This window comes from Adiantum capillus-veneris, chromosome 11, assembly GCF_014529385.1.
Source record: "Adiantum capillus-veneris isolate H3 chromosome 11, ASM1452938v2, whole genome shotgun sequence".
In the NCBI taxonomy this organism is placed as follows: Eukaryota; Viridiplantae; Streptophyta; class Polypodiopsida; order Polypodiales; family Pteridaceae; genus Adiantum; species Adiantum capillus-veneris.
The window spans coordinates 136,777,412-136,838,591 of NC_140941.1; the positions used below are offsets into that span (position 1 = coordinate 136,777,412).

At 40.2% G+C, this 61,180-nt stretch overlaps 3 protein-coding genes across 3 annotated transcripts; 1 reads left to right on the plus strand and 2 right to left on the minus strand.

Moving 5' to 3' along the window:
* The first annotated feature begins 35,229 nt into the window (after positions 1–35,229).
* Positions 35,230–35,607, plus strand: LOC147448080 (FAD-linked oxidoreductase easE-like). The gene has a single exon (XM_086523745.1). The coding sequence runs from the start codon at positions 35,230–35,232 to the stop codon at positions 35,605–35,607; it is 378 nt and encodes a 125-aa protein (XP_086379871.1).
* Positions 35,608–54,644: 19,037 nt separating this feature from the next.
* On the minus strand, positions 54,645–55,555 carry LOC147448081 (uncharacterized). Its single transcript, XM_086523950.1, has one exon. The coding sequence runs from the start codon at positions 55,410–55,412 to the stop codon at positions 54,774–54,776; it is 639 nt and encodes a 212-aa protein (XP_086380076.1). The 5' UTR covers positions 55,413–55,555; the 3' UTR covers positions 54,645–54,773.
* Positions 55,556–55,740: 185 nt separating this feature from the next.
* Positions 55,741–58,109, minus strand: LOC147448082 (uncharacterized). The gene is made up of 3 exons (XM_086523746.1): positions 57,723–58,109; positions 57,528–57,629; positions 55,741–55,815 (listed from the first exon to the last, which is right to left on the minus strand). The coding sequence occupies exons 1-3, from the start codon at positions 58,107–58,109 to the stop codon at positions 55,741–55,743; spliced, it is 564 nt and encodes a 187-aa protein (XP_086379872.1).
* Positions 58,110–61,180: the final 3,071 nt, after the last annotated feature.

Genomic DNA, 61,180 nt, shown 5'->3' on the forward strand with positions numbered 1-61,180 from the left:
GGCCTGAACAGCTTCTCCATCAAGTGGTTGAATGTGGCTGGTGCATTGGTCAAGCCAAAAGGCATGACAATGTATTCATAAAGACTAAATGTGGTGCGAAATGCGGTGTTTACAATGTCTTGATCAACTATCCTTATTTGATGATAGCCACTTTTTTGGTCAATCCTGCTGAAGTAGGTCGATCCTTGTAGCTTATCAAATAGGTCTTCTACCCGTGGAATGGGAAACTTATTCTTGATAGTGATCCTATTTAGTGCTCTGTAGTCGACACACATACAATATGTGCCATCTTTCTTTTGCACTAATAGCACAGGTGAGCAAAATGGAGATGATCTAGGCCTAACCATGCCCTGCTCAACTAACTCATGCACTTGCCGCATAATCTCCTCTCGTTTAACTCTATAAGGAGGTTTGTTGGGCGGTGAACTTCCTGGAAGAAGTTCAATTGCATGGTCATCATTACCTCATTTAGGAGGTAGCTCACAAGGGATGTCGTCAATAAAAACATCTTGAAACCCCTTGAGAAAATTGGATAACTCTAATTCCTTTTGGTTGCTTTTATTTTCTTTTGCTAAAGCATTAGGTTCATTTTGAGAATCTTTAACAAAAATCATGTACATGGAAGTAGAGCTCTTTATTGACTTGATGAAAGCTGGTGTATGTACAATGGGGATAGTTTTACCCATTTCCTTAGCATCTATATACATGTCTTTTTCCCTGAACTTAAAGAAGATTCTCCTTTCAGGAAATTTAACAATGGCAGCCAGGCGGTCAAACCATGGTGCCCCCAGAATTCCATCCTCATGCTTGAGAGGAGAGATAAAGAAATCCTCTTTGTCCACATAGCTTTGGACATGAAGCCTCAATTTCCCGATTAATGGAGTGACTGAAGCTTCTTGCTCCTTGAAAGCACTGTCTACAGGTAGGACATCTCCCATCTCGTAAGCTTGTATGCATAGCTTGGTGGCCAACTCTATAGATATAAAATTGTGAGTAGAACCAGGGTCAAAGAGAATAAAATCATCATGTTCTCTTACCTTTCCCCAATCATGGCATAGAGGAGATCCTTTGTGGTGAGCTTGGTGAGTCTCCTCCTCTTGGATTTCGACCAAGGAAGCTCTAGGAGGATCTTGGCGGTTGTTTTGTTGGGGACAAGCGTGGTACGCATGCCCTTGTTCATCGCACTTGAAACACTGGTTATCCTTGCGATAACGCTCAAGCTCTTCATGAGAGAGTTTGTTTTTACCTTTGTAAACTCCCTTCTCTTTAGCTTTGTTGGAGTTGCCCTGAGGAGACTTTTGGACATTGTCCTTCCCCTTAGGCTCGTTGGAACCCTTGTTTTCCATGGGCTTATTATTTCTTTTAGCCCCCGTTTGGAAATTGATTTGAGAGGCCACCATAGTATGGTGTATTACCGCCGATATGGTACGTGGCCTTTGGGCGTTGACATACTTCGTCATTTCTTCCGTTAAACCCGCACAAAATTGTTGCTTTTGCTCTCCAAAATCCAACTTTTTGAAGACAGTGGCTTTGAGTTGTAGGTCCCAAAACTTGTCTACATATTTGTGGATGGATTCATAGGGAGAGAGCTTTAAGCTTCGCCATTCGGTGAGTACTTTGTCCGCTTTGGTGGTGATGGTGGAGAGCGTTTAGCCCGCCGTCTTCGTGGAGCCATCTCCGTCGAGGTGGCGAGAGACTCACTTCTTTCTCGTTCCTTCAGTGGAGGCTCTTGAGTTCTCCTTTGGGAAGGAGATGCATCATCAAGAAGTAAATTCTTGAGCCCTTCGTATGGATTCTCTTCTTCTTCCCGAATCGGAGAGAGACCTCTTTTGGGAGTCTCACAAGGAGGCTTCCTAGGTGTTCTCTCGTCATGGTGATGAGCTTGGAGAATCCCATGAGCACGGAGCTGTCGTTGCACTTCACTTTGGAGAGATGGATTGCCCATGGCTTGTTGAAGCCTAGAAACAAGATAGTTAACAAGCATCGGAGCATCATTAGTAGCTTGCTCATTTGAAAAATCAAAGTTATCAACATTAGTTTCACTCTCTTTACTATTGTCAGCCATTCTAACAACTTTTAGGTGTAACTTTTTAGGTGTACTTTGTCACTTCAAGACCTAGTTGCTACTCCTCTTTACCCCTTTTGAAAAAGCACTCAATCTACTGTACCCGTGGCTCGAATACCATTAATTGCAAGGAATAGAAGAGAGGGTCTTTCAACACCAAAACAGCACCAGCTCCTGTCAAGCTTCTAATAGCTCAATAGTGGTTAAGCCGTAGGCAAGCCCCGTAGGACTCCACTATTAAGACCATAGCTCTCGACAGTGATGCCCTGTTAACTGCACGAAGGCAGGCGCACTGCAAGGCTAAAAAATCCCTATTCTACTTACTCACAGGCAATTAATAATACCAACCATTTATAGCTAGCTTAAGGACCTCCCTTCTTGAGCAAGAAAAGAGAAACCTTGTGCTCTGATACCAATGTAACATTTAATGGCCTAAAAACTTCTGTGTAGAGGAAATTAGCATGAACATAGTGGGCATTTCATTAGAATAGATTCCTAATAAGAATTACAAGAGTGCTTGGGTGGAGAGAGCAACAAAAACCATAACACCTAGTTAGATAGCATGAACAATACTTTCAAAAGAGAGAGAAATTAAGCTACTGACAACAGTTGAGGATCGGATTTGTATGGAGCCGGTCCCCCCTCTCGGTGCCCCCTCCAGAAGGCTTTGTATTATGGTTTCTCCCATCAAGAGAGACATTGTACAATACAATTCTTTGTGTTCCCTCAAGACTAGCTAGTGCAATGAAGATGAAACCTACATGCACTAAGCAAAACACTTAGCAAACACAACATCAATTATCCCCGGTCTCAGACCCAAGACCTCACACACCTTCGAAGATGGTGAGAGCTAGCAGTGTATGAGAGTAGATTGAGAAGAAGGAGTATCTTACAAGAAAGATGTACATCTCCTCACATCATTACTCATATTAGCATAGCTTAGCTTAGTAATTAGCATGGTAGAGGAGATGAGCATGCAAGCTAACCTTGTGCTCATCTCCACATGCCAAGAGTGTGTCGATGTAGGCTTCTATCTCACAAGCTTGGAGTAGGTGATGAGCTCTCCATTAAAGCTTGGGAAGAGATAGTCTTTTTCTTGCTTCTCTCATAGACTATGTGTGAGTGTGTGTGTGATAATGCCTTGCAAAAATCAGCCCCCTCTCTCTCTTGGGCGAGCCCTCTTGCTAATTGCTCTTGGTATCCTCCCATTGGACCTCCCCAGGGCTAGCCAATGACTATTAAGCAGCATAAGTGATAGCCTTCTGACATGTGCCCCCCTTTCCCCTTTTGTGAGAGCTTTAGGTAATTTAATAATTCAACTAAACTCTCATTGGACCCCTTTGCCTCCTGGCCAATAGGAATCAGGCAAGCCATTGGGCTGCTGAATGCTCATTGGACCCCTTGGGAGACTGTCCAATAGTCTTCTAGAGGACTTAATTCTCATTGGTTCTTTTATTAAGTGTTTTTAAATTAATTAAACTAGATTTACTTTAGCCTAATTCTCATTGTTCCCCCTCCAAGGCCATCCAAAAGGAGTTGGGTACACCTTGTGGGCATCTGGCCTAGGGAGCTGACATGTGTCCCTCATTCCCTTCATGTAAAGGGAGCTTGTGTGTGTGTGTGTGGCTTTCTCTCTCATCCCCTACGTGCAAGGCTCGCCCCCTCCCAAGTAGGGATTGGAAAGACTTTTTTGTACACACACAAAGCATCCAATTCCCTTAAGGTTGACCTTTGGACACAACCTTTGAATTTTGGAACCTTAGCATTTTGGAAGTCTTAATGGGCTGAACCTTAGGGTCTTCTTAGCCCATTGTTTCACATGGATCTTTTGCAGATGGCCCCCCCTTTGGATCCCTATTTTCCCTCCTTTGGATCCTTATTGTGGCCGGTGTGCTAGCTTAACCAATATTCTAGCTTTTTCTCCCCTAGCATTTCCCCATATTAAATGATCAGTTTAACATGAGAAAATCATTTAGGAGAATTCGATATTGATTATTATGACACATAACTTCCTCAAATATGTCACCATTGAAGAAAGCAGTAACAATGTCTGATTGATGTAAATCCCAACCAAAATGAGCTACCAATGCACATAGAAACGCACACAGTCATACGACAAGTGGGAGCAAAAGTCTCTTCATAATCTATGACTTTTTGCTGTGCATAACCCTTTGCAACAAGTCGAGCCCTATGGAGATCGATCTCACCATCCAGCTTGCGTTTCAACTTGTAAACCCACTTCGTACCAATGTCCTTTTTTCTAGGAGGCGAATCACATAAAGTCCATGTGTCATTTTCTATAAGTGCATCATATTTTGATTGCATGGCAGCCATCCAATTTTCTAAATTTTGCGCTTCATCAAAAGACAGAGGCTCCTCAACATCATGTAAACTAGAAACAGCCAAAGCATAACACTCTGATGCATAAGATGCATGGCGAGATCCTGAACGAGTACGACTAGACAAAGGTGCATCCAATTTATTGTCACGCAAAGTGTTCACCATCCATTTTGGCATACCTCTAGCCTGCTCATTTTCAGCCCTTTCCTCATCAAGTACATCATGTACATCTACATCAGTAATAGGCTGATCTGTAACATTTTCAGAAACCCCCATAGGCTGTACATTTGCCTCATTGGAACTTACATTCGTATTTCCACCACTAAAAAAGGGCAACAAAGTGTCATAAATGTCCTATAAACTTACATTATTGTCTCTAGTACATGACAGTAAGGGCTGAACAGAATCTTGCACAAACACTACATCCCGTGAAACCAGAATACGTTTTGTTTGCGGATGATACAACCTGTAACCTTTGATTTCAGCACTATAACCAACAAAAATACATTTGACAGCCTTATCATCCAATTTTCTGCGCTACACTTGTGGCACCAAAGCATATGCCAAACAGCCAAAAACACGCATGTGCTCAATAGAAGGCTTTATCATGCCATGCTTCATATGGAGTAATAGACTGCAAAGCTTTCGTAGGACACCTATTAAGTACATAAGTGGCACACATGATGGCCTCAAGCCAAAAAGAATGCGGAAAAGCTTGACTTTTGACCATACATCGTGCCATTTTCTTCAGTGACCTGTTTTTCCTCTCAGCAACACCATTTTGTTGAGGTGTATAAGGCACTATACATTGGTGTTTTATCCCACGACTAGCCAGAAATGCATTAAATTCATGAGACATATACTCCCCCCCTCGATCGGCACGGAGGGTACCCATAGTACATTTCGAGACATTTTCAGCCATAGCCAAAAATTGTTTGAAGCACATAAAAACTTCAGACTTCGCTTTAAGCGGAAATACCCATGCATGCCTGGAAAGTCATGAAGTACAGGTAATTGCCCAAGGACGGAGTTTGCATGGGCCCACAAAAATCTCTATGCACATGCTCCAACCTGCATGTGGCTCGAACTGAACCATCCTTTGGAAACTTAGAACGCTGCATCTTACCCAAAATACAGCCTTCACAAACATGTTTGACAGATGCTTCAAGAGGTGGCAAAGAAGCAACCATATGAGATTTTTGCAAACGCAGCAAACTGGCAAAATTCAGATGACCAAAACGTGCATGCCAAAGTTTTTCATCTTAAATAGCCCTTGAATCTGCAACAGCATTTGCAAAATTTGGCCACACTTGTCATACAAAGTGAGCTTATACAGCCCACGGCACAAAAGGCCAGATGCAACAATTTTATCACCAAAACTGAGATCATGAACTGTACATCTGTCATCCACAAATTTGACTACAAGTCCAAGTCTAGCAAGTGCGGATACAGACAAGAGATTCTTCTTGATCCCAGGTACATAAAGTGCATCAACAAGTGTGAAGGAATTGCCATTTGCAGCAGTAAGCACAATCTTTCCAACTCCCTGAACCAGATAAGAGGCATTGTTGGCACAAGTGACAGAATTCCCATGAGGGACAGACTCGAGAGAGGTAAACAATTCACGATGTGAGGTAATGTGCTTTGTAGCACCACTGTCGAAATACCACACATGTGAATCTATAGCAACTGACAAGCATGCATCATGGACAACAGGAATGTAAGTGCACTCTGCGCTAAAAGCCCATTCTGCATCAACATCAGCATCACAGTCTCCTTTCACAGAAGACTCAACAATGGCTACATTTGTAGTGGAACCAGCATTTGCAGTGGAACCACCCTCTTTCTTCTTAGCCTATTTGGCCTTCAACTTAGGACACGACTTGATCAAGTGATCATTAGATTTACAATAATGGCAACGCATCTTCTTTTTGCCCTTGTCACCAGAATTGCCAGACGAAGTGCTGCCAGCAGAAGCATTAGGAACAGAATTTTTGCCACTCGCAACAGAACCATAAGAAGTGGCTGCATTGTTGTTACCACCCTTTCTTTGAGAAGCAATAAAATCCTGTTCAATTGCACGCTGCCTAGTCCTGTTTTTTTTGGAAAGTGACTCTTGCAACAGCAACGTGCATAATGCATCAAACTTGACAACTTCTGGATTTCCTTGGGTCATAAGTTTCCAAGTACTAGCAAAATTCTGGTAGGAATCTGGTAAGGCATCAGGAACAGTCTGCACAAGGGAACTGTCTAAAATGACTTCACCTGCAGAAACAAGTTGCTCATTGATATCCTTGACACTAGCAAGGAAAGTGTTCATATCATCTTCCTCATGCATAATCTTCGACTCCAGCTCTCTACGTAGCAAAGCAATTTTAGCCTCGTTGCGGCTTGCATAAAGACCTGCTAGAATATCCCAAGCCTGTTTTGCAGATTTTGCTGAACGGATGTGAGGAACAATGGTGCGCTTCACAGACAACACAATCAATGCATGAGCCTGCGCATCCTTTACATCCCAACGAGCTTGTTCTGTCGTAGGCAAAATAACTCTAATAGCAGCAATCCTTGCAGCAGCAAGACCTGCAACATCCTCACCATCGTCTACATCCTCAGAACCAGGACGTACATCAATGCCCTGCACAATGTTCCAGACGCCCTTTGACACAAGAAAATGTTGCATCATATAAGCCCACATAGGGTAGTTGTCCCCATCCAACCTGTCCTCAGCAGCAAACATCTTGAACACATCTGTGTTGTTGTTGTCAGCCATGGTAAATGCTGCACCTGATGTGAAAACTGCCCGAAAATAGGAGAAACGAAGCGGGAACAACAGGTGCTATACAGCACAAACCGTAGAAGACTATAAGGCACCTGTTATGCAGAAAACGACACTAACAAAAATTTTGCACAAAATGACGAAACAGCCTGTGTAGTACTGCTTGTAGTGAAAATGGAGGCCGAAATGAGCCCAAATCAATAATATGAGCAGACCTAGCTCTACGAGCTGTCCGGAAATATTTTTCGACCTACGAACGCTCGCCAAAGCTCACTGAAATGGGAGAAAGTGAGCAGGCGTGTACTGGAGCAGCTCGCAACTAAGCCCGGGAGGACGCAACCTGCTCTGATACCAATTGTTGGAATTAGGGTTGCAGAGAGACACACATAGCTTGGAGAAGATGAAGGAAGCTCAAGGCACACAATGGAGAGTGTATTACTTAGTGTGCAATGGAAAGATAGATAGCCCTAGAGTGATGGGCGTATATACAATGCACGGGGGGAAAAATCTCCTAAAGAGGGAAAAAATGCCCTGGCGGTCCTAGTGTGTTCACACACATCACTACCACATGTATATGGTAATAGAATACATTTCAAGCATTTGAAAGCAGCATGTCGACCATTGCATACCCTTGCAAGTGTGCATTTAGTAGGTCGCTCCCACCTTTTTTTCCTTTAAGAATATTTTACTTCCTTTTTCTTTAGTATTAGTAAAATTATCTAGTTATCTTTGAAGCAATCACATATACTCCTTCAGGCATACCCCTATCCTTGTCCCAGGACTTGGGTATTCTGACTCCTCCGCCACGTGTGGAGGCGCCTATACACAATTTTCCAATTCTTATTTTTCTTTATCTTGTGTGGGAAATTCTTACAAAAATAATATACTCTAGATTCATTTTAAATCAATAATCCGAGAAGCAGAGCAAAGGTCCGGCTGATGAGGACAACTGTGGAATAGCCCACTTAGGTTCCTAGCCTTTCCAAGGTTCCTTTTTACTATTAGAAGAATTCCTTAAGTAAATCACATCCTCCTCCCTTATCGTGATCCCTTCATGAATCCATTTTTTTCTTCCTCCTTTTCCTGTTGAAATCATGCCTACCCGGACTAGGCCGATTTCCAGACGCATCCACGGGTCCCTATCACCCGGCCAAGACACACTCTCATTCAATCTCATTTCTAGGGTAGTGAATGAACCCAAGCTTAAAACTTTGACCAATGGTTATCAATCCTAACCGAAAAGGACCATCCCCCGTTGCATACCACAGGTAAATACTTGCACCGTCCTTTTCCAAGCATGTAAGACAAAGTTCACACTTAAATCTTCTATGTTATGCTAGGGCTATCCATGTCAAATCTTCTCAATTAAGTTTTTAATTCTAGTTTAAATTTAGATTAAGTTCATTAAGTTATAATCTCTTTGTTTCTAATTCATTTAAATCTTTAATCAAACAAGAACTTAAGAAATACAAGGAGTCTCATGGGAGTTTAAGGTTTTGTCTCAACGCAAGTTTCAAGTTAACCCTTCATTTGACCAATTCCATTTTGGTCCCTTTGCATCATTTGCCATCCATGGGGCATCTCCATGGAAGCGATGGGAGTTTTATGTTCAAGCAACACGGTCACAAAATCCGTGAAGCTATCCCTTTATTCCCTCCTTCGAATTTGCAAACAAACTTGAAAGTAGACAAACTTGAAATGAACAATGCATATGCTTTCTACAATAAGTTTTGCTTTGGTATGATCTATGCATGATAAACACAGAACTTTGAAATTCACCAACTTGCAATCTTAAGACAAATAATCAAGAAACTTCCTTTGAGTGCTTATGCAAGAGTGAAACCCTTCCATGCATGATACTGTAAGCGTAAAAAAATGCAAAGCTCCTAGGAGTAGACATGGTAGTGTAGTGAAAAATGCTCATGCAATAGTGTATGAATGAATAATCAAATTCTTCTATAAGAAGGGATTTAGGCATACCTTTGCTGCCATAAAGATGATTAATTATGTAGCCAGAAGAGGCTTAGGGTTTTGGGACTTTCCAATTAATAAGAGGGGGGGGGGGGGGGGGGGGAATAACCTTAATTGGAAGGAAATTCCCACTTTCAATGAAAACCTCCTTTGATTAAGATAGGGCTACTCTTAAAAACTTAACTCTCGTTGAGAGAAATAGTATTAAATTTATTGGTATCACTAAACAAATCTTACATACATGGTCTTTTTCTCTTTAAAAGAAGAAAAGACCTATTTCTTAAATTTAAAGAAAAACTTATGAACATTTCATAAGAGCATTCTTTTTAGAGTAAAGTATAATGTCACTTTTAATAGAATAGTTACTTCCAAAATTTTCCACTACTTAATTGCTCGTGAATATGTGGCAATTATCTCGGGCATCTTAAAAATAGAAAAAATTATTTTTGGCCGGGTTTAAGGATATGCATAGATATTAATCATCATCCAGCATGTATATTGTTTTAGTGTGATCTCCAGTCACATATGGTTAGAGAGAACGATTTTTACTCTCTCTATGCTATATTAGTATGGTAATTAAGAGAACCGAATTTGAAATATAAGTATGATCTCCAATCACCTATGGTTAAAAGAGTGATTTCTACTCTCTCTATGCTATATTAGTCTGGTAATCTAAAGAACTGAACTTGAAATATAAGTATGATCTCCAGTCACCTATGGTTAAAGAGAGTGATTTGTACTCTCTCTATGCCATATTAGTCTGGTAATCTAGAGAATTTGAAACAACGCAACTTAAAATAACACCGGGTTTAGTTGTTGGCAGCATGGTTAGCTATGATTAGTAATGAACTATAACTAGTGGAAAACAACAAAATTAAGTAGTTATTTCTTCTTACCAAGAAAAATGCTTTCTTATGGAAAAATGAGATCTTAAGTCTAAATTTATGTAAGCATGAACGTAAATCACTTTCAAACAAATGCAATAGCATAAAAAGAACTACCTTAGTATGTGTATGGTCTAGTCTTCTCCTTGCTTTGGATGTAGTCGACTCTTCATTTCACTCGAAGACCACCAATATGGCTACTTGGAATGAGAGAATTGTAAGAGGAAAAAGAAATATTGAGAATTAGGAGAGAGGAGAGGGAGAGTGTAGTGTGAAGAAGAAGATCACGTTTTGACAAATTCGATTAGGGTTTTGTCCATGGCTTCTCCTGGAGAGACGTGTGTGTGTGTGTGTGTGTGTGTGTGTGTGGGAGATGTGTGTGTGAAAGAGGTTTGTCTATGGATTTCTCAAGTTTACTCTTAAGTTTGCACCTTGAGAAAATGAAGGAGAGAAGTGAAAAATGAGAAGAGAAGCCCTCTTATTATGCACATTTTTTATAAGTGCTTTCACTTATCTTGATAGCTTATCTTCCTTAGCTTGATAACTTATCTTACTTATCGAAACTTTCTCAACAAGTTACTTACTCACCTTATCCTTATCTTCTCCTTTTCTCCTTTATCTTTTCCCTTATCTTATCTTTTCCTTTATGCTAATTTTTCTCAAATGAAAAGCTAATTTCTTATGCATTGGTTATGTCCATGTTCCCATGGCATAAGCTGGAAGAGTCTCTTGAGTTACTTTGGTGCTTAAATTGAACCCGAATTTTTCTCAAATATTTTTTTCTTTTTCTTTTCATCTTTTAAGTTGGTGGCTTAGATGTGTTGGCCTTGCGTAAGGGCTAGGAGAAGGCCCTTACAAACTCCCCAACAAAAATAAAGAGATGTCCTCAGCAGCTCATAACAATAAAGAAAGTTCAACTGCAAGTTACACCTTTAACTTCTATATCACGCTTATTCGTTATTCTCTAACTGGTTCATCTATATAAAGCACACTCTATCCTCATCTCTTATAGTGTTCTTACCTTGATCTTCCTCCGTTCTTTCCATATTCTTGTCGAGAGTTTCTTAGGATTATCTCTTTTGATTCTTTAAATTGTCTCTTTATTCATTACCTTAATTCATAGATCAGTGGCAAGAGCTGATATTATCTGTGGCCATTCCTCATGTGCAACAAACAAATGAATCAATCATGAGGGTTTTTGTGAAATGGTATGAGCATCTGCTTTTCCCTCACTTGGGAACTTTAGTAGCTCAAACCAAATGGTGGACGTTTCGAGACGTAACAAGGGTGACACTTGGAGTCAGGATCATTTTCGCAACAATGTCTGCTTGGCTATGGTAATTGAAGCATTGGGTTTGGGTCCTGAGTACTACTACATAATGAGGTCAATGTATCATGGGTTCTCTGAGTAAGTCTATTTCCTTGCAGACTTTCTTCCTCATTATTAAAAGATATATCTTTACCCTCACTTTGGTTTACCTCTTAATGGGCCCTTTAACTTCTCACCTCATGCTCAAGAGATCAATGTAGCAATTTCACAGTAATTTCTTCCTATGGCTGAATGGCCTAATATGTGTCCTGCTTGTGATAGTTGCTTTTGTGATCATGTAATGGATGGGCTTATTGACTTGTTAAAAAATCCATCTTCGTTGTATCTCTTAACAAGTTTTTTGTTTATTAAGATCTTGATTCTTGTCTTAAATCCTTCTTTCTCTGATTTCTCTTAACATATACAATTTAATTTTTTCTTAGCTTCTTATGTCTGGTATTTTGTAGAATCCTTTGAGAGAAATACAAATGTAGCTAGCTTAGTTACAAAGGATTATACTAATCTTATTATTATGTAGCAAAACAGTCAGGTTACATTTCTTGGATGACACAAATGTTTCTATTATTTTCTTTTTCTTTTCATCTTTTAGGTTGGTGGCTTAGATGTGTTGGCCTTGTGTAAGGGCTATGAGAAGGCCCTTACAAAGATCAAGATTAATTGCTAGCTAATTATTCCAATCATAAGTACAATTCAAGGAAGAATAATTGTATCATGGGCAGCCTTAGTCAAAGGTATAGGACAAAGAAGATGATCGAGAGAAATTTTAGGAGTCTAAAAATAGAAATCGATTGTGTTAAGCTCAAGTCATTAGAATAACTCTTTTAGACTGCAAGAATAAAGTCTAGAAAACCTTAGGGTGAAGTTTTAACTTGCCACAAATCATCCAAATTAAGCAAGTTTTAGTATCTTGGCGGCACCTTCAAAGCATTGTGCTAAGGTTTTGCAAAGGATATTAAACTTTTAAAGTTGAAAGGGTGAGTTTTATTTTTACCAAAGATTATCCTAATTCAGCAGGTCCTAAATTAGCAAATAGGTTGTAGCCCCGCGTGTAATGGAAATGGCATATGAACTTTGAGAATAGCGGAATTAAGAGAATTAGAGTGAGCATGTTTGTGAAATTACTTTGAGAACTTAGAGGGTGAACCTACTTGATGGTAGAAACATGAACATAATACTTAATTAACTTGGCATGAACAATACTTTTGCAAGAGAGAGAGTATTAAAGAACATGACAATAGTTGAGGATCAGATTTACTTGGAGCCGGTCCTCCCTCCAAAAGACATTTGTATTATATATTATCCTATCAAGAGAGACTTGATACAATACAATCTTTCTGTTCCTTGGGACTTAGGTGATGCATAAAGCTTTCCATCTTCATTGCATCACCTAGGTCACAAGGAACACAAAGATTGTATTGTATCAAGTCTCTCTTGATGGGAGAATCTATAATACAGACATTTGGATGGGGACGGGCTCCAAGTAAATCCAATACTCAACTATTGTCATGTTCTCTAATACTCTCTCTCTTACAAAAGTATCGTTCATGCCAAGTTAATTAAGTACTATGTTCATGTTTCTACCATCAATTAAGTTCACCCTCTAAGTTCTCAAAGAAATCTCACAAAAATGCTCGCTTTAATTCTCTTAATTCCGCTATTCTCAAATTTCATGGTCCATTTCCATTATATTGGCATCAGAGCATACCATAAACTTTGCAAAAAGCATTAAATATCCCAAGTCTCAGTTCCAAGGCCTCAAACCCCTTCGAAGGTGGAGAGAGCTAGCGGGGAATGAGGGTAGGGAAGAGGAAGAAGAATCATTCATAGGAGAAAGAAATAGTTCCTCACTTATCATCACTCTTCTTGCTTAGCATAGCACAATAGCATAGTAATTAAGATGAAGAAGATGAAAAGCTTAAGCATTGAAGCATGGCTCTTAATTGGATTTGCATTCCATAGCCAAGAGTGTTGGTGTAGGCTCTCCACTTCTTAACAAACTTGGAGAAGGAGATGGAGCTCTTGCACTTTGCACTTCACACAATGAGAGAATGTGTGTGTGTGTGTGTGTGTGTGGGAGAGTATACCCCCATCTCATGCTTGGTCCACACCTCTCTCTCTCTCTCTCTCTCTCTCTCTCTCTCTCTCTCTCTCTCTCTCTCTCTCTCTCTCTCTCTGTGGTAATATTTAACTATATCATTTGGGACAAGTGTCCTCTTTGAGAGAAAGAACTTAATTATTTATTTTTATGCATCTTAATTCTCATTGGATCCCTTTAAAGCCTATCCAATAGGATTCAAGCACATCATGAGGGCCACATGTGGAGAATTTTTGAACATGTGTCTTTTATGCTTCTTAATTCATTTGGTTTGAATTGAATACTTCAAGCACTTAGTCAATCAAGCAAGTATCTTTTCTGCTTCTTAATTCATTTGGTTTTAATTGAACATTTCAAGAACCTTAGTCATTTTAAGCATAAAAATCACCTCAAGCTTTGGACAAAGTTCCCACAAACATTTTAAGCACTTTAGTTAGAAATCTGACAAGCACCTCATGCTTGGGTAGGGTTTCCACCTCAAGGTCTACCTAAGGTCAAATGAATTTTTAACACTAACTTTTGGAGGTCTTTAATGAAGCTAACCCTAAGGTTTTTAAGCTCCATTAGATAGCATTGCTCTTTAACATACCATCTCTCATTAAAACCCCTTTAACCTTGGCCTCATGTTGAGAGATATCCATAAGCACATGTCTATATTCTAACCCTTGTTCTTGTTTATTCTCCCACATTAAATGATCTATTTAATATGAGAAAATCATTTGGGTTGGTTAGATATTAGATTTTATGACATTGGGTCAGCTTAATAAGCCTCTAAGGTTTGTGCAAAGATCTTGCATCCAACTTAATTAATTAAAAGATAAGCTTATGGTTTTCATTAAATGAAAGAAAAAAGCTAAATATAATAAGGTTAGATCAGCCTTCCTCATTTATCAAGTTGAGTCTAGTCTTTCTTTACTAAGCTTGACTAGACCACTTGTCAAGGTAACACATGCTTGCTTTATGTGAACTTAAACAAGTGTGTGTGGTGTCTCTACTTGCCAAGATGAGTCCCGGGGGGGGGGGGGGGGGGGGGGGGGGGGGGGGGCAAGTTCTAGCATGCAAGGCAAGAGGGGACAAGTGTTGGGAATTCTTGAGTTCCATTAGGACGTGCTCCCACCTCATTGGTCAAATGTGAAGCATTCTAACTTAAGTCTAGTTTCACTCTTGCATAGCTATATAAGAGATAACTCATTTCATTTTTGAGTCTCTTTCTCCCCTCACACACTCTCTCAAGTGCCCAAGATTGGAAACACAAGATCTCTCTCTCTCTCTCTCTCTATCTCTCTCATGGGATCTATAAAGATAGACTCTATGCTCAAGCTCTTGGCCATGAATGCAAATGCAAGCCAATGAAATCATCTCTTTTTCTCCATCTCTACTATTCTATCATAATATTCTATGCTAAGATATTGACCATGAGCAAGTGTATACAAAGAGTTCATTATCTTTTTTGAAAAGTACTTCTTCTTACCCTCATCTTCCTCTTTCCTCGTGGTTCCTTTCTCCTCTTTGGGGTGTTTAGAGTTAGGGAAGGAGGGTTATACCATGGAGTCTTGAAGAAAACCATCTTCTTGATTCAAGCAAGGCTCTGCAAGAGCACAAACACGTATTATAACCAAGCTCTCATTTGAGAGGATTATAATGAAAGCCTTTTTGGAGGGGGGACAAGCTCCAAGAAAATCCGGGCCTCATCGAGTTATCAATGTTAATTAAGCATTATCTTTGAATTATGCATGGTTCTAGTGTTTTTAATGTGTATTTGCTAAAGAAATCAGCCCAACACAACCTATATTCTCCTTGTTATCTTCCTTTTAAGGGAAAAATCTCTCCTTTCATAGTTAAATTTCGCTAAATCTAAAAGTTAGTAATATATTGTCTGACAAACCAAGCGAGATTTTCTCAAGCAAACAAAAATTTGAAAAAACTTATCTAAATATATAAATGTATGAATGTTCATGAATCATGGCCCATGTGATATTATGTATTCAATAGCACCAATCCATTCTAGAAAGGTCACTTAAAGCTTTGAAGGCCATCCAAATGCAATTCATCACATTCATACAGTTAGAAAGTTTTCAAACACAATGAGAACAAAAACCTTTTTTTACAAGAAATTAAACATTATGTATGGCCTGGTGTTATGTCACCATGCTAGAAATCAATCCCATAGTTTTTGCTTCAAATTATGAAGGAAACCCAAAGGCAACTCAATGATGCTCATGCACCTATGAAGTTCTTGAGCAAAATTGATGAACGTGTATTACATATGATATCCAAATGAGAGACTCCTACAATATGGTTAGGAACCTCATAGAATATGCAACCAAAATAATTAGTACAATGATTGGCCATGTCACTCATTACAACAAAAGATACTATAATTTTTTCAAAAATCAAAAGTAATTGGCCCTTCTACACTACAAGGATGGCTAGATAGCAAATCCACAATGTTCATCAATTTCATCCAAGCAAGCTAGTGCAAGAAAAAAGCTAAATCAATCCACCCATATGCAAGAACAAAATCAATCCACCCACAGGTACTACAAGGACAACTTGCACTTGTCTCATCCCTTGAACCGGTGCAATCATGATGGAGAGAAATAACTACAAGAAAAGAGATAGTTTTCTCATGCGAGCTAGGCTAAAGCACAAAGAACAATTTGAACTTTTGAAGAGCTAGATTTTGAAAGAAGCCATCTTTCAATCTTCTACTATAACTTTTTGCTTTTCCCAAGAGAAAAAGTGCTTCAAGGTACAGTCTCTTGATCGCCTCTCACACAGAAGACAAGTGTAGCTAAAACTAGATTAGTCGATGTTAATGCCCAAGTGAAGAGGATGTCTACGGTAGTAAAATGCACTTGTCAAATTCAAATTGCAACATGGTTGGGTCTTGTCTATCTCCCATGCTCCAAACTCATAAGATAACTTGTCATCAATGAAGATATTGCACCCGGATAATGCTCCCTGCAAATTTAAAAATCATATCATGCATTATCAACCACACCGTTCTTGCCATTCCCTCAACATTCGCTAACATTGATACTTCTTTGAGACAAGAAATTTAAAGACCTCGGGCAAGAAGTGTATATGAGAGGTCCTCAACCCTCCGACACCAAGGTCGAGATGGGGTCCTTGACAGCTCTCTAGGTCTATTAAAAGTGAGAGTCTCTACGTAAGAAGAATGCAAGGAATAAATCTTTACCATTGGTAATGACTTGGGACTATAGCCCTAGAAAAAGATCTAGTCCTGTCTTGTAACCGAAACGGGACAAAAATCCTAAAGTTCAAAAACTTTTTTTGGCCCTATAACTTACGCAATTGGGATAAGGTATCCTCATCCAATGCTTTTCCCCCCTACAAGATTGATGGCACAACCATTGGTGGAATCCTCTTCCAACAAAGAAGTCTTCTAACATTTTTATGCACAATTCATAATCCGGGGTGGAAACCCATCACGCAATGTTTGGGATGCCCATATGCCAAAACCAGTTGCCCATACAATTAGGCGGTTTCCCTAAGATAAAAAGAGTATCCTAACAAGTACAAACAAGAACACATATATCGGGTAAAAACTCCTTGTACATGGGGGTAATCGTCTCATCCGTGGCTGAAAAGCAATATATTACTCGTCACCTGTGGTGAAATATTACAAGGAATCAAAGGGGTCTTGAGACTAGTTGTCTTAAGGATGACCATTTTTTTCCTAGATCAACCAGTCTTAACCCAAACAATTCTTTCTTAATTTACAAACAAATGTACATTGGTTTCTTGGAAGATACTCTTCCGACTTTTGGTCAATTTTATTGTGACTTTTAAAAAGAGCTTGAATTTTTTAAAACTTAGATTATACCGAAGACCCACCTAGGAATAATCGGGTTTGGAATTCTTGGGCTGGGACACTCTCGTCCGTAGGCCTACTATTGAGTCCTACCTCATGGTCATAAGAGGCCCTAGTTCTCTTTGGAACACTATCTTCTTCATCAGCTTGCTAGTTTGTTCGTGTCCTCTTGGGAGCCATACTTCTTATCCTGGATCAGTCCACTTAAGAGTTTTTGTTCTCTTAGTGGTCTGTGGAGCTTCTTGCTAAGCTAGAGAGGAATTTCTCCCAAGTGTGTAGATTATGAGGGCATAGGCTCTTTTTATAGTTTTTAGCAGGCAGAGGTTGAGTGTGAACACCCCCCTCCCTAAATCCAATTCAGCCCCCCTATCCTTGAGGAGGCGCCCCTTAGCTCCTAAAATGGTCTTGGACTTGGCCTAGAGTCATCATGAGTCCACTTGCCCAGCTTGAGGACCAATTCTGCCATTTTAAGTGTATTTTCTTCTTTTTTTGGTAATTGTCTAATGATTATTTTCTAGGCCATGTGACTTACTATCCTCTAGACCATGTGAAATAATATATTTTAAAGTTTTTAAATTTTTATTACTTTAATTTGATCCTGAAATATTCCAGAGGGGATAGCGGTGTCAGATTTTATTTGAATTCAGTTCAAAAAGTTCCTAGCTATAGGTTTGTTGTGCTTAGGATTTCAAAATTACCAACCTTTTCTTAAATCGAGCAAGTTTTCTCTTGACTTTTAGAAATCAATCTAATTAATTAGGCTTTGTAAATTCCCACTTATTTTTAGCAGCTTGAAACCTTACAATCACCCCAACTTAAGAATTTGAGATGTCCTCATCTCAACCGAAATTTTGAAAAATCTTTGAGGAGATGTTTCATCTACCCAAGTGGCATCCTTTGTGGGATAAAATTTCCACTTTACCAGATCTTCCCTGATTACTCTCTTTCTAAGAGTTCTCTCTCTGGTTTCAAGGATACAATCTCGTTGGAGTTTGAGTACTCCTAGTTGTTGCATTACAATCTGCTCGTCATCCAATGCATGATTGGGATTTGTGATGTAGGTGTTTAGTAGGTTGATATGAAATACATCATGAATTTTGATATGTTCATGCAACTTTAATCTCTAGGCTTGACCACTGAGGATCTTGATTACCTCATAAGGCCCACAATACCTGGGACTAAGCTTTTTGAATTTTCCCAAGGATAGGTTTCTTCTTTTTGGATGAACTCGAAGAAATATCTTGTCTCCCTTCTTGAAGATCCGATCGGATCGTTTTTGGTCCGCATAATTCTTTTGACGGTCCTTAGCAACATGAATATCTTGTCTTCTAGCCTTGATCTGTGCTTCCATTTATTCTAGCATTCTCTTTGAGGCCTCTACCCTTATAATAGGGTCATAGAAATTCAAAGTTGATATACATCCATGCCCATAGAGAGCATTGAAAGGTGACATCCCAATGCTTTTATGGAAAGAGGAGTTATAAGAAAACTCTACCAAGGAAATAAATTGAATTCACTTGTGAGGTTCTCTACTGCAATAAGATCAAAGGATGTCTTCAATCACTTGATTTACCTGTTTTGTCATTCCATCCATCTGTGGTGTACGGTATGCTGAGCTAAAACATCCTTGTGCTCCTAGAGCTTTGAATAGATCCTTCCAAAACTTGAATGAACTTCACATCTTGTCACTTATAATTGTTTTTGGAAGCCCATGTAGTCTAAAGATATCTTTAACAAACAGACATCTTATATCTGATGTTTTGTAAGTGGTCTTTATTGATATCAGGTGCGATACTTTGATAAGCATATCCACACTACCATCGGAGAGTCATACCCTCCCTGAACTATGGGAAGATCAGTGACAAAATCCATGCTAATGAATTCCCACTTTATTTGAGGTATGTCTAAAGATTGAAACTTTCCTATCATCATCACTTGCTCAGTCTTGTTTCTTTCACAAAAAAGACATTGTTTGATGTAATGAAGTACGTCACCCTTCATTCAGGTCCTATGCATTTTTTGGGATGGATTGTGATTTATGTACCTTCCTAGATGACTGCAGATCTTGGTAGGATTATGCCCTTAGGTGTTGTAACACCTCTCCTTAAGCTTTGTTGCATTCCAAATTTGTTTGGATACAAAAAATATGTGATGACCTAGAGCGGTGAGATTGGACATAGACCTTCATGAAGAATTAACTGCTTTAGGGAGGTATCCTTAGGAATGTAAGGATGATGCCTATATTAAAGAAGGCCATCCTCTATAGAATGGTCCTTAACTAGTGCATTTTTGTTTGTCATTGCGTCTTCTTGGCCAAGGATTTGTAAGATTTCAAGATAGGATTTATCTTCCTATGAACTTTCCTTCACCTTATCCAATATTAGATTGTTGTCCATGGAGATGTTCCCAAGGAAGGCTTTTTTGATGAGGGCATCAACAACCACATTTTCCTTACCTAATTTGTACCTTATTTGAAAGTCATACTCTTGCAAAATTTCTATCCAACATCTTTGTCTCATGTTAAGTGTGGTGGGAGAAGATCCATTTTAGACTTTGGTGATCAGTGATTAGATGAAACTAGCATTCCAAAAGATAATGTCTCCACAACTTGAGGACGTGAATATTAGCCAGTAGTTCCAGATCATGAGTTGGATAATTCAACTCATGAAGCCTTTTTTTTTTTGGAAGTGTAAGTGACTGGTCGGTCTTCCTGCGTTAAGACTCCTCCTATAGCGAGTCCACTTGAATCTGTTACCACCTCAAAATCTTGAGTAAAAATGGGTAGCTTGAGTACGGGAGCAGAGGTGAGATATTGTTTCAATTGCTAGAAAGAATCTTACTGCTCTCTCTCCCATGTAAGTTTGGAGGGTTTCTTGAGTAGTTGAGTCAAGGGTGTGGCAATGAGTGCATAATCCTTGATGAATATTCTGTACCGTCATGTAATACCTAGAAAACCTCAAATTTTACTGATAGTTTTGGGTTATGGCCATTCTATTTTTTCCTGAACCTTTGCAGGATCAATGGAGATACCTTTAGAAGATATCATAAATCCAAGATAGCTAGCTTCAAGAGTACAAAAGACACATTTGCTCATCTTGGCATATACTCGTGTTGTTGAAGGATACTCAAGACTTTGCATACATGTTCCTCATGTTACTTAGCATCTTTAAAATAGACCAATATATCATCAAAAAATATGAGAACAAAATCATCTAGGCATTCTCAAAATATATCTTGCATGAGCCGATTAAAAGTTGTCAACTATGGACTCATAGTGCCCGTATCGAGTGTTGAATGCGGTCTTGTATATGTCCCCTTCTTTGATCCGGATTTGATGATATTATGATCTGAGATCAATTTTTGTAGACATTTCCACCCCGTGTAATCTATCCATTAATTTATCTATGCAAGGGATAGGCTGTTTGTTCTTCATTGATACCTAATTAAGGCCTCGATAATCTATGCAGAGGAGTAGGGACCCATCCTTCTTTTTTTGAAATAGAATAGGTGCTCCCCATAGAGAAATACTTGGTTGGATGAATCCCTGCTTGATTAGTTTTTGAAGCCATTCTTTGAGTTCTATGGCTTTGAGTAGGTAAATCTTGTAAGGTCTTTTGGAAACAGGTTCACTACCTCGAAAGATTTCTATCTCATGATCTATGTCGCTTGAGGTAAATTTGAGAGATCGTGGAAATACATCTAAAATTCTCTTAAGCCATCCAGGAAGCTGGTTGGCCTCTGAATCTTCAACTTTGTTTAGTTTGACCATCTAGATGTATTGCCCCTTACGTAAACCTTTGATAAGTCTACTAGAATTAACTAAATTGGCTCTTGGTTTCCCACTACGTCCTTAAACTAATACTTCCACTCCTAGCTCGTTCTTAAAGGATCAATTTTCCTCTTCACAATGGATGTGAAATTTATTTCTGATTATCCAATCCATTCCCAAGATACCATCGTAGATTCCAACAGGTAGGGTGCAAAAATGGGATGAGGTGAAAATTCCTCCTAATTCAAATTCTACTTTCCCACGTGAATATTGAGAAAGGACTTCTTTTTCATTTGCTAATTTGACTAGCATTTTTTTTATTAGATATTGATTCACTTGAGTTTTCTTAAATATTTTGAGAAAGAAAAGAATGGGTATTGCCACAATCTATAAGTAGCTCAAATTTTTCACCTTGTCGGTTTACAGTAGTTTGAATGACCGCATATTGCTAACGTGCTCCAGGATTGTCAACTGAAGCAAATGGTTTTGTAATGGAAATGGCCTATGAGCTTTGAGAATAGCAGAATTAAAGTGAGAATTTTTGTGAGATCACTTTGAAAACACAGAGGGTGAACTTAACTAATGGTATCATCATGAACATAGTACTTAAGTAACTTGGCATGAACAATAGTTTTGCAAGAGAGACAGTATTAGAGAACATGACAATAGTTGAGGACCAGATTTACTTGGAGCCAGAGGTCCCCCCTCCAAAAGGCGTTTGTATTATAGATTCTCCCATCAAGAGAGACTTGGTACAATACAATCTTTGTGTTCCTTGTGACCTCCTTCTTGATTCTATGAAGATGGAAATCTTCATGCATCATGAGCATAACATAAACGTGCAAAAATTGTTAACTATCCCAAGCCTCAGTCCCAAGGCCTCAAACACCTTTGAAGGTGGAGAGAGCTAGGAGGGAATTAGGGTAGGGAAGAGGAAGAAAAATCATTCATAGGAGAAAGAAATAGTTCCTCACTTATCATCACTCTTCTTGCTTAGAATAGCATAATAGCATGGCTATGAAGATGAAGAAGATGGCAAGCTTAAGCATTGAATCATGGGTCTTGGTTGGATTTACCAAGAATGTTGGTGTAGGCTCTCCACTTCTCAACAATCTTTGAGAAGGAGATGGAGCTCTTGCACTTTGTACTCCACACAATGAGAGAATGAGTGTGTGTGTGTGTGTGTGTGGGAGAGTATAACCCCCTCTCATGCTTGGTCCACACCTCCCTCTCTCTCTCTCTCTCTCTCTCTCTCTCTCTCTCTCTCTCTCTCTCTCTCTCTCTCTCTCTCTCTCGTATTATTTGATTATTTCATTTGGACAAGTGTCCTCTTTGAGAGAAATAACTTAATTAATTTATTTTATGCATCTAGATTCTCATTGGACCCATTTAAAACCTATGCAACAGAATTCAAGCACATCATAAGAGCCACATGTGGAGGATCATTTGAACATGTGTCTTTTATGCTGATTAAGTCTTTTGGTTTGATTGAATACTTCCGAAGCACTTAGTCAATCAAGCATGGAAACCGTTGTTGCCTCTTGAAAGTTTCTCTTTGAATTGAACACTTCAAGAACCTTAGTCATTTTCAGCATAAAAATCACCTCAAGCTTTGGGGAAGGTTCCCACAAACATTTTAAGCACTCTAGTTAGCAAGCCAACAAGAACCTCATGCTTGGGTAGGGTTTCCACCTCAAGGTCAGCCCTAGCTTGCCTAAGGTCAAAGGACTTTTTAACACTAACTTTTGGAGGATTTTAATGAATCTAACCCTAAGGTCTTTTAAGCTCCATTAGATGCACATTGCTCTTTGATAGACCTCCTTTTGGACCCCTATTGAGATGTAACCATCTCTCCTCTTGGTCCCTTGCTGAGGTAAATCTAAAAGCACTTATTGCACATTGCTCTTTGATAGCCTACCGTCTCCTTTTGGACCCCTGTTGAGATGCAAGCATTTCTCTTTTTGGTCCCTTGTTGAGATAATTCTAGAAGCACATATATATATCCTAACTCTTGTTCCCCTTTTATCTTCCCATATTAAACGATCAGTTTAATATAAGAAAATCATTTGGTAAGGTTAGATATTATATTTTATGACACTCTTTCATCTTGCTCGCTCATTAGGGTAGGATCTCCTACTACTTTATATGATTGGGCTCTTCTACCTCCTCCTTGTAAGTTACCTTGGTTGATATGAGGTTGGCGGTCAAGCCTAGCTGTAGCTCTAGGATTTAAATCTTGTGGACAATTACGCTTATAATGTCCCATCTCATTGCATCCATAACATCTTACATCAAGAAAGGGTTGGTTCAAGGTTGTTTCAATGGTTATTCTACGTTGTTGACTTCCTTGGTTTAATTTCCTCTAGCTCTTCCTCCATAACTGTTATGATTATTATAGTTCCTAGTAGGGTTGGTTCCTTCACTTATAAGAGACTTGGCTTTAAGAAGGGAATCCTGAATGTAGGCCTAATGGATTTGAGACTTGTACTCACAGGCTTGTTGAGGCCTTGACAGAATCGGGCAATTTGTTGCTCCATGGTCATCTAGGTATTATAGCGTCATAAAGACACAAACTTGATGTAGTACTCCTCGAGTGAAATTCCTACTCGTGTAAACCAAATAATTCAATCATATTAATATCCTGATGTGTAGGAAGGAGATAGCGTTCTTTGATGCCTTGCTTCATCTTCTCCCAAGTTGGGCTACTAGTGCGATTATCTTTGCAGTGTTGTTTCCACCACATTTTGGTATCTCAACTGAGGCGGAACATACCTAGCATTGCTTGGTTTTCATGAGCAGTTCCTGCAGCTATGAAATAATCATCCATAGCATCTAACCATGCTTCTACATCCCTCTCTAGATTGGGTCCTTCTCCCTTGAAGGTAGGGAGTTGGACTTGGTTCAATAGTAATTTCTTCTCTTGTGTAACAGTGTAGAGGCTATTTACGCATGGGTTACCCTGTGATAAATTTATGAAGTTTAGTGTTATTTAAGATTTCTCTAGTTTATTTCTACTTTCAAAAATATGTTGCACTTCATTTGCATTGCAATGATCAAACTAATCCCACTAGTCTTTATTCAAATAAGCATGACATATAGTATTGCAAAAAAACCATGGTATATACAAGGAAGATACAAGAAAAACTAATATGTACAATACTCCTACATAATAAGCCTATGAACCATGGGTAGATAGGATACAAGATCACAAAATACAACATCTTTTGGCCCTCTAAAACTAGGACCTATGCCCATGGGCCTAATTTTTCCCTGGGTAGAATATGGTAGTCACCTGATCAAATACCCACTGATTTTGAGACACTAGTATACCATCTACTGCCAGGGTTTCATTTGGATCCTCTGTTCCTATGAGAATTTAAACTTCAATCACTCAAAGCTCCTCGGTCTGCTTGAGTCTCTTGAGATTTACTACAAACCCTTCCAATTCTCCCACATCTATGAGGAAGACTCCACCATACCCTCCCCAATTAATCCCTCAAGTGGGTGGAAAAAACATGTAGTCCAATAACATCGTCAAACTTCTCCAAAAAATGAACCTTTGAGATGTGCATGCTCCCATAAACATGACATTGATAACCATGCATAAACTTGCGGTAGGCCTAATGGAATGCTTCCTGCAAAGATGGGGACAATTCTCTCTTTTTCTTTCTCTCTCTCATTTCAATTACACACCTTTAGTTTCATTTGTAAAATTCACTTATTTATTCCTAATAATTTAAACTTTTTCTTAGGTCCTAGACCTTGATTTATGGGGCCCGAAAAGTCTCGCCCGTAGGCCTACTGTTGGGTCCTGCCTCATGGTCGTAAGAGCCCCTAGTTCTCTTTGGAACACTATCTTCTTCATCAGTTTGTTGGTTTTATCGTGTCCTCTTGGGAGCCATACTTCTTATCATGGATTAGTCAACTTAAGATTTTTTTCTTCTCTTAGTGGTATGTGGAGCTTCTCTCTAATCTAAGTGCGTAAATTATGACGACACATGCCCTTTTTCTAGTTTTTTGGTAGGCAGAGGTTGAGTGTGAACACCCCCTACCCAGCTCCAATTCAGTACCTATCCTTAATGAAGCCACCCCCCCCCCCCTCGTCCCCCTAGCTACTAAAGGGATCCTAGACTTGGTATGGAGTCATCATGAGTCCAGTTGCCCAGCTTGAGGACCAATTCTGTCAATTTAAGTGTATTTTCTACTTTTTTTGGTAATTGTCTAATGATTATTTTTTCGGCCATGTGACTTATTATCCTCTAGGCCATGTGAAATATTACCTTTTAAAGATTCCAAATTTTTATTACTTTAATCTGATCGTGAAATCTGTCAGAGGGGATAAGAGTGTCAGGTTTTATTTGAATTCAATTCAAAAAGTTCCTAACCATAGATTTGTTGTGCTTAAGATTCCAAAAAAACCAACCTTTGCTTGAATTTGGTAAGTTTTCTCTTGAATTTAGAAATTAAATTTGATTAATTAAACTTTGTACATTCCCTCTTATTTTTAGCAGCTGAAAACCTTACAGTATACTTTGAGTATATGTCCATCAACTAAGACGAGAAGAAGGTAAGAGAGGCCTCATTAGTCATCAAATGGGCTAAAATGAAATGGCATGTCACACTTATCATCAATATCAAGGGAGTTGGAGGTCCCCTCTTTGCTCTAATTTTAAGGGCAAAGTAATTTCTATGCATACCCTAGAGCCAATATCTAAATTATTGTAGTGCATATCGGCCAGCTACCAAGCCTCACCATATCGATGCTAGCAAAGCGAGAACCACATACATATAAATTGTCAATACGTGGGGCGTAGCTGACTCAACTAGCACATGGAGGTTACAAAAGATAGCTAACCTCTCAAAAAACCCAAGTCTAAGTGGTTTTTACCTAACTCGGTCTCAAATGTGTGCTAGACATCAAAAGATACTTTCCTTATCACAAGCTTATTCAAACAAATTTATGTAGCTACAAGACTCCAAATGTGACAAAACTTAATGCCTAGCATGAGCAGAGTATCCTAAACACTCTCGTGTACTCAAATGTCATTTCTGACACTCTGACAAAATCATGCATAAGATAAACAGCCTATTTTAGGTCAGTCTGTTTTGGCATCCAAAGCACTTTATGATTCCTCTAGACAGGCTCTATCTATTCCTAAGGTCAAAAACCAGTTTTGGTGTGTATTGTGCACAGGGAGCAAAAACAACTCATAAACAGGAACGTCTAAAAACACATTTTCATCGTGATAAGCTTACGTTAAAATGAAAGAGCTTTCACCTACAAACACGTTGGTATTCTTGGAATAGCAATGGAACACTATACGAGAGAGATACAAAGGGTTGAAGAAAATAGTAGACTCGGAGTAAGCTTTGTAGCGTATGCTCACTTTCATTATCCAAAAACTTAGGTCAGTAGTTACAAAACTGGCTTTGATACCTTAGCCAAGGTTTAAGAATGGATTCCTATCTAATTGGGATTAATGAGAAGGCTTAGAATTGCATAAAGTTACAAAGTTGGAAGCTCTTGTCCCCTTTACACTCATTGGAAATCAATAATATTACAATGGCTGGACTTTGCGGGATTTTTCATTAATACAAAAGGTTTTAATATAATCATCTGGGATAAAAAATGAGAATGGTACCCCTTTGATGCTCTTTTTCTGGATTTGTTAGCTGAGCAGCTAACATTCCCACCCTCCTTGCATGTGTCGTCCTCTACACAGCTACTTAGGGTGTTAAGTAGTGGTCGGCCGGGATTTCTTGCTTCAGTTCTCCTAGCAGGCTACTCAAGACCTTGTTGGTACCTGTGTGGGATGCATGTCTAAGCTCACTATCCTATCTTTTTGCAGTATTAGCGAGAACCGTGATTAATTTGTCAATCCATGGGATGAATCTGACTCGACTAGTGCATAGAGGCTACAAGAGGTTGTCAATCTCTTGGAAAACAACTAACAACTCGCATCTAACTCAAGCTACACTCAAGTGTCTGAAATCACCAAAAGCCAACCGCTCATCAGTAAACAAATCACATCCATTACAGCATCAAATGACATCCAAACGTAAGAAACTTCTAGGACAAGTTTATAAGACCTAAGCACACATGCTTATGGTCTCAAACCCCACTTTAGGTTAAGTTCCAAAATCGCGATTATTAACAGCAGTGGATTTTTGACCTAGTCGTTTTCGACCCAAAATGCATCTAAATGCTTAGCAATGATGCTCCAATACCACGCCTATGCTTAGTTTTTGATTTGAAAGTGTAAATTCCTAGTTATGATGAAATTAGGCCGCGGATAGGCCGTGGATCGGCGACGTCAAAAGCTACGAATTACCATGAACTACTTACTTCAATGCGTAGAGCTCTTACCTGCGGTTGCAATGCAAGAAATGTGACTGCAATGTGACAACCAGGGAGGGAGTAGGAAGCACTAGAAGGAGAGTAGTGAGCACAGTTAGCTCACGCTGTGTATTTCATTATCCAAAACTTCTAAAAACTTACAAAAATTGGGTATTATACCTTAGCCAAGGTTTTTGGATGGCCAAAACTAATAATCTAGAGTTCTACCAAAGCTGGGAAATGATAGGTTGATACAATCTGGAAGCTTGTGGCCCCGGATCATTAATTACAGAATTTATCCAAGAAAATAGGAGTTACAATATTCTCGATTTATCAAAATAATAAGTGTTTTACAAAGAGAACTCCAAAAAATGGTATCCGTGTTAGCTTGCTGCTAACATTCTCCCCCTCCTCGCCTCTGTCGTCCCTTGACACAGCCTTATGGAGAACATGCAGAAACTGCATGGTCACTCTGTTCTTCATTTCCACCGCTAAGTAACCTACAAACCTAGATGTGAGGTTGTTGATCACTAGCGCAAATATCTTCGTTCGCCAAGTGAAGAATCTTGTGTAGAAAGCTTCCTTGAATGCCAACATATTATGTGATGGTAAGAACATACACCAGGCATAGAAGCCATAGAGGACTTCTTCAGAAGGCTGACCACTGAGATCATAGAATAACCCTTTATTTCCCTTGAGGAATTACATCCACAGGGCTCCTGCTTGCTCTAGCTCATGAAAAACTTCAATACAGGTGAGCAATATTTGGTATATTTTATATAACATTGCACAGGAGAGATCCGATAGACTTTTGAAGAAAGACATGGTGCCCGTTAGGGTTTTCACCATGTATTCCTCTGTGGTTTGTCCTTTCTCTGGAGTTGGTAGTCGTCGGTAGTCCAGCCAGGTTGACCTCTTCTTCGTTAGTGCCTCATTCTCTTGCCAAGTCCTTACTCTTGGTACAAGACAGAAAGTGGGATCTCTTTGCAGGTCTGCAGGTGCTCTTGTAAACAAAATCAAATGCCTTGGATTCTTGTTCAACCAGCTCAACCTCCACTGTGGGTGGTCTTTATCTGTGCCATCTGTTTGCATGTCTGCGTACAACCTTTCTTTTACTTGGAGTAACTCCACCTTTATCAAGGGGTATGGCAGGTATTGATGATGCCATTGGGCATTGATCTGATTGGGAGTGAGTTGAGTGACGTTGAGAGAGTGAAAAACTCTCAAATCCCAATCCATCATGTCCTTCCATTGCTTATCCACCTCTTGTGTGATCTTTTCTTTCGGTGCATCTTCTTCAGCTTTTGATAGCTAGACCATGGGAACTCTATCTGCATCTCTAATGTTTATCTAAAAATCCTCCTCACCACTCAGCTCTATTGTGGATTGTGTCTCCAGTTCAGCGAATGACACTGAGGGTATATCTATTTGCGGCGCCTCCGAAGTGCCTGCCTCTTCTTGGGTTTCGGACTTTCCGTCTCTCAGGAGCTGGTTAAGTCTTTTGAGCTCAGCTATTTCTTGTAGGAGCTCGTCTTCTCTCTAGACCAGCATCAAAGCAAGGTCCCTGCGCTCAGATTGCTCCAACTTTATCTTCAACTCGAGATCCTTGTTCTTCTTCTCCAATGCTTTATAGACCTCATCTGTTACTTTGATCGAAGCTATGGCTGGATTCTCTCTTATTTGCCGTAAGAAGATTGCCTGATCATTTATTCTTTGTTCGGAGTATTGTAAAGAAGCATTTGTGACATCCAATTGCACTTGAATTTTCTGAGCTGAGAGGGTTGTCGTTAGAAGTTCGTTTGTAACTTCTGTCATCTGTTCTTCTTTCACTTTGCAAGCATGTGATAAATTTTTGAGCAGATCACCTAGCTCTTCCATCTCCTTCTACTGTCTATCTCTGGCTAGCTAATGTTGTTCAGTTGCGACTTTCATTTCCTGCACTTGCCTTTGAAGATTGGTGATGACGTTCATTCTGTCTTCTAACTCTCCTTGGAGAGCGTCAATCACCATCTCTAACTCCTTGGCCTTTGTGCTACGGCCAAGTGCTGCTGATCGGAGTCTCTCCGTCATATCTTGCATTTGCCTTGCATATTTGTTTACTTGCAGGATTACCTCATCATTAGACTGCCAGTCCTCCTGTCTTGCTAGTTGAGTTGATGTGCCTGCAGCCTCTTGTGTGTCCTTCTGTTGTGTCGTGGCTGCTGGTTCTTCTTGCCCTTTAGGATGTGACTGTCTACCTGAGGCTTGTTTCTTGCTGTGTGGAAGTAGAAGGTGTTGGCTCTGTTCCATGTTCTTGTGTTTGCTCAAACTTTGTGGTCTCTTCTGGTGCAAGAATCACTTCCTTTTCTGGCTCAAGTTCTTTCTCTTGTTGCTGCTCTTGTGTAGTTGTGCAGATTCATCTGCCTTTTGTTGTTTAGGATTTTGCATAGCTTTGACTACTTTCTCTTGTTCCGACTCTGCTTCTTTTGATTCAGATTCTGTCTCCTTGGTGGTGTCTTTACCTGCAGGTGTGATGGTGGTGGGCTTGGCATAGGATTTTCTTGTTGTTCAGTAGATAGTGAAGTGGGTCGGGGAGACTCATAGCCTTGTTCTTGTTGTGCCTCTTCCCTTGCCATTTCCTCGGCTTGTCTTTGTTCCTCCGCCTCTTTTGCTTTTCTTGCTTCTTCCTGGGCTTCTTTCAGCTTCAGGGCTTCTGTTTCTTGAGACATTTTTTCTAAAGATTCAGTGGAATCTTTAGCCTCTTTTCTTGTGCGATGCTTTGTCCTTGGGCCTTTAAGTCCACTAGGCACCCATTTTTTTGGGTCCTTTCCTTGTGCTTGTCTGCTGCGTTGGTAGGCATGTTTTTCTCTATCAAAGCGAGCTTGCTTTTGCACTAGCTCTTCTCGGTGGGCGGCCACAACTTTTCTCTTCATATCCTCTCTTCTTGTCCTCTTTTCCTCATTATCAAAGCTCTCGCTATTGTGCCTTTCCGGCGAGCTTCCAGCCGACTCTTCATAAGATCTGTAGGCTCTCTTTACTGATCTTGTAGCTCTAGGAGATGGTTGTGCTGCCAATATCCATGTGTTTTGGTCAGGGGCAGATTGTAGGTTGTCGGCCATGCCCATGGCATGGTACGCAATCCTTGTCAAGACTTCTAGCGCACCCAAGTAAGTGATGTTCCCTTCTTTCTTTGTGCCCTTCAGAGTGGCTAGGACGTATTGGGCATGGTCCACCGGTTGCCTGGTTGTTGACTTGAGAACTTGTGTGAAAGTGGTGGCAACCGCGTGATTTGGCATGGTGTACCTTGGTGGCTTTTTAGCCAAGAAGTGGAAGTGCTGATGGTATAACTTGGCTGGTTCTTCCACTTGCTTGAGTTAAATCTGCAAAAGTGGCTGTGAAGGTTTCTTTGGTGAATGTACCTGCCATTTTCCTGTCCCTTGCTCTCATGGTCATTCCTTCTATGGACAGTCTGAGTGCCTCTGCCACTATTTCTTTAGTTATTACCACTTCGAGCTTATTTCCTTGCGTGTCAGATATTTGTGCAGTTCCATCTTCTTTAATAGTGGACAAAATCTCGTAAGCTTTCTGAAAATCCACACCGTATGGTTCCTGTTCATAAAAGTCTCTGAGTCCTAGCCTGTGGTTGGCTTCTCTCGGCCTTCGCGACAACATCATATACTTCCTTAGATAGGAGTTGCAACGTGACATGATATCCCTCCTCACTCTTGAATCTGTCGGTGAAGACTATGGTATGATGCTCTTCTAGCTATTCTTTGGAGAGATAAGCTGCCTTGGCTGCTTTGACTGAATTTGGATCCAATTGATATGCGGGCAATTCTTGCAACTTTTCCTTTTGGTTGAGCTTCTTCTTGGCTCTCTCTACTGCTTGCATGGCTCCTGTTCAGTGAATAGAGTGTTAAAGCTAGCAGATTTGTCAAAATTTCTTTGAAATGTCCTTTAGTCTAAAATGCTAACAATTTTGGTCCAATTTTCTTCAAATCAATTTTTGAACAAGCATAGATGCATAAAAACATGCAAGGAACAAAACTGTAAAGTCAAAACAAATTTTTGCAACCAAAGTAAATAATCGCAACGATTATTTACAACTGAGTTTTTTTTTTCCACTTTTTGCAAACTTGGCTTCATAGGCTTGAAGTATATACCAAATACATACTCTGAGTGAAATATGAGCTCATTTGGACGCATAGGGTGAAAATGGGAGCAGATTTTGACTTTAAGTCTCTGAAACAGTAGATGTAAAGGAAATTTAAGATTTTGAGCTCCAAATTGGTTCAAATTTGGCTAGTGGGCTTAACACATCATGTACTTTGGATGTATAATGGAAAAATATCGAAACTCCTCCAATTTGGCTAGAAAGTAAATAATCGTGATTATTAACTTTTCTACCAAAATCAACATTTTTTGGTGCAAATTGGTTCTAGGCATTGTATAGACCCTGTGTATGAGATATGAGGTGATTTGGATCAAGAAATGTTGTCCATAACCCAAAAATTGGCTTGCAAATACTTCTTTGCGTTTTTTGGCCATTTTCCAAGTTATAGGTGCCTCATACTTGATTTTTGGCGTGTAATAGATGTGTACACATGATAGGTGAGGTGATGTGACAATTTCCAAGCAAAAATAGTGCAAAAGTAAATAGTCGCGATTATTTACAAAGTGACAATTTTTTTGCAAAACTTACAACTTTTGACTTATACACATTCTATACACCTAAAACAAGTCCTAAATTGAATTTGGTCAAGTTTGGTCATGCCGGCATCACTTTGTGCTTTGTCAACTCTGAAGTCACCGATTTCTATGACTACACTGTCTATTGAGTTAGTTAATCAACTTTGAGGCTTTGGACTTGTCCGCAACATAGTCTTGAAGCAACTCATCCAATTCTAGCTCAATTGGAGTAAGCTTGACCTGTATGTCAAATTTGATGCTTTGTAGCCTTCGAGCCATTTTCTGCTTTTCAAGGGCTTTGCTTGATTGATTTCACTAAACCAATCATATCCATTGTATATGGACCTCGTAGGAAAAGCTGTCTGTGGAGTTCGATCAGAATTCTGGCATTTGCCAAAAACCTAGCTTTTCTACTGGGAACCCCCTCGACCCCTGCCAAATGGTCAACTGATGATATAGAAAGGTTCTATTATGTTAGGGCATGTTGCAGTTCAAATCCCATCTGATTATGGTCAGTTTTTGGTCATAGGTCCTCGTGCACTGCTTGGTTTCTAGGGTTTTTTCTAGGGGTTTAGACTAGCTACCGGCCGTACAAAATGGATCATTGACGAGTAAAGAACTTACCCCTCATGTCTCGTGTGAAGCGGTGCTGAAAACAAGCAACTATGGACTCCGGAAAAGACGCGTGAAAGAAGTCAAAAGCTCTCTCTGCAAAGACTACAAGTGGAAATGAGATGGTTTTATCCTACCTTGGATATCTATACCCAGACTTCTAGAACCAATTTTCCCCAGATTCACCCGTTAGTCCTACTAAGCCGTGAAATCTATGTTAGACTCAAAAATTTCCTTGATCGGATTCTTGTAGCTCATTCTGCAAGAATTTTGCAAAAGTAGGCATGGCCGCCTAATTTAGGCTTCCCGCTTCCATCTTCTGATTTCATTGAAAATTTTTGTGCTTGTCTACCTTGTCTTTCTGATCACGAGGAATCCCAAAACTTGAGAGAGATTTTTCGAGCAATCCCTAAAACGAGCAGGACAAAGCAAGGCACACTATACAAAACAAAAACCGAATATGATTCCTTAGGTGCCTTCAAGCACAACAAAAAAAAAATAAAAACAAAGATTGCACCTAATTTTTATGGTAAACCGACCATAGACTTTTGACAGACATAACCCCTTGAACAAGGGTTTGGTAGAATGTTTCCTTTGAGGGGCTACAAGAGTTGGAACCCCATTACAATGGCATGTTGATATTGCTCTCCTTGGAACTTGTTGCCCTCAGATATTGGAAGCTCATTGCTACCACCAATGATCCTTGTTGGGAATAGTGGCACCATGATTCCAAGCGATATAAATCTCCTATTCCTACCTCCTCACACATAGGACCTCATAGAGGTTGTTAACAATTTGGGTGTTTATACATTTAGCATCACATATGACATATTGGTGTATGTATAGCATGGCTACAATAAGTCATAGTTCCATTGCTTCCATAGAAAGGGTAATTCTATTATTGCAATGAGGCCATTATTTTGAGAAACTCCCTATCATAGTGTATTAAAGTTTGAATCAAACCATTATCTATGAAGTGGCCTACCATGGAGGGGGTGGGTATATTGGTGGTGTTGCCAACAATGGTGGTGACAAAGTTGTCAAGGGAGGTGGTAATGATGGGGGATTATAAGGAGTTCTTTGATAGAAGAGTACACAAGGTGGATAAAATTATAAACAATTTTCCTAGGATAACTTTGCCCACATACCAGTTCTCTTTCACCCAGCCATATCAATAAAAAAAATGAAACCTATGTTTAGTGTAGTTCCACCAACAGCTTTTGAGATTTATATTCAAAATTAAAAGTATAAGGTGAGAAATTAAACCTATAAACTTTAGAAAAATTTAGTGTAATAACCTCATCTTAAATTTTCCATGTTTATATGAGTACTACTCGGAGTTCCTAAACTGCTCGGGGTTCCTAGTTTGCTGACTTGTCCAACATGCCTCAATCCAGATTACTCACCCAACGTGCGATGCTCCTATTGCCCCTATGTTGAACACACCTCTTAGAGCTAGTGTATGATTGTCATTGTAGCCCTCTCTACTATTTTTCCTAACGCGGCTCAGCCTTCCATTTTTGTCTGTAATCTATTTGTTGTTTAGGAGTTGTACATGTATCAAAGCCTCGTAGAAATTCAAATGGATGGTAGTCCAACTTTGCATATGTCCACCTGTAAAAGGATGTGGCGCATGCCTTGGTCAACCATCCTTACAACGCATATTGTCCCTTGGGGCATCATAAAAAAATATTGGGACAGTTTTGCACGGGAATAGTTCCACCCCAGCCTGCGAACGTCAGCAAACAAAGCTTGAAAGACCCAACTATGCCAATCTCGACTTGGGCAAACCTCGTCTTTTACCCCCGCCTTGTAGATGGCTGAAGAGTTCACGCACAAAGTTTCTTCTAGTAGTTAAATGCAACACGCCAAAACTGCTTACAAGTGGTGTGGTTCTACCCGAGCTCATACGGACGCGCTCTTGCTTGCCCAATTTTTGAGGCTTTTTTGTCGTGTCCCCTCAAATGTATCTTGAAAGTGCATGGCATCCTTATATGTCACAACCTTGAGCATGGCTTGCATCTTGTTGTGCATGTCGTGAGACACCAAGTTAACCATCATCTTTCATCAAGTCATGGAGCCAAAAGCGTGCAATCTCCTTGTTACATGGCGACAATCCAACAGTGAGTTGCACCCTACAATGTTGTCTGTAGCCTAGTATCATCACCTCTCAATCTGATCGACAAGGGCACTGGCGGGTGGATGTCGCTTTTAATCAGCAGATATAGAGAGTTACTTCTTCAGCATGTGAAAATTATGAATGTACCAGTTTTCTTGCAAAGGGCACTCCAGCTTCGATAGCCCATCCTGATGTTCAATTTTTTGTCCTCCTGTGCTGTGTAGATCCCCTTCTTTAAACACACTTTGTTGCAGCAGAGTCTTTATATTGTACGTCTGGTTAGCAAAGTGCTGCTTTGTTACTACAAATGGGCGTGATCAATCTTGGATCTAAGCTCCTGATTGAGAGAGAGAGAGAGAGAGAGAGAGAGAGAGAGAGAGGTGCCTAAAGATTGAGAGCATCACCATGGAAGAGAAGCAGGTAACATGCACAGTTTAGCACCACACGCATTTCTTCTTCCTCTTCTGTTTCTTCATGTTAACATCAAGTCGAGCCTCACAGGAGGCTGCTCTCCTCCAGCTTGCGTTTGCATTACCACTTCTGAATGTTGGCCTGCAGAGGAGACATGGAACGCCTTCAACATATCTGTGGGCGGACGCCTTCTTCGTTTGCAGCCCCTTGCCATCGACGCAGCCTCAGAAAATTGCATAGTGCTTCTGCATGTGCAGAAACGCCTCTCATACAAGCTCCCCTCTTTGCAGCAATATGCATACACAGCCTGCTACACGGGAGCAATCCCAACGTACTCAATTAAAGTCTTGAATGCATCCAATGTGCAAAGTGCCATCATCTTTGTGACCTAACACCATCTCCGTCTTACGATCAAGTTCATTGGCCATGACAACATGGGACGCACCATTGCAACAGCTTCTCTTAACCAGCTAGAGAGAGAGAGAGAGAGAGAGAGAGAGAGAGAGAGAGAGTCACCATTCTTAAGCAGAATCAAGCCATACGGGAAAGGTGCAACAACAGCTCTACGAGAGAGAGAGAGAGAGAGAGAGAGAGAGAGAGAACACGGATGCACTTACTACAGTCACCATTCTTGAGCAGAATCAAGCTTCTCAGAAGGCTACATGAAGATGGAGGAGGAGAGCGACTCCGTCTCTCTATCTAAATACTCTCTCTAGCCATCCAGGTCGGCGTGGATGGCTACAGAGAGAATGGATAACAATATTTGTACAATGTGCGAAATAGGTGCGAGTAAATGCTTCACATGGCGGCATGGCATGCATGTGCGAATTCTCTCTCTGAAAATACTCTCTCAGAGTCTCATTAGCCATCTGTGCCGGCGCGGATGGCTAGAGAGAGATCGGACTTCAATATTAGTGCTTTCTCTTTAACATTTTTTAAAGGCAAAGGAGTGAGATAACCCGAAAAATATAGGGTATTTATGAAGATCTATAACTAAAATGTTCAATTTTCAACTTCGAAAGTCAAGGTCCAATTGAATTACAAGTGAGATTTTTAATTCAAGAGATGTACACTACAAACCGGGATATGTAAGCGATTATTTTCCTTTTGAATAGGAGGTCTTGAGTTCAAGAGTCATTACATAGATCTTTGAGGTCATTTGGTATTGTCGCACTATGCACTCTGTAAAACTTATCCTCTCTTCCCATCTCTCTCTCTCTCTCTCTCTCTCTCTCTCTCTCTCTCTCTCGCATGGTTAGAGATAGATGCTTATCTTATTGGTTTCTTCATTGTGTTCTTCACTACTAAAAAAACCATTTATCGATATTTGTTTTAAGATCCAGGTAACCAAGTTTATGGCCAAATATGAGGTATTTAAAGGGATCCGTAACCGCAAAAGAAGCCCAATTTCAAATCTTCAAAGTGAAGGCCCCGAAGATATTTACAATCAAGATTTGTTTGGTTCAACCACAAAATTTACACCACAATCTAAGATAGAGAATTAATGGTGCTCTCTCTCTCTCTCTCTCTCTCTCTCTCTCTCTCATGTTTTTAAGCATTTATAAAAATTCTCACACCCCTAAGCTTTGCGGTTGTCACATTGTATGGTAAAAAGATCCTCGATATTTGATTTGTTTCCAAATATTTTTTTTCGAATTATGACAAAGACTTTCTAGAAAATTTTAGGCATAGAACTCAACAAGTTTGGTAGCTGTTTTTGTAAACTAATTAAAAAGGATTATCTTGGTCAATTAAGGAAATACACGATTTTATTGTAACAAAAGAGGCCTTTTATAATTAATGGTGTTTGTCGTCCATGTGCCGTGTAAGAAAGGTGCCCTTGTATGAAGATCACAACCTTGTAGCATGGGTGAGCAAGACAACGTGGAAGGGATGATTGGTGTATATATGAACAAATGAGGTGTAATAAGTTGATATCAATTTGATGTGGCTAAGAGGAGGAAGGGATGCACATGCTCTCAAGTATAAACGACAATCAAGAACCAAAGTACTGGACAATGGAGAACTACAAATGTCCCCTTACAAAAAGAAACATAGGATGACTTGAGCATTAAGTAAAAGGCTAGAGCTGTTATTAGTCTATCAATCTAACTTCATGCTCAAACATGTGAATCACAAGCAAGAACAATTGGAGCGAAAGAAGAGTACGAGTGAGGGAGACTACAATTGGATAAAGAGAGATTGAGCCTAAGAGAGAAAATAATATTTTCAAATATTGTGCTAATTTTTTTAAAATTGAATCTTGATCTTTTGGAATTCAAGGACCATTCAAACATTTGATGATGAGATTTACTATTTGCATACAAACATTTGCTCGGGTTTGTCTTTGCTCAAAAAAACCCGCTCGCTCCATGGTAAGACTCTCTGATCACCATCGTGTCTTCCGTTTTTCCATTTGAGCTTCCTTGCTATTTATTATTAATTTTTGACCTGTTTATTTGAAAACATCAAAGAAAATAGAAAAATGCTCTAAAAAAGTAAAGTGAAAATCCAATAATTAAGAAAATCCATTGAAAAACACAAATTTATTGTTTTCTGTTGGATTTTTGTATTCTCCTTATCAATAAAAATGATGAAAAATACCGAAAAAGGACTTTTTTTGATGATTTTTCGATAGTGTATACACTATTTACACTCATCGGAAGATATTATTAGTGAATTTTCCCTTGATGATGAATTGTAAGGGCATTATTAGGTAATTTTGCAAAAAATCACACATAACATCGAGCTTTTTCCTCCCTCTTCAAACATTGTCCTTAATTACTTTGTACTTAGTGCCCTTCCACCCCTCCTAGATGGTGTACTCCGGATGATTGTGTGCATGGGTCGAAAAATTGTGTCTATGTATAGCCGTGGTTTGGCTCTACCATGCTTTGAAGATCAATGCAATTCAAACCATTATACTGTGCAAGAGCTGGGTCTTGAGTAATTAACTCAAGGGTTTCTAATGTCAAGGTTTGCTATTGATGTTTTCCAAAGAGCAAATCTTGTAGCTTGTGTGCTTTGATTGTACCATCAGGATGCTTCAGCACGCTGATTGCTTGAACTGTTGGTAGCACTTTTGACTGTTGTCGAGCTTTTTCTTGCCATTGGTAGCTTAACTTGCTTGTTGTTGTATGGTGTGGTGGAGTCTTTTGCGACTTAACTCGCCATTGCTTGATTGCTTTTACGGTTTGTGGAGAAGATAAGTGATCCTTTTGCTTCCAAACCAATTTCATGCTAGGTTCCTTGCTCGGAGATGCTCGTCTCTGTGTTTTTACCCTTAGAACCTTCTTTTCTTTTGTAGGTGAAGTCTTCTAAGGCATCCATATTTGAATTGGCTTATCCTTCAGCTCTGCTTTTGGTACCCAGATTTTCATGACACCTCGCATGCTACTTGTAGCATTCGCTTGTTGAGGGAATGGAAAAGATTGACTACTTTGTAGTTTGGTCTACTAATTGCTTCTTTTCCATTCCTCATTGCTTGGTGCAATTGTAACAATGAGTTGCCCACCTTTCGGTAATAGCTTTAGCTGATCTGTATCCCAATATGGTAGTGCTTTGTATGTTCGCATCTAAGGAATTTCAAGAATCATTGTCTCATTCATGTGTTCATCTGGTAATCATACAAATTGATGAGGACATGAACATCCATGTACTATCACGTTCAAGTTGACTACTCCCAATGTGGGGGTTGGGTTCTTGTTGCATCCTTTCATTGTTGCTATTCCTACTGTCATTGCTTGACTTGTTGCCTTCTTGTACGTGGAATAACTGACTGCATTTACTCTAGCTCCAATGTCGACCAAATCATTGGTGCTATGATTGTTGAGATGTACTTTGATGTGCAGGTCCATTCCATCTAACCAGTCATCATTTGTTGAAACTGCATCTTTTGGTAATTCTCATTGTCGATCATCTATTTCCAGAGTGTGGATGGGAATCGGTATCTGTTGATTCTTGAGAGCAGATTTCCTTTTGAGTACTCGAAGCCAAGCTTCATCTTGTGCTTCATCAATAACCTACTGTCGTTTAATTTTCCTTTGCTTGCCTGCATGCATTCTTTCTAGCAATTCATTGGCTAGCGGCAAATTGTATTTCTTTAAACGACATCCACTAATCCAATTAGCCATTGGTTCACCACCTAGGGTGGATAATTTTACTGCTCCACTTAGAGATACATCTTCAATGATAAACGGTCCGTTTCCCTTTTTCTTAACCTGGAAATGTGTTGCTTAAGGGAATAGACAAAAACTAAGTCCCCTTTCTTGAAGATTTTTGTGATTAAGTGGAAATCAAAAAATTGTTTTTGTTTCTGCTTTTGTGCATAGAAGTGAGTTAAGCAATTAGCCTTTGCTCATCTAGCTTTTCCAAATCTTCAAGTCTTTCTGAAAATTCATGTCCAGTCCACTCAAGATTTCTTGCTACCCTTAATGTCGGCAAAAGAATTTCTCTTGGTAGTATGGTATCAAGACCATAAACAAGATTAAAGGGTGTAGCATTTAAAGCTATTTTGAATGAAACTCGATAAGCCCATAGAGCAACATGGAGATTCATTTACCAGTCTGCCCTTCCTGAACTAACCACTTTAGTCAGCACCAAGCTAAGAATTTTATTCGTATGCTCAGCTTGTCCGTTTTCTTGTGGGTGATAGGGAGATGATTTGTTATGGATGACCATAAACTCATTAAGCAAACACTTGATTACCTCATTCAGGAAATGAGTTCCCCAATCACTGACAATTTCTATTGGTAGTCCATATCTCGTGAATACATACTCATATAAGAATGCAGGAGTGGTTATGGCATCATTCTTCTGAGTTGCTTTAGCCTCGGCCCACTTGGTCAAATAGTCCGTATCTACAATGATATATTGATCTTGGGTTCTATAAGTAGGTGGCTATATTGGTCCAACAAAATATATACCCTATTTTGCAAAAGCTTTAGCCCCCATCATTGGTCTTAAGGGCATGCTATCTACTCGTGTTGGCATTTTTGCTCGTTGACAAGCATCACACCTTCGAACATATTCTTTAGCATTTGCAAAAGGTGTTGGCCACCATATGCCTGCCATCAAGATTGCTCTTGCGGTGGTCTCACTAGAAAAGTGACCTCTAGCTAATCCAGTACGTCCTTGTTCTATAATCAGAATATACTCGTTTTCATTTGCACAAAGACGCAAATGTTGATCCTTACCTCTCCGATACAATTGGTTCCCAATAAGAATGTGGTCTCTTGCTTCAGTTTCAATTGCTTTTTGACAGTGTTTACTCATATCCTCAGGAAATGTTCGGCTTGATAAGTAAGTAACTAGATAGCTACTCCACTTAGGAACATATGACATTTGAAACAATGTTACATGAGGTATGGGTGTTTGTTTTTGACATTGAGGACAATCCTTTACAAAAGATATAACATCACTCCTCATAGTTGGCCAAAATACTCCAAATCTCAAGATTCGTTGCATAGTTTGATCTTTCGCAAAGTGAAGTCCTACTATGGTAACATGTGCTTGACTCAAGTACTATTGTTTTTCTTCAGGATTAATGCATAAGAGCAATATCCCATCTCGATTCTTTTGTATAGTCTACCAGCTAGTAATTGATACATAGCCGATTGCTCGATTAATCTGATCGTGATAGGAAGTGGTATTTGTGACTCCACTTGAGCTATTGTCATCAATGACACAATGTTTTCTGACCAACGAGGTATCATTTCCATGGAGAACAAATAGAAATCTGGTAGAGCATCGTCTATCCCTTTAGGCGATTCTCCTGAAACAATCCTTGACAAATGATCTTCTAATTGATGTGTAGTGCCCTTTTTTACAATCACAGTGAAATCTAATTCCAAAAGAATGATGAACCATCTCACTATTCTTCTTGTGTTGCATGGGTTGTTGACCAAATACAACAAATCTTGGTGGTCCACAAAGAACACAAACTTGTTGGCTAATAGGTAATGTCTATACTTTTTAATGGCATAGATCATTCCTAATCCTTCCCTTTTGGTGGTGGTGTAATTATTTTCCGCCACGTTCAATTGTCGGCGGCTAGCATAAGAAATCGGAAAGTGAATTGTACCGTCTCTTGGTTGAGCTAGTATACAACCAATAGCAAAATTAGAAGCATCTACATGTACATGGATTATCTTATTCCAAGTGATCATCTGCACCACAGTTATGACAGTTTTCTATCCTTGGCTTAATCATGGGTCTTACCATGGGAGGTCTGACACCTTGATTAGCTACATAATACATTGGTGCGAGCTCTGGTGGAGCATAAGTCATGGTTTCTTCCATCAGTGGTGGATGTGAATTATACCAATCTCCTTCTACCATTACTGTAGATGGACTAGGCTCCACATAGGGTGTATCAGATACTAACGCTTGTTCATCTATGACTCCTTAGAGTGCATGTACTTTACAGGCACTACATTATATACTGGGTACAAAGGTTGTTGTCCCAACACAGGTTAAAGTCTTCCATACACATTAGGATCTTTGATCTTGGGCCATATTAAGCTAATACTTTTACGTGGATTGTCCTTGTGGCCTCATGGACACATACTGAACATTCCCATCATACTTTTGTCTGAAGTAGCACTCGTGGGTCTCATGGTTGGTCCATTTACCCTCAATTGCACGTCATTTTGTGGCCTAGTTGGTTGTCCCTGTTGAGGTATCCCTTGTCCTGGTCCCCTCATAGGTGCTTTTTGCATGTTGTTCACCATGTAATTCGTCCTTTTGAGCATATCTTTTATGGATAAAAGTGGTGCTACAGCAGCCGTTCCCACTTGTGCTGGTTTAGTGGATGTCGTTTTCTCGGTTTGGTTATCCTTAGGGACATCTTCTTCGTTAAAAATTATCACAATTGACTCCTAAGTCAATAGCACCTGGCACACACTCTTCTAGGGTTGTATGCTTTCTACTACAGAGTATAGCATGAAGTTCTTTGTTTAGCAATCCTTCTAGAAACAAGGATACAAGTCATTCTTTTGCAGGTATCTCTAGCCCTGGGCATCTGGCAATATATTGTTTCATTTGAGTTGCACAATCCCTAGCAGACTCACCATGTTTCTATTTAAAGCTGTAGATTTGAGCTACCGTATTATCTTTGATCCATGTTTTGGAACAAGCAGCTACAAATCCTTGAGCTAATGTGTTCAAGTCCATGATTGACCTTGGTGGAATGTTTTGGAACCATGTCAATGCTTTTCCTCCTAATATCATTCCAAACCCCTCGAATTGAGTATGGAAATTAAATATATATTTTGCTCTTAGCACTTGCTTAAAGCTTGCTAAGTGGTCGTATGGATCCCCTTATCCACTGTATTTTTTGATCCATTTTTGAAAATCAGCTGGTCTGACGCGTCTATTTGGTTCAGCTCCTTGTCTTATGGCTAGTGTTGTTCCGAGTCCTTCAAACCAGTCTGTTGGAAATAGTGACTCATGTAGCCTTGGACTAGCCTTAGTGTCACCCGGTTTTCTACGTGATGAGGTGATTTTTGGTTTCTTTAAATTACTCTCAGATGATCTCTTACGGTATTTATCTCTTGGAATTGTTTCTGGTCCCTGTCCCAATATCCAACCCCTTATAGAATACCCTTGGTATTTGGTTTGTTCTACCTCCTCAAGAGTCATCATAACAAAGTTGTTGTTATAACAATCCCTAAACAGGTAGGTTGGTAGGTCCGCTGATCCCTTATCCTTGATATTGAAGATATAGATGATCTTCATGGCCGTTAGTTGTCCTCGTTTGGCATGCGAAGTCCACAAAAGATCTTTTATGTTTCTATCTTCCCAACAATAGACTCTGATCCTAGGATTATCCGTGCTAAGACATTTCAAAGGCTTTAAATCTACTTGATCGTATCCTTCGAATTCTAAAGTTGGTGGAGCTTCTTTTGCTAACGTATCTGGGATTATGGTGTTTACTTCTAACCCCCATTTGTCTACCACATCAGGGTTTTTGACCTGTACATACTGAGTTCCGTTTCTGACCATGTACATTTTTCCTTGTTTGTTTGCCCTAATCTCTTCTTAGAACTCAATACCATGGTCATCAATGCGAATAGCATACTCCTCGTTAGGGTCCAAGTAAACCTGGGCTCCATGGAAGTTAGTCTTGTAAAAAGAGAGTATATGCTTATAGCGCATTGTCGTTCCGATTTCCGAGTGAGTCGAGTAAGAAGACATTTCGGATGTTGAGTCTGAAAAAGTGTCTGAGACTTCTTCAAGAATTGTGTGCAAGGAATTGCCTTGATTCACGCTTTCTTCGATGGATACTCTACTAGAAGTTTCTCCAAGTATTACCTATTTTCCTAGTACACAAGCAGATCTAAGGTTCATATAGACTTATGAAGCCCTGGATAGAATACTCACCTTTGGATTGACATGTCGTCAATTTCCACTTAATTCGATTGAAACTTTCTGTCAAGCCACTGATTCCTCGTCTGCAACCTGATTCTTGTACAAATTTGATCAAGTTAGCTATTCTTCTATAAAGACAGTAGAGTTTTTGCTAACTGTTGTGATTGGTCTCTGTGTATCACTTCAAATCGAGCTATGGGAGTCAAAATTGACTTTCAGATTCTTCTTTAACAGAAAATCAAAGGTTTATTTTGCAACCTGGAAACTGAGTGAACATGTACCAATTTTGATCCGATTGAACCCAAAATTGCCCGGTGGCTTTGTATTATGTTTGTAAGGTCCCCCACCCGCCTACACCAAGATTGAGATGGGATCCTTGAGAGGTCTCTAGGTCTGTTAAAAATCAGAGTCTCTAAACAAGAAAAATCCAAGGAATAGACCTTTACCATTGACAATGGCTTGGGTCTATAGCCTTACAAGAAGACCTAGTCCTGTCTCGCAACGGAAACGGGACAATATATTAAAGTCCAAAAAACCTATTTCAGCCCTATAATTGCCACAATTTGGCTAAGGTATCCTTAACCAATGCTTTTTTCCCCCTAAAAGATGTGAGGGCACAGCCACTGGTGGACTCCTCTTCCAAGTGAAGAAGTTTTCTAAATGTTTTATTGCGTAGGGATGGATAGTTACCTAACTAATCAGGTCCACCCTTCCTTGATTGACAACCTTAGTCAATCCCCACTTACCACCCCGCACTCACACATGATTCATTTAATTTCTAATTACTATCACGTTGTTTCAACATTTAAAATAATCGTTTCTTTTACGTTCTGTCACATTAATTCCTTCAATCAATTATTAAAGACAACATTGAAAGCATTCTTTTAGAAAATAGACATCTTTAAACTTAAGACAGGGTACTGTCAATCAAAACATTATCCATAATAACCATGACCAGTACTCTTCTTGTCTCAAGACCACCTAAGGGTGAAAAAGGACACCCATTCCTTACTCAAATTCGGAGTGAATAAACCCCCACCCAAGGTTCCGGGTGCCCATACAACCGGGAGGATCCCCTAGGATAAAAAAACGGTATCCTAACTTATGTAGAAACATCAAGACATGACACGGAGTAGAAACTCATCGTTCATGGGGGTAACTGACTTATTCGTGTCTAGAAAGCCAATCATTATCATCAATTCATACTAAGGAGTCGAAGGTGTCTTGAGACAAGCTGTCTTAAGGATGATCAAACATATCTTTCTTAATTCAACCAGTTTTAATCCAAACAATTATTTCCTACATTATAAACAAATGCACGTTGGAAGTTACCTTCCGTTTTCAGCCAGTTTATCTTTCTTACGTATACAATGCTAACTTAAAAAAGAACTTAAACTAATTAAAGACCTACTTGAATAATGGGAAACCCACCTGTGATTGATTGGCCATCTACTGATGTGCTGGCGCCTGAAGACTCTCCTCCGTAGGCCTATTACTAAGCACGGCTTCGTCGCCGTGCGACGCTCTAGTTCGTTTTGGAGCTACGTCCTCATCATCAGATGTAGGATTTCTCGGGTCCTTTTTGGTGCCATAACTTCTTATCCTTATAAAAAGGACGTCTAATCATTAGGTAAATAATTCAAAATCTAAACTTAACCTTTGTATCCAATCGTAACCCATCCAAGGTTAAATTTATAGTCTTAATTGATAAATTCTTGACCTAGTAATTTCTTATTTGTCTATATAGGCATGATAACTTTTTCCACCGCTTTCCTAAGGGTTTTCTAAGCTCTCCTAACTTTCTTATAATTTTCTATATCTTTTTCCTAATTTTTCTATCAACTTTTAAGCTAATAATCTACTTATTTTGGGCTTAATATTTATTGTATTTAATTTCTCTTAAAGATTTCATTTCCTTAACTTGATATCATAGGTTTACACTTACTATAATTTTCCTAAAAACTTTTAGCCACAAAGTCTATTTATTTTATATAATCATTTGCTAAAAACAGGACTTTTGGTCATTATAATTTCCTAACCTCACTAATTAACTATGGTATAATTACCACAAGTAGATAAGAATATTTTTGACCTCTGGTAATTATCTTATTATTTTTCAACTTAATTTTTCCATGCCTTGTGTGGACCATATTGATAGTGAGCCGTATGTCTTGGCAAACTATGGACCATGGTTGAACAGTATGTGCTGCATTGAAATAAAACAAAATGGTCAGTAGAGTACAATTTTAAAAAACATTATGTATACGTAGAATGCTAACGCACCATGTAATGTGTGATATGTTACCCACCTCACCCTATAAGGTAGGCCTTCTTCCAATCTAGCAAGGCTGCTTGTGTTGGAATTCAGGCCAACTGGCCGGACATCCAACTTACTACTAACCCATCTACTAACTTAACCATTATACACTTATTCTTTTATACAAGAGAATAAGGAGCTACAACAGAATAAGGAGCTGCAACAGGATAACATTGTTGTGCGGTCCACCCAAAGCAGGTCTCTCTCTTTGTGCTTTCGCACTTGCACTTGCATACGCTTCCCGCGGCACCTTCAATTGGTATCAAAGAAGGGTTTGTGCTTGCCGTTTTTGCGCCCGTGCGCACGTGCACTTTCAAAAGTGCAAACAGGTTTCCGATTTTGGCATCGGCAAATTTAGCGTTCCAAAAGCGTTTTCTACAGGTTCGTGCGTTTTACTCCCCTTTCAAAGCTGTTCGTGCAGTCGAAAGCTTCATCCAAGCTACGCTTCAGGAGTTGTATTTTTCAACTCCACTTTTGCTACAGCTACAGGTACAGGACAGAGGACACATGTGCAAGTTTTTCAGATACTATATTGGGATGGTATATAGTTGTTTTATGGCTATTATGTGTTATTGAGATGGTGTTTAGGGGCTGATTATGAGCACTTTTCGGCATCGACATTGTCTCCAGTTTTTCAAGCATCCATCTCCTTACAGGTTCTTGCATACATACACGACATCCAGGTTTCTTACAGGTTGCAGTGTTTTGCATCAGCACAGATTTCAGTGGGAGTACTTGATGCGCATATGAATTGTTTTGACACTTTTGATAGTGCTTGAGCTCTTTGGAGAGAGGTTTTACTCCCCGCAGGGATTTCTTTATTGATTTCACATTTTGTTTGGTACCTGTTTGAGCGTGTATACTTCACCTTGCAGTATTGTTGAAAGTGGATGTACGTTGAGTTGTGGAAACTGCCATATGCACCTTTTGTGGAGCTGATTTGGCTTGTTTCTAGCAGTCTTGACCGTTTTTGAGACTCGGTTCAGAGGCCCTTTATGAGACTGGGTTGGTTTCTTGTTTGCATAACCTTTTGTGAGGGTCGATAACGTGAGGTTTTCTTGAGTTGGGGGATTCTTGACTGTTGAGATCCTTTCGATGATACAGGTTGCTGGAGTACCCCTTTTTTGTGGACTCGACATAGGACATGTATAGAGAGGGCTAGGTGCATTTGACGTTGTGTTGGCAGTCTTGGGCCAACTTTTGACTTTTTACGCACAGTTAGTGGTTGATGCGCCTGCCTTATGCTTTGAGAGCATTACTTTTGATGCGTTACTGATCTCTTGTGATAGTTTTGGATTGAGATTCTGTCAGTTCTTCTGGGGAAACTCTGCCAAATTTTTCCCAAAATTACCAGTGTTTATCGCCATATTATCTTTAGTTTGCAGACATGTCATCTAGTGGTGAAAAGGATATTTACAATATTTGGAAATTTGATGGGACGAATTTTTCTATCTAGAAAGAGAAGATTCAAGATGTTCTTATACAAAAAGGCCAGCTGGATCCTATCATGGAGCACCCAAAGGCCAAATCCACCCTCCGTTTGCATTTGGCCGAATCTGTGTACTTTACTATAGTTGGAGAAAGGACTGCTAGAGATGTATGGGATAAGTTGTCTTCCAGTTATAAGAACAAAAGTGCCACTAATAAGGTTTTCTTACTGAAGAAGCTATTTGACCTTTGTATGAAGGAAGAGGGCACTATTTCTACTCACATTAATGAGTTCAATATCATTTTCACTCAGTTGACCACTCAGGGTTTGGTCTTCGATGAGAAAATCAAATGTATCTTCTTGATATGCAGTTTGCCCTCGTCTTGGGATACGTTTTGTACTGCAATTAGTAACTCAGCACCCAGTACCGGTCTAGTGTACAATGACGTCCTTGGGAGTCTATTTACTGAGGAGATTTGTGCAGTAAGTCTCAGGGTTCTATGCGTAATGTCAAGTGCTATCATTGCCATAAAAAAGGGCATATGAAGAAGGATTGCAGGAAATGACAACAAAGCAAGAAGGATAAACAATCTGGTGACACTTCTAAGTCTGATGATTCAAACAAGGTCAAAGAAAAGTTAGAGGAGATCAATGTGCTAGAGTCTTTAAATGCTCCTATTGTAGAGACTCTTCCAGTGGTTGTTATGCCACTTACCTCTGGCATATTGGTCTTCACAACATATATACCTGTCGAGGCTCTTGTTACAGAAGATGCACAGAATGCACAGAATTGGATAGTAGATTCTGATGTGAGTTTCCATGTGACACCACATAGAGCATTAGGGCCAATTTAGATGAAATAAGGAATGGTTAGGGTTTCTCTATTCTTGATCTAAGGGTCAAGGAGGAGCCACATTTCCAAAAGAATGGCACTGTTGTACACGTGTCAAGATCTCCTTCACTTGCTTTTGGAATATTTTGCACTATTTTAGCCATAACTTTTGCATATGGACTCCAAATTTAGTGCTCAAATGGTCTATGGGTGGCGCTTGATGAGCTCTATCCAATGAGTACCCATGTTGAATAGTTTTGGTAAGATCTTCATGGTCTTTTTTAGGTTTCCTCTTTTTAGATCCTTACACAACCCTTTTTTTATCCAAATTGGCCCTAATGGAGTGGTTCTCTACTTATTCTCACTCTTGTGGCAAAGTGAGACTTGGTGATGCTTATGAACTAGACATTGAGGGTGTCAAAAACGTCAAATTGCATCCAAGGAATGGCACGCACTTTACTTTATGTATTGTCAGACATGTGCCCAAGTTGATTAAAAGCTTGATGTTTGTTGGGCAACTTGATGATTTGGGCTACAACACCACATTTTAGCAATGGTTTGTGGATAGTACACAAAGGTAATCTTGTTGTACTCAGAGGTCAGAAGCATGGTACCTTGTATTCCATGCATGTGTTCAGATGTTGGTCATGATTACATATCTATGGCCGAGCTGCCGTCTACTGAGTTGTAGCATTGACGGCTAGGTCATATTAGCCAAAAAGGAATGAGAACTCTTACTTGTTTTGGCTACTTACCTGCCTTTTCTTATGTTGACTTTCCTGTTTGTGAGCACTGTATCTATGGCAAACAGACTAGGTCCGTGTGCTTACCATTGGGTCAAAAGCAAGTTGAAGCTCTAAATTTAGTACATAGTGATGTTTGTGGTTCTATGTCAACCAAACCTCAGGGGGGCAGCTATTTTATGACATTCATAGACGACTCTACTCGAAAGGTGTGGGAAAATCCTTTGAAACATAAGGATCCAGTTCTTCCTGTGTTCCAAAAATTTTTGTGCTAAAAGGGGGATTAAAAGGCACTTTACTGCACCATACACACTAGCTCAGAATGGAGTTGCTAAGCGCATGAATCGTACGATTCAAGAAAGATTCATAGCCATGCTTTCTAGAGCAAATCTCACACAAGGCTTTTGGGCAGAAGCCGTCTTAACTGCAATGCACATTATAAATTGTTCGCCTAGTACGCCATTGAATTATGAGATTCCATAAGAGTTATGGTCTAAACATAAGCCCCACTATGACCATCTACGTGTTTTTGGTTGAAGCTTATACTCATGTGCCTAAACAACTTCGACAGAAGTTAGAGCCAAAGTCACACAAATGTATTTTCATTGGATATGGTGCGGATGGAGAGATGGGATACCGTCTCTGGCACCCGGAATCTTGTCGAGTCATCCGTAGTTCTGATGTGATCTTCAATGAGTCAAAGATGCATAAACAACCTATCAAGTAAATAGAGATTCGGAGAGTCACTTTTGAGGATGTTGCCTCTGAGATAGTGAAATCAACTCAGTGGGCTAGTGATGTACCTTCCACTAGCAATGCTCCAAAGGGAGCAGATAGCAATGGTCAAGGAGAGAGACGGTCTACTAGAGTCTCTCGTCCACCTGCACCTTTTGAGCCAGCTCTTGATTACATCATGTTGACCGATTGCGGTGCACTAAGCTGCTATCAAGAAGCCATGATGACGGATGATGTGGTGAAGTGGGAGGAGGCTATGGAATCTGAGTATAACTTGATTCTGGCTAATGACACTTGGGACTTGGTAGAACTGCCAAATTATACAAAAGCTTTACCTTGCAAATGGGTTTACAAGAAGAAATTTACCTCAGGTGATCCAAATACAAAGTACAAGGCTAGACTTGTAGCCAAAGGGTTCAAACAGCAAAAGGGAGTCGATTTTGATGAAATCTTCTCGCCTGTGGTCAAGATGACAATGCTTAGAACCGTACTTAGTCTTGTAGCGATTGAGGACATGGAACTTGTCCAAATGGATGTGAAGACAACATTTCTTCACGGGGATCTTCATGAGGATGTTTACATGCAACAGCCTAAAGGGTTTGTTCAGGAGAACGCATCTCGTGAGGAGCTAGTATGTAAGCTCAAAAAGGCACTTTATGTCTTAAAGCAGGGTTCAAGGCAGTGGTATCATAAATTTGATGCATGTATGAGGTCTCAAGGATATAAAAGGAGCGAACAGAATCACTGCTTGTACACAAGAAAGGTAGATGATGGCTCGATGATCATTCTAGTTTTGTATGTTGATGACATGCTTATAGCTTGGAAATCCATTGCAAAAATTGCCAACTTGAAGAAAACACATAGCAATAATTTTGCAACGAAAAATTTGGGAGATGCTACACACTTTATTGGCATGCGAATCAAAACAGATCGCGAGCGTCGTATTTTTGAGTTATCTCAGGAAACATATATTGAGAAATTTTTGCAGCGCTTCAATATGTAGGGGGGGAAAGCATTGAGTACCCCAATGCAAGCACTCTTGAAACTCAGCAAGGAAGATGCACCCAAATCTAATGCTGAGCGAGCTGAAATGGCTAAGGTACCATATTCTTTGGCAGTGGGTAGTCTCATGTATGCTATGGTGGCCACAAGACCAGACATTGCTTTTGCAATGAGAGTGGTGAGCCAATATATGGCCAATCCTGGCATCAAGCATTGGGAAGCAGTGAAGCACATTCTTAAGTACCTCAAAGGTACAGTCGGCAGGTGTTTAAGCTTTGGGAATAGTGATGCATCCATCGTGGGTTATGCGGATGCAAACTATGCGGGTTGTGTCGACAATAGGAGCAACAGTATCTTGGAGGTCATGTCTCTTCCAGATTGTACGTCGTCTTCCACTACGGAAGCAGAGTACATTGCATTGTCGGATGCAAGTAAAGAGGCTATAGACTGTATGGTTATCTCGCTTAGTCGTAAATCTTGGCATTGATGAGACTCCAGTGATATATTGTGATAGTCAGAGTGCTCTTGCATTGGCAAGGAATCCCGTGTTTCACTCCAAATCAAAACACATTGAAGTCAGGTATCATCTCGTGAGATATTTCTTGGCCAAAAAGCTCATTGATTTGGTCAAGGTACACACTGATGACAACCCAGCAGATGCTTTGACAAAAGGCTTAGCTTTGGAGCGGTTTACACATTGCAGTGAGTTATTGGGTATAGGTTGAAGCCACTAGATTGCTTCACGGTTGTACATACCATGTCACTTGGGCTGCATTGGCCTTCAAGTGGGAGTTTGTTGGGATTCAGGCCAACTGGCCAGACATCCAACTTACTACTAACCCATCTACTAACTTAACCATTATACACTTATTCTTTAATACAAGAGAATAAGAAGCTACAACAGAATAAGGAGCTGCAAACAGAATAAAATTTTTGTGTGCTCCACCCAAAGAAGGTCTCTCTCTCTGTGCTCTCAAACTTGCACTTGCACACGCTTCCCACGGCACCTTCAACTTTGTTGGGATTCATGCCAACTGGCCGGACATCCAACTTACTACTAACCCATCTACTAACCTAACCATTATACACTTATTCTTTAGTACAAGAGAACAAGGAGCTACAAAAAAATAAGGAGGTGCAACAAGATAACGTTGTTGTCTCTTTGTTTAATGAAATCTTCCAAGAGCATGCTTCAGTAAGTTTCTTCAGCTGCATGTTCTCCATCGCCAGGAAGTTTCTTTGCCTTTCCGCATTCAATCCTCTCATTTCTAAATGTTCGGTGTATCCCAATAACCCATCCTTGCCATCGCCTGTGAAATGTAAGAGGTTAGTGATATTAGCAAAGAGAGGTAGCGCATTTGTCAAAGTATCCTTTGGATAAATAGACCCATCGGTCCACAAATCCAAATGATGTTCCTTGTTTGTCCTTCTAAGTTCTTTCTCCCGTTGAGATAAGAAAGACTCCCTCCTACATTTCTGCAATGGTGCCTACTCTTGCAATTGGTGTTTTCATCAGAAAAAGAAGCATTCTCCATTCCTAGAGTTGATAGAGAAATAGACAGACACTCAAAACTCATGAAATATCTCAGGTATTTGGAGGGAAGGCCATATTCTCATGTTTAGAGTTGATAGAGTTCGTGTGGCTTATGTTTCGGAGGGGGAGGATTACATATGTAGATGCACATTACTCTATAACATACGAGGGAGATATGATTTTCTCTTTGAACCCTACATCATGTCAAGAAGTATGAGGAACAAACATGCCTTGGAATTGTTTTTAGAGATCAAAACAGGCTGCGTAGTATTGTTATAAGAAAAGAGAACAAATCTACCCAAAAGAACCCATACAAAAAAGGGGGATAACAATCTCTTTTATAGAACAGGATTTATAGACAATCACGAGTCAACAAAACAAGAACCATCCTACCATCCATTATAGAGAAAACACCATCATGGAGTTACACTAAATAGATCCAATGCACTCTACCAAAAGCGCAAAGACCTCAATCTTGAGGACCATAACAACATGATATGCATCACAAGAAAATCAAAGCCATTGTTGCTTAAACAATATCTAAGTATTTTATGCAAGGTAATAATAAACATGTATAGGTATGTATAAAACTTTTCCATTTCAATAAAAGTTTATGATAAGAGTAATATACACACATATTCAGTGCCATCTACAAATACTACATAGGGATTATTTTATTTGCTTTAGTTGAAGATATTAATTTTTTTGGAAATTCGAACAATTGGGCTCCATCTCCTTCTAGAGTAATTACCGATTTTGTAAAAACAATATATGCTAAAAGTATCAATCTATAAAGTATGTAGCACATGATCAAGGGTCAATAAAGAACCAAAGATACTATTGAGTTGATGGAATATTCTTGGGATTCACAATTGGCATCTTATGTGGGATGACCATCAATGAGAGTTTTCCAAGCTTTGGTGAGAATCTGGGTGGCTACCTTATATGGGATGACCATCAGTGAGAATCTGGGTGGCTACCTTATATACACCTATGTAGTATTATGCTTGTTACCAAAATTTACATCTCTAATATTTCTTTCTCCCATGGATTAATCACCAATGCTCCACTTCCAAAAAAATTCATCAAATATATCCATAAAACTTAGTGGAAACAAAGGATTATAGCAGTCCATTTTGGGCCCACAGCAACTCCATCCAACGCAAGTCTTGTTGATCAAATATGGAAATGAAGGTAGCTTGACACAATCACTTCAAAATTCAAGCAACAATTGGTGAAAATTTCATTGATCACCATGAGATTTCTTGATCATTGTATTTTACCATGTATTATCATGATTCCATGGATAAGACCGTGCTAGCTATGACTTTATGCTTAATAACCTAGGACCTTACTCTACCACCCTCATTCCATCATACTGCTAAATGTGTGGTTAATTTGTTTTCTAGTAATTTAACCCTAGCCATATAATCCTAACCACTCTAAGCGGCTATATATAGTGTGTCAAGAAGGAGAATCCAAGCTCCCTTTGTGATGTGAGCTTTTAAGCTCCCTATGCTTATGCCTTGTGCTAGAATGAATTTACCCTAAGGCATAATCCTTGAAGCTATTAGTGCAAGATTTCAAGGTCTGCCTCATCTTTGGGAATTGTTTTGGTGCTTAGATAGTTAGCCTATAGAAAGTTGGGTGTTTGAGAAGGAAAGAGCGGAGAGATCTTTGAGTGGTCTAGTTCACATTTGTGAAAGCTTCTATTTGGTAGATCAAAGAGGATTGAGCTCCACAACTATGCACTTCGTCTTTTCTATCGTTGACTACATATCTTGAAACCCATGCGAGCATGAGTTTCAAGTTTCTCTTATTTTTTCTATGTGATTTGTGCTATATAATTGAGTGTTTTTAAGTGGTTTCTTTGGCCATGGACCATATGAACTTGATGTAAGAGGGAAATAAGGTGAAGAGGAGTCTCATGCCCTAAGACAATGCATGGGATAGCCATTATGAGTGGCGATTTGAATGATCTATTGGTGACTTGAGTCTTACATGTTATATGACTTGTTTTTACATTTGGTGTCAAAGATAGATCTTATTGAAAAATTCAAATTTCTCTCATTAAAACTTGGTAACCAAAATTTGTGGGCAATGTCTATTATGGAACAAGTATCCCACTGATGCTTGAATCTCTCTAGTTGTTAGCTGGCAAAAACTCTTGCCAAAACATCACTTTGAAATGAGCCGAATGATGGGACAATATTTTGCCACTTATGCACCTTGCCTACCAAGGGCATCATATCCTTTGTTGGTCTAATCACCTAAAGAAGATACCATAAGGCATGCAAATTGGACCACTTCGAAAAAAGCATGTAGAGTGTATCGTCATTTTATTCCTTTTCATAGAGAAAGTATAGTATTGATGCCATGATCTCTCTAGATTGTTGACTTGTACAAAATCTTTTCAAAACATCTTTAAGTTGAAACCAAGTGGTAGGATGAGGCATTATTCTTATTAGCCAATTGTGTGCCTTGCCTACCAAGGACAAGCTAGCTTCTACCAATCTAACCATTTAGGGAAGATACCACAAGGCATGCTCTCTCGCTCCGCTTGGCCCCGCATTTGATAGCTTCACAGCAGCATCAGCTATGGACCACGGCCATGCTCACCTCTGCGCTTCACATCCTCTGCTTCTTGGCGCCGCCCTCCCTCGCGCAATCCTGTACCTCCACCTACACGGTGCAGTCCGACGACACCTGCTACGCCATCGCACAGGACAACGGTATCGCCCTCGCCGACCTCCAGACCTGGAACTCTGACATCAACTGCGACAACCTTCAAATTGGGCAGCAGCTCTGCCTTTCCGCCCGCTCCCCTTCGCCCACTCCGGCCGGGCCTGGTAACGGCAAAGTATTCCGAGAGTACATCGGCGCCCTCTGGAATGACATCTCCCTCACCGATATGCCCATCAACAGCAACGTGGAGGTGCACTTCATCCTCTCCTTTGCAATCGACTACACCAGCGATGGCTCCTTCGCCACCAGTGGCCAGTTTGCAGCCTTCTGGGACACCACCCACATCACGCCCGATGCCATCAAGGCCATCAAAGCGGAGCACAGCAACGTGAAGTTCATGTTGAGCCTGGGTGGCGACACAGTCAATGGCAATTATGTGCAATTTCAGGCGGCGTCGGGCGTCGCCGCCTGGGTCTCCAACGCCGTCTCCTCTATCACGTCGCTCGTTCAAGCGTATGGGCTGGACGGCGTGGATGTCGACTACGAGCATTTCGACGTAACAAGCGATGGTGACTTTGCCTCTGCAATCGGCCAGCTGATAACGCAGCAGCTGAAGCAGAACAGCGTCATCTCTGTGGCCTCCATCGCTCCGTTCGATGGAGTGAAGGAAGCGTACACAGCGCTGTGAGCTCCGTCTTCGAGTACGTCAATTTCCAGTTCTCCACGTAGGGCGGCGCCACAACAGCGGCGCAGTATGTGAGCTACTACAACACGGCGGTCTCCACCTACAGCGGTGGCAAAGTCCTGGCTAGCTTCACCACCGCCGATGGCGCTTCCTCCGTCTCGCCCGCCACTGTGCTGGCCGCTTTCCAGCAGCTTCAGGCCAGCAACAGTTTGCCAGGCATCTTCATTTGGAGTGCTGACAACTCCTTCGTCTCTACCACGGCTCCCAACTTCGAGTACGAGCAACAGGCTCAAACATTGTTGGCCAGTCAGTGATATTATTCACTCCCAACACTCTGCCCAAGACGTCTTGAGTTCGAAACTTGTCGGATCGATCTTTGAGGTGCTTGGGATTGACCTTAATTCTTCTTCTCTCTATACATTGTACCCTACAAAAACCTTGCCATAACTGAAAAGCTTATACAACACACAGAGCTTATACAACTCTCCACACTTGGTTAACTTTGAAACACCCATTTATTCAATAAATTTGTCCTTCAAAGCCTTTTGTGCCCAAACAATTCAACTATATCGCCTCATTTCTATCGAAGACTTTTGAAATGAATGCTTGTTGGTGTTAGTTTGTTTCAACTAATGTCCAGCTAAACTATCTAACTTCTCTCAAGCTATAATTGAGTGTTTCTTTCTTGTGAAGCAATTGATGTTGGAGTCAAGCGGATTGTGTTCTCAACAAGTAAACATTTTCTACAATTTTATCAATAATGTCTTCCAATCATGTAAGCATAGTAGCTTTGGGAGGAAGCTCAATTAGATGCCATTTGCCAAGTGTGGCGATGAGGACGTATAGGATGAGGGTAATGGTGCTCACATGGAGACCATAAGAGATTAGGCTTGTGTGGCAGATAAGCCACCATTATGCATTGCTTGAGCTCACTCTCTTAATGGTAGAGCGACATACACAACGTCAACTCCTCATACATGGTTTCATTGCTTGCATTGACCATGCAGTAGTTTACACTTCCATTGAATATACTGCCTGAAATTTCTCTGAGACCTTACAAGCGGACATTGATTGTATGAAACTCTTCTCACATCCAAGTGCGACAAATTTAAACAAAGCTATACTAGTACTAAGAGTCTCTTACTAAAAGTCAAACTTTATAAGGATTTTTGAAGCTATTCAAAAGCTCTCTTCTCAAAGTTTCAAAAATCACTACAAGAGGTTGTGTGCTCTTGTGACGCTGTCAGCGACAGAAATACACTGGGTTTTTATAACCCCCGGCGTCGCTAAAACCGTCGCTACGAGCGTCACTACGAGAGCGTCGCTATATGCGTCGCTATAAGCGTCTCTATATAGCGACGCTCATAGGGACGCTTATAATGACGCATATAGCGACGTTTACACAGAAGACTATAGCGACGCTCATAGCGATGCTACAGAGCCATAAATAGCGACGGTTATAGCGACGCCTGAGAGAATTTTTTTTTGGTGGCAGGGCATCCATCAACCATATTGTACTTGATTCACTTTTGAAAAAAAAATGCAAGGGTAGATAATAGACCCAAAATAGTCACCCACAAGACGCATTGTTTGCAAAATTGACAAGCGTAAAATTGACAATTGTACACATCATAGGCAAAATGAATTGATTGGCAAATGTAATAATGACAATTGTACAACATCATAGGCATAAAAAATTGATTGGCAAAAGGAACTGCGGTGACAAATGTAATAATATACATGGTTCAAAAAGACGTATAAAATCCGTCTCATGATACATAAGCTATGAGAAACCCTAACTAATGCTATCTAGCTATGGCTAAACTGACGTCGTCTAGTCAGACGTCTCATCGCGTCCAAGCGGCGTATCTGTCGGATTCTGCAAAAAAAGACAATAAGACAGCTTTCAGTAAGTATAAACATATAACGACATTTATAAAACAATACAAAAAATAGAAAAGAGTAAACCCTAATACTAACCATGCCGCCGCGAGAACTGAGAATGTCCATCAGGGCGTTTAAGCCCTTCTTGCCTGCGTACTCGCGCTCGTACGGTGTGGGATCACGTCCTGTCATCGACCACTGTCAAAACATACAAAGATTTCATTATGTTAGAATTAAAAAACTCATAAACCCTAAACTATCGAACATAAAGAGCAATGCGAAAACACTTACAAAATCGGCCTCAAATGATGCCCATCCACCGCTCCCCAAGTGGTGCGAGCTCCCTGCCTCTACTCGCGCTCTGGCTGCATCCTTTTGTTGCTTCCACTTGTCGGGATTCTCGCGCGCTGCTTTCTTCGCATTCTTCCAATCTTCTTTGGCCAGCCAATCTGGCCTGTTCCACCCATTCTTGATTGCTTTTTGCACTTCGGAACGCTTGTGTTTGCAGTATTCGCGCATTCGAATCTTCATCAGGTCTTCATTGAAGCGCTGATCCCGTGTTGGAACGGGAAACTCATCATGAAGTATGCTGATGACTCTGTTTTTTAAATCACTTGGTACTTCACTCCATTTGTTTAGTATGTAGTGTCTAAACAGCTGAGAGCAAAGACCACGCATGCGCGAGATCACCTTCTTGCCGTCATCATCCATGATGATGCCGCCGCTGAAGTCGACGGAGTAAGACAAGCCCTCTGGCCGGTGACGCGTGAACCTGGGTGTCCCGGCAGGGGTCTCTAGCAGCGTGTCGATGGGGGTACGGACGTCAGGTGTCTCCACCGGCGTCTGGGCCCCGAAGTGAGGAGTGTCGAGTGGGGTGGCTCCTGGCGGAGTAGGTAGATGTGTGTAGCTTCTAGGAACAGTCAGTCGTGCAAAACCTGGCGTAGATGGCGATGTTGTGGCTGGTGTGGGGGCGGGCAAAGAAGGGGAGGGTAAAGAGCTTCGTCGAACACGAGGCGGTGTGGAGGCATCGGTGGCGGAATCCCCACAACAACCGCCACCGCCACCACTAGAGCGCCGGTGTCTAGACGAGTGTGAAGCTCGTCTCGTCGACGCCGAAGCTTCGGAGCGCGCCGAATGCTCCGAAAGAGAGGGAGATGCGGATGGAGTAGGAACGCGCGATGATGCGCCAGAGCGATGACGCTCCACGTACCACTGTCTCTGCTGCGGTGACAAAGAAGAAAGAAACTCCTCATCATCCATACCTACATTAAACACACGAATATTTAAACTTAATATTGAATGAATAGAGTAGACAATGACGCAAAGACCATTAAATACAATGATGTAATGACGCATATAAATACAATGGTGCAATGAATTGAGTGATAGAACAGGCAAGTCGAAAACTCAGAATTTTCAATCAAAAGATGTGAGCGCGAGTAGAAAAGAGCGTTATACACCATGAGAGGTACTTAGAGAGCTAGAGCTTTTACAACACGGAGCAAAATTGTTCAAATACAATATTTGTGGCTTTAAGAGATCTCTCTCTCATCCTCTATATAGAGCTCTCCGTTTAACACATATCCTCTGTTTCATTTTGTAGCTCCTCTGCATGCACCCCATATAGAGTAGTAGCATCTTGATGCTCGTCTGGCACCACCGCAGTGGCTTCTGATTGAGCATCTTCTCTGATCTCCTCCATTAATGCCGTTGTGATTGGCACATGGTAGCCTTCATAAGTCCTTGCACTACGAGGGGCTACCTCTATGACGTACCACCAGTTTGATGTAGACTTTGTAGGATGAAATATTACCTGCCAGAGCCACATAACTTACATGAGAGCTTTCAAGCACATAACTTGTAAAAGGGGGATGTTAACTATTTACATACTTACTTGTTCACAATGCTTGGGTAGTACGAAAGTGTCTCTTAGGTCAGTCCATTTCTTAGTAGAATCCACCTCAAGAAAACCAGACTCTCCTCTACGCACAGTAGCGTTGCGACCCTCCATGATTATCTTGAACCATTGCACGTCGAACAAGTCGACAAAAAATCCTCTGTAATCGATCCTCAAAATCTCTTGCAGTGTGCCGAAGTAAGTGAGTTCCGCCACCACAGGATCTGCATCAGAGGAACGTCGTCGACTAGACTGTTCAAATTTTGCCATGATTCCACAATCTTGAGTAAAACGCTTTTTGTCGATTCGTTCCACCCTAAAATGTCGACCTTTACACCATGTTGCTGTGTATGACTTATACTACAACGAACAAAGTTTATGAGTGGCCGTTCAAACGTTTATAAATAAAGTCGCAAAGGAAAATGTCGCAAAACCTTTTGTGGAATTTTTGTCGCGTGGAGATCTACTCGATATCTTTCGGAATCACATTTCGGACACTTCTCCATGTCTATGTATTCCCCTCTGAAAAGAATGCAGTCATTAGGACAAGCGTGGATAGAATTGTAATCCATCCCCAAGTTTCGCAAAATCTTTCTTGCTTCATCTCGGGAATCTGGCATCACATTGTCAGCTGGTAGTATGTGCTCTTTAAGCAATCTACACAACATAAAAATATGATACAGTCGTGTAAAAATCTATCAGATCATTATACATTTAGAGTTTTATTAAAGTAAACTAATTGTAATAGATCACCTGAAAAGCGCTGTGACGCTAATGTCACTCCATCCAAACTTTGTCTACATGTTGAGAAGAACCAGGAGTGCTTTCAATCTAGACATACGTGCTCCATTATACAATGGCATATCGGCTTCACTTTTCATATCATCATAGATAAGCCTTTCTGAATTCATGATCGTCTCGATCATTTCATCAATCTCGGGCTCAAACATTGCCTCGTTGGGAATGTGCTCTGCATGATCATCCCCCGAGCTGTCAGAGGCTACATCTTGTGGCCTCACATATGCTGCTAGACCAAAGCGCCTGCGAACACATCTATTGGGTTGCAAGATTGCTGCTTGTTGGCCAGCGTCAGAGTCCGACGAGTTATAATTGGCAACAACTCGATCTATAATAGATGGATCGAACTCACCAAATTCGCAAACGTGCTGCAAAGAAACACGTCTTGTCCGTCGCACAGCATGCTTGCATTGATTACAAGGACATAAGACCCTCGTTGAGAGATAGGTGTTTCGGTTGGACGGTCCCACATCCTCGTCACTACTCATAATGAGGATAAAAATCTTATAACCTGGACAACAAATTTAGTATTCTATTGGCATTCTTCGTCTTATCTCTCTCTCTCTCTCTCTCTCTCTCTCTCTCTCTCTCTCTCTCTCTCTCTCTCTCTCTCTTTACCTCACATTCTCTAGTCATGTCCAATCCCCGCACACCTCGGTCTAGAGGTGCACGGAGATCAGAACCACCGGGTTATAATCACGTCTTTATTGGTCAATACCTATATTTGTGGGTACAGGAAATCTACACACCCACGTCTACATGATACTGCATGTAGTGGACAAAACCCCTTTGCCTCTTCTCTAGCTGTAGCACTTCATAGCATCTTAACATCTTTTCACAGTAGATCTTTTCACTGTTCGTCTAACTCTAAACCCTAAACCGTAAGTAATTCTTGCGTGGACTCGATCTAACGTAAATAAGCGTAAATCTAAATAAACGTAAATCTAACTAAAAATAAACCTAAATCTAATTTAACGTAAGTCTACATCTAACCTAATCTTTAACGTCTTTTGGGATAGTTTCCTACGACGTTAAAACTCTCTTCTTCTTGTGT

Excerpts from the sequence above, each read along its gene's own strand:
- LOC147448080 (XM_086523745.1), top strand. The coding sequence starts at position 35,230 with ATGCACAGTTTAGCACCACACGCATTTCTTCTTCCTCTTCTGTTTCTT.
- LOC147448081 (XM_086523950.1), bottom strand. The coding sequence starts at position 55,412 with ATGCTCGTAGTCGACATCCACGCCGTCCAGCCCATACGCTTGAACGAG.
- LOC147448082 (XM_086523746.1), bottom strand. The coding sequence starts at position 58,109 with ATGCGTGGTCTTTGCTCTCAGCTGTTTAGACACTACATACTAAACAAA. Across the intron at positions 57,630-57,722 it reads CATCATTTGAGGCCGATTTT|TGGTCGATGACAGGACGTGA; the intron begins GTAAGTGTTTTC and ends ATGTTTTGACAG. Across the intron at positions 55,816-57,527 it reads TCAGTTCTCGCGGCGGCATG|TTGGGAGCCGTGGTAGAGAC; the intron begins GTTAGTATTAGG and ends TCGTACTCGAAG.